The sequence below is a fragment of the Solanum pennellii genome, chromosome 12 (genome assembly GCF_001406875.1).
Source record: "Solanum pennellii chromosome 12, SPENNV200".
NCBI classification, from domain to species: Eukaryota; Viridiplantae; Streptophyta; class Magnoliopsida; order Solanales; family Solanaceae; genus Solanum; species Solanum pennellii.
The window spans coordinates 18,000,859-18,072,947 of record NC_028648.1 but is presented as its reverse complement, the minus strand read 5'-3'; the positions used below and the strand labels follow the sequence as shown (position 1 = coordinate 18,072,947).

At 40.7% G+C, this 72,089-nt stretch overlaps 1 protein-coding gene and 1 pseudogene across 1 annotated transcript; both read left to right on the top strand.

The window, feature by feature from the left end:
* The first annotated feature begins 13,950 nt into the window (after positions 1 to 13,950).
* Positions 13,951 to 14,957, top strand: LOC107006135. The gene is made up of 2 exons (XM_015204765.1): positions 13,951 to 14,240; positions 14,285 to 14,957. The coding sequence occupies exons 1-2, from the start codon at positions 13,951 to 13,953 to the stop codon at positions 14,955 to 14,957; spliced, it is 963 nt and encodes a 320-aa protein (XP_015060251.1).
* Positions 14,958 to 39,547: 24,590 nt separating this feature from the next.
* LOC107006134 lies at positions 39,548 to 43,119 on the top strand (annotated as a pseudogene).
* Positions 43,120 to 72,089: the final 28,970 nt, after the last annotated feature.

Genomic DNA, 72,089 nt, shown 5'->3' with positions numbered 1-72,089 from the left:
TTTATCGAGGTAATTATGCGGTTTTGGGATGATGAAAGGATGGTGTTTTTATTTGGAGATGTCAAAATAACACCAACACTACAAGAAATAAAAGATGTCTAGACTCTATTGGTACATGTGGCAAGAGGAAAAGATGTACAGATCATCACATCCTTCTACCAAATAGGTCTACTAGTGGAGAGTTGAGACACATGCTGTTGCTGGTAAGGGATAAATGGTTGGATGCCCAAAGTATTCCACTAATGAGATTTTTCGAAAGATGACGGCACGATAGCTATTTTGCGCGATTTCCAAACAAATTCCTTGACCATAATACTTGGACACAAACTCAGGCCATCGCGTTCTCTGCATGCCTCTTAGGAAAAATGATGTTCCCTCAGGATGAAGGAAAGGAGATCAAAACCCAGGTCGTGATGGTACTAGACGCAGTTTGAGAGGAATTGGTAAGAAACAAGAAGAAAAAAAGCATTGGAGTTTAGCCCCGGTCATTTTGACCGACATCCATCGGTCTTTGAGCTTGTGTAAGAACGGGTTCCCATTTTTCCAAGGTTGCAACATTCTACTTTGTCACGACTGGAATCTAGAATTCAGACGAGACCGACATCGTTGACCTCTCAGAGGTCGCACACAAGACTACTTATATCATTCTTACTTTACATAGGTTAATTTTAGCAGAAACTTTGAAACTTTTTGTTTCCTAACATACTTATAAAAAGATTCTCATTAATACATAATTGTTCACCATCAACCATCTAACATTAAGGGATAAGCAACTGAAAGAAATAGTTCAATTTTTATTAAGTGTATAATTGCCAAAATGGCACCAATACATCGTCTGAATAAAAACTGGAAAAAAACGCTAGTGGAACATGCCCCACTAGCTCAACTCTAAAACTAAGCTAGGATATAAAACAGTAGAATCCTTGAAAGCATGAGGACCTACCAACTCCAGATGAATACTGGACGTCCGGATGACTGCAGCGATGATCCTGTAGCTCTATTGTCCAACTGTGCCTGCACCTAAAATAGTAGAGTTTGTATAGGGTTAGTACACACTTGTACTAAGTATGGGTATATGCAAGAACACACCACGTACATGCATGAGAAAGAATAGCTCTTTCCTAACAACATGATTTTTGGAAGTCAAGTCAGTGGACTTGCCAAATTGAGATTAGAAAAGATACCAAATTTGGATTAGGAAAGTCAATGAGCTTTCCAAATTTGGATTAGGAAAGTCAGTGAGCTTTCATGATTTGGTATAGGAAAGTTATGCCATGAGATTAACATACATTATCATACTTTTCACATTTGCACACAGCAGATAACTTTTACACAAAGCACATATCACATAGCATACAACACAATTTGCATGAAGCACATAACTTCTTTAATATCATTCATTCATATGACATGAGACCTTGGAATCATGGACTTAACATTAAGATATCCCGAAAATGAGGGCTCAACAGATGGGACCTCAACTAGGGAGTCTTCATTAACAAACACAGAGTCTGCTTCGTTCATTCCTACGTGCTCTGTTTCATTTCATTCATAGGCCAGTGTAAACACCAACTAAACCTAGGATGTAGTTTAAGACTTTCATTAGGTTCGTTGTGCAATGACCAAGAATGACCTAATGTCATTACTTGAATCTAACTCACCTTTTGATGATCCTATCCTAACACCTTTGGTATCATTTATTTCATTATTTACCTCATTTGAGGATGGCCTCATTCATTCAATGGGAACTTTAACTTTAACCGACATAGATCATGTGAGCATCATGAAAATCCAGTGTCTACCCCACATTGAAAAAATGTGGAATCACCAGCCAAAGTGACCCAATAACATGCTAGCGTACATGGGAATCGAACCCCGCCAGATCCCTATATTGGTAGTATAGGTTTGAAGACTAGGAGATATAAGGAGACCCATACCCAGCATGCCGGACAGTCTCATCTCATGAGGGTTACCGAAAGAAGGCATCACCGCTCATAGCTAGTCTATCGGTGCTCAGTATAATGTTCCATTTCATTAATCTCATACGTCACGGATATTGGCTTCTAGTATGAGGACATCATATCTCATTAGATGATTTCTCATCTCATCATTTGTATCGAGTATGTGAAGCTCAATACCTTCTTTAGAGTATTCATAGAGACTGGTCTCTTCATTAACTTACACTCTCATAGGTGAGTACGAGTTGGTAACATTTACTTAGGTTCATTTGAGATTGTTCTCATCTTTTACATTAGCCTCATATCATGTTGTCACCACAGTCATTAACATTAGCACATTTGCTCTTCATGATTACTCACCCTTTTTTACATAAATGCTCATTTCATCACATGCCAATGCACTTGGATATTTATGTGTTTCACACTCTTACTTGACCCTTCTAGGGTTTCATCATTTCATTACATAATAATAATTTCATCGTATGCCAATGCACATGGACATTCAGGGTGTTTTACATTCGTACTTAACCCTTCTAGAGTTACATCATTTCATTACATACATCTTAGGTTCACTTACTTTTGAACGTATGCTAGACTTATGAGTCTATACACACAAGCAATGGGGCTTCATTCATAGTTCGTTAAGTAATTCACACATTCCTAAGATTATGTAGTACAAGACTTATATATCTTGTATATATGCCAAGATCTTGATTTCGATCTAAGTAGGTGGCATTATTCTTGGATATTTTGTTCACGTATGAATTATGTATCAATACGGAAGTTTGGGCAAGGAAACCCAAATTCGAATCACTTGGATAGCATTTACATTTTTCATTGATTTTATTTTTAATCTCCATAACATTGGGACTATAGATTGAACCAAAACAGTAACATTGTACCTTAAATTTTCTACTTGGTTTCCTCTTAAATTGGCCTAAGGGTTGTGGGTTGAACCCCCACAACCTCTTTGATTTTATTCTTTAATTTTTGCTAGGGCATTGGAAGGTTGTGGTTTCGAACCCCCACAGCCTCCTTACTTTTGTTTTTAATTACGCTAGAGGCTGTGAGGCGGTGGGTTCAAACCCCCACAACCTCCTTTTTTTTAAGTTCATTAGGCTAGGCGTTTTGGCAGTGAGGTTGTGGGATCGAGCCCCCACAGCCTCACTTTGTTTTCTCATTTAATTTTGTCATTCTCCTTTCCAACCTTGAGGTCGTGGGTTCGATTCCCATGCCTCACATTTCCTTTTCTTTATTTTCTCTTCATTCACTTGCTACAAGGAGGACGTGGGTTCGATTCCCACGCCTTCAATTTATTTATTTTAATTCTTGTTCTCTTCTTACTAACCCAGCAGACCCAATTTCGATTCCCCCAGCCCCCTTTTCTTTTTCCTTTCTCACGAATTCCACTAGCTAAAGGGTGAGGTCACATGTTCAAATCCTGGCGTCCTCACCTCTTTAAAATGCAATAAATTTCCAGATTCCAACCTCCTTTTTTAACGAAATTAAAGTACACTAAGCTGGAAATTAATTTATAATTTTAGCTTCCTTTCATCAAACTTTTCATGTTACTTTCTTAGGGTATTTCACCAAGCATTTAGTGCATTGTTTGGTGTAGTTTAGTAGTTACATTAGTCAAGCGTTTTCACTCAAAATTAGTAACTTCACACTCCATATGAACTTCAAATTTTATACAACTTTTGCACATAAAATTCAAGGATTATACATGCCTTTACACATCTCCAAACAATGACCAAATTCACTGCCACACATTGCACACACACATCACTTTTTCACATGATTTCGAACAACATAATCTCTATTCACAAAATTTTGAACATGCATACTTAAGCATAAACATCACGAAAACATATTTCATCCCTACTTTGTACTAGCAAACAGACCCAACCTAAAGTTCTATGGGAGCTAGTGACAGGGATATTCAAAGGGGGAACAATTCTAGTTTTTGGAATGAATATCTTAAATCTTAAGGGGTCTCTTGGGAAAGGGACCAATAGGAAAGAAAACCATACCTTAATCTATGTTCAAATGAAGAATTTGCTGCCCAAAACCCTCTCCCAAATCAGTCCAAGCTACCTCAACGTCCACACCACTCAACGAAAAAGTTCTCTTTGCCTTTAACGTTTTTGGTTGCTTTGTTTATCTTAAAATTTCATGTGAGTTCTTCAAGTGTGAAGAACTCTTGGTATTATTTCTGTTCTTTGTTGTTTTTTGCAGAAACCAACATCAGAGAGATGATGAAACGTGTGAGAGACATCGTGAGAGAGTAGTATAATAATAGGAGTTTTAGTTTGGGAATTAGTCAAACTAGGACTCCTTATTAATTTCAATAAAAACCTAATTTAGTAAGCTTATTTAAAGTAACATTATGCCCTTAAAAATCAGATTATAAACATTAATTAAATCACCAACTTGTTGCTTCCAATGGGGCTCGAACTCGAGTAGCGTGGCCCTTGTGAAATGGACCATTTCGGGTCAACCTGAGCCGAATTGGTTCTATAATTAAATTAACTAATTAATTAATTAATTTCTTAGGGTAATTACGATATTACCCTTAGCCTGGAAAATACCATTTTACCCCTGGACCCTGAAAACTTAAGATTTCTTCTTTTTAAGTCCGGTAAAGGCTCTTTCGATTAAATCTTCATTTTTGAGACCCCTTTATGGTTGGTTCCAACCTTTTCAAGATCAACTAACTCCCCATGTTAGTTAGCTTGGCCGTAGTAAGGGTTATGAGGTCTAGTTCTACGCGTATCAATCTGTGTGAACCTTGGTCCAATCGCAAGAATTCTTGACACATTAAGCATTTATCCTATTCATTTTTAGGGTTGTTACATACTTCAGTGGTGGATGACATAGAATATCTGCAAAAGAAACGGCACCCAACAACAAGAGTTGGCCAAATCGAGCCTGACAAGTCCCCTTGATAATTACGAATTCTATCTAAGCTCCCACAGATTCCCAATTCACACCACCAAGGATGCGCGGGCGAGGGTATTTTATGATCTACGAGAAGGAGCCATATAGCGGATGTTATCGAGCTTCATGTCAGAGAAGATAGCAGCGCAGGGGGCCAAACTTCCCTTTTTAGTCCTTCGCGGCATCAGAGGATTGCGACCCTACAACCCAGCTAGGGTGATGCGGCAATTTAGTAGAACACAAATCCCACCTATCCTAGGGGATACTAGCTCCTTCATCGTCGATTAAAATGGGCGCACTAAAATTACTTTCGCCAAGATCATCCTCCAAGAATGGGTCGGACGTGTCAACATGAAATTGGGTATGGCTAAAAACAGATATGAAGTTGGGTATGTCAATGAATCAAAGACGTACACATAAAGCTCCAAATCCACGCATACCATTTTCAGCAAGAATAAACCAAAGGGAGCTGGAATTTCAGCGGAGGGAGCAAGAGTACCAATCCAGAGAGTTAGAAAATCAGAGGGCTTTAGTCGTGATGTCGTAAGAGCTAGCCGATGCAACGGCTTGTTTGATGCGTCTAGATGCAACCCTAGATGAGCAGATAAACACTCTACAGGTGTGCCGCCATCTTCCAAAGTTGTGTTCCCTGAGCCATATGTGGTAACAAGCAAGTGCATCATCCGCGAAGAGGTAGAGAAAGCCAGAGGAGGAAAGGACCGTCAACCTTCTAATTCCCCTGCGCGGGATTGCTTCTATTTTTGTCTTCGCAATTACTCCCCTTCCCCGAAAATGTACCCCCGTCTTGATTAAGATTATATAACACATGATATGATTATTTTTGAAGCTTATTTTGGGGGACGCAACAATTTGTTTAACTGACGCAATACATCCTTCAGATCGCTAGGCCTAACCTTGGAACAAAAGGGTCACATGCATGATTAAGACACGATATATATATGCTTATGTGATATGTTGCTTTGAATGATGATATTTTTAGCCCACTCCCTTCTAGAAATTCCTAGAAATATACAAATCACTATCACAAAATGTCTGACCAAATTTTTTTGAGTCTTAAGTTTCTCACTCAAAGACACCTCTCATATCCCAAATCCTAAAACATTACTCTACTGTCTCAGGAAAATCAAATCACTGCTATGGATAAGGGTAAGAATATCCATATAGAACACACTGGAGAAGAGTTACAAAGAAAGATCAAGCAAATTACTAGAGAAATTCAAAAGACCAAGGAGGAAGAGCTCAGAGTCGAAATGGCCACAACGATCTACAAAGTTGCAACTGTGACGCTAGATGAGGATCTAGCATCAAAGATGAAGAGGAAAAAAGACATTGGGATGGAGAGATAAGACTTGAGTAAGAAATTAGAGATGCTTCGACTGAAGGTACAAGAAAGGGAAGCAAGAAAGGCGAGCATAGAGTTAGAAACCGCTGTTATATTAGCCATAAATGTGTCACTTGATGAGGAGCTGACAACGGAAATGGTAGATTTGACCTCTATGAGAGAGATTATGGACTCACTGAGGAAGAGGAACAAAGCCTTCCATAGAAACATGATCGAAAAACTTCAGAGAATGCGTGGGAAATACTCTGTCCGCGAAAAGGAAGCTAACACTGACTCTGATTACGCCCACCCTAGAGCGACTGGGGAAGACGCCCATGAGAAAATCGTCTACAAACCTCCATTTTTTGCCATCTGAGAGGAGGAGATTAGTGGATCACTATTCCAACCTATGAGCCGACGCATAGTGTGTGGGTGAGGGTTATGTCTTGCGCCTTTTTGTACGAATATCTCGGATGGTCACCTCAGGAAGGATCACTTTCAATCTTTCGGCAAGGAAACTATTCGAAGTATGTGCCTTCCACCCAAACCAACAAGGACACACCATATAGGAATGTGTGCAAATAAAGATGAGGATCTGCCACCAGATCGACATTGGGAACATCCCGCACATATGGGGTAATAATACAATTCTCGCTTATGATCCATCGGAGCCGATTGTGCGCATTCAGTTTGTTTGACATTATATCACCTCGTTCAAAGAATCAATGTTGCATATCTACATGGATTTGGTCAAGAATGGGGTCTTAGCCTCCATCCATGATGATGACAGAGTCCTCGATCTCGTTGGGGGAGAAATCTTCAAACCTTGTGCTTACCACGATGCTATAAATCATAGCATCTCAAAGTGTCTTGGTTTTTGCTACGACCTCGAATCCCTCTTCAACATGGGAAACATTCGAGTAGAGTTTATTCTTTGTGACTGATGTTGCAATGAGAAGAAGAATGACTGAAATATAGTTATTTTTTTATCTTTAAAGCTTTGTTGTCTTTCAATTTCCTTTTAATCGTAGTGAATGAATGAATGAATGAAAACATTTTCTTTTGTACTCGAACTGCGTTGGGCCTGATTTCTCTTTGTGAGATATGTAGGCAGCCTTCCAAGGCTTGGCCCCTATCTTCTAAAAATTTCATTCTCCCCCTTCATATTACAAGAAGATACGAACACCAGATCAAAGGACGCCAAGGAGCAGCTGAAAGAAGACTCTAGCTCAACGTGATTTAGCCTTTTTGAGATAGTGTCAAACTAAAACAAGCAAACTCCTGCTTGTTAAAAATTTGTTTCCGTCCTTACTCGTGGGTTGAAGATATCCTCAAATAAAGCAACTTGTGTGTTTTTCTACTCTCTGTGTGATATTATGCATTTTGTATTCTGAATCCAAACTGACAAATCTGCCTTTGACTTGTTTTCCTCGTCAGATACTTTGAGACTGATCTGTGTCGATTAAGCTGGAAGATCATCCTTATTCACCAGATCCAAAGGTCCCGCAGATTCCTTTCCTAGACAATATTTAGCTAAAGGAAAAACAGCAATTGGAGATAACAACAAAGAAGTAAGTCTCACTGATGTTGTGGTGGCTCAACCCACCATAGCGGACCAGAACGAATTGATTTTTCAACAGATGAAGATGAGGGTAGAGATGCAACGGAGAAAGGATCTGCCTCCACCAGGTTTTGTTGCTAACGCTGCTGATGTGAGACCCCCTCTCTACTTCCCTGCTTCAAACATGGATCCAACTCAGAATCTACCATCTACACCTGCCCAAAATTCCTCTGTCATAAACTTGACTACACAAAATCCCCAATATGCTTCCGCATCCTATCAAACTCCACCTCCTCCTCTAAATAACCACGCCCAAATATCACCCAATCCTTAAAATACCCAACATCAAACCGCTCCACCACCGCAAAACCAAAGCCAAAATCAAAACCAAAATACTTTCAATCCCTAAACACCCCACCACCACTTAAATCAGAATATCAATCCTCAGACTAACCCACAAAATTATCAAACCGCTTAAAATGCCTAGAGTACCTCTATAGATCAACACTTAACTATAAGAACTAATTCCCAATGTCCAGTCCCTACAGAACATGATGTGCACGGTTCTGAGCTGGACCATTAAGATGAATAGGAAAGGGTGTGGACGGCAAATGAAAAGGCAAAGGTGGACATAAAAGAAGAGATTTAGAAGGATATGAAAGAGCTCCAATGCGTCCCTGATACCACCGATCTCAATTATGAGTTCATCCACACCTGGACCTTCCAGAAGGGTTCAAGATCCCAAAGTGTTATACTTTCGGAGGAGTGGAAAACCTTATGTCTCATTTGAGAACCTACTGCGATCAACTCATCGGAGTTGGCAAGGTTGAAGCTCTGTTGATGCGGCTTTTTAGCCGAAGTCTATGCGGGGAGGCTCTGGAATGGTTCACCTCCCACAAAACAAGGCAATGGCCCATCCAGAATTCCTTTCCAAAGATATTATTGATTGGTTTGGTTACAACGTGGAAATCGTCCCTGATCAGTACTCTTTGGAAAAAATGAAGTAGAAATCCACCGAGAGCTACATGGAGTTAGCCTACAGGTGAAGAAAGAAGGCAGCTAGGGTAAGACCGTCTATGTCTGAGAAAGAAATTGTGGAAGTGTTTGTGCGGGTGCAAGAGCCCGAATATTATGATAGAATCATGTTGCTCGTTGAATCAAAATTTGCTGAGATAGTCAAGGTTGGTGAGACAATCGAAGATGGTTTGAAAACAGGTAAAATAGCCCATGTTGCCCCATCGCCTGGATCATCGGGACTGTTGAAGAAAAGGAGAGAAGAAATTGTTGTTGTCTCTTATAAGGAGAAAATAACCCCCAAATGATCATTGTACTCCCAAGGTCGTTCTCGACCTTCCTATAACTTCTATCAAGCTTGCTACACGCAAGCTAGTCATCCAAATAATCTCCCTCAAGTCTATCAAAATGCTACATCCACCTATCCAAATGCCCTCTCTCCAAATTACGAAAGTCCATCCCTGGTTTATCAAAATCCTCCTCCACTTTACCAAATTTCATCTCCCCCATTACAAAAATGTTGCTCCCAAATGTGCCAATGTGCAGTCGAGCTACAGAGCACCCCCTCCAGTCTATCAAGTCCATGCTCCAATATACCAAAATTGCCCTACGAACTATCAAGCTCCATCACCAAATTACCAAACAAATCCATATCCTAGAGCCAAGCTCCCCGTCCAAGTACCAGAAGTTATCAATAGGTACCCCATCCCCAACAAGGCAGTTATGATCCACCTCGACCCAGATTCAAGAAGAAGCCTCCCAAGAACTTTACCGCACTCGCTGGAAGCCGAACAAAGTTGTACGAGCGACTGGCTACAACTGGATGCATCTACCGGGTGGGCCCAAGCTGATGGATACTAGTTCAAAATTCTAAAGGCTCGATAAAAAGTGTGCGTATCACTCCGATAGTGTCGTACATGATGCAGAAGACGGCATCAACCTCAAGCACAAGATTCAAGATTTGATTATCCAAGAGGTGGTCTCTCTTCAAGCAGCTGCACCTAATGTAAAAACCAACCCTTTGCCGAATCATGGAGATGTCAATATCAACATGATAGAGACAGTCGATGATTGGTATGTGACAAAGGTGATAAATCCAGCTATGCATGAAGAGTTAGAAAAGGTTGTGGCCTTGTTGAGTGTTAAGAAGAAAAAAGAGTTCGTGATCCTGACACCCGCAAATGTTGTTTCCTGAGTTCCACCAGAGAATCTTGTTAGACCAAATTTTGTGATTGAAACTGCTGTCGCTCAAGGTATGACCTGATCTGGGAGGTGTTATACTCCCGAAGAGTTGGCTTCTGGAGGACAGAAGATGGATCGGGGCAAAAGTCCTATAATCAAAGGCTAAGCAGAGGAATTCTAGAGAAAGATGCAGCCAAAAGATTATTCTATTGTCAATCATTTGGAGAAGACTCCAGCCTAGATTTCCATATGGGCCCTTATGATGAGCTCTCAATTGCATAGACAAGCCTTGATGAAGGCTCTTGATGATACGTATGTGCCCGTTGGCACAAGCAGTGATAATGTGGCTGCTATGATTAACTAAGTTATCCTAGGGCATCAAATTAGTTTCTACGACGATGAGTTACCTTTTGAAGGGAGGTCACACAACAAGGCGTTGCACATCACTGTCGTATGTCGCGAGAAGGTCATAAACAGTGTCTTGATGGTGATGGATCTGGTATGAACATCTACATGTTGTTAACACTGAGGCAGCTGAGGTTTGACTTGGAGAAGCTGTCAAAAAACCAAGTCAATGTAATAGTCTTTGATGGTGTACAGAGAGATATGTTGGGAGCGGTGAATCTGATCATTCGAATGGGTCTGGAAAAATTCAGTGCACAGTTCCAAGTCTTGGACATCGACACCAGCTACCAAGCATCTGACGATGAAACTTGTTTGGAAGGATGAAAAACTTGTTATTCATGGAGAGGGGAGTCACTCTAGCAGACAGGCGCCAATTATTGATGAGGTATCGCGAGGTACAAATTTTTACATAGTCGAGCTGGTAAATGCCACCGGTGAGGACTTGGCCCCACAGACTCACATGCATGCTGTGTACAAGATGATAGCCACTGTGATACTGCAGAAAGGTTTTGAACCAGGTTTCGGATTGGGAAGAAATTCCCAAGGAATTATTGAGTCTATTTCGATCCCCGTCAAAGGAGCTACATATGGTTTGGGGTACATACCCGCGGATGATGATATGTAGACAAAGAATAGAAGTGATCAATCATTGGCTAAGTCGATCCCACATCTGTATCAATTATTTCCAGTCCGAGACTACGTTGATCGTGATGGCATCAGGGAAGGAATCTATGACCTTTTTGAAGAGACCGATACCGTCATAGAAGAAGAGGTTGAGCTAGCTGGTATATACGATGCTGAGCCCGGAGAGATGCTTCAGAACTGGACCTCCACGCTGATCCTAATTTCCGAAATTCCTTGGTAGAAGGGCATCATTTATGCATACTTCAATTGGTGGTAGTCTGGATGAGGCCCGAGACCCATCATTTTACTTCATTGAACTTTCAAATTTTCTTTTGATGTTTTAAAAAGGCAACATGGCCCTAGCCATGGACAAAGTTTGCAGTGTTTTTTCCATTTACTTGAAAGCCTCCTTTATTGAAAATGTTCTTAATTATTTATTTGCTATATTCTACTTTCCTAACTTTGTCTATTTATGGTTTCAGTAATATAAGCTTTTAAAATTGTCAATGTCATGTCATGTCACGAGCTGAATGAACAAAATAAGGCAGGTGATGACGAGGCCGATGAATATGAAGAGGAAAATGAGGCACCGAAATATGTTGTTGAAGAGTTTCTGCGGTTTGAAAGTCAGCATAAGCCAATTTAGAGGAAACGGAAACGTAAATCTGGGAGACCAAGAGTGTGTAAAAGAGGTCAAAATCACCATTCATTTCAATGAGAATCAAAGAAAGGGCCTGATTCATTTACTCACCAAGTACATGGATGTGTTCGTCGGGGAGGTCAGCGTCATGCTAAGGCTGATTACAAATGTTGTGTCTCACAAATTGTCGATTAATCTAGTGTTCAGTCCGGTGAAACATAAGACTTGGAAGTTCAAGCCTTAATTGAGTTTAAAGATTAAAGAGGAGATCGCCAAGCAGTCGAGTCTCGACTAGTGGAAGTGAGTCAATACCCGACTTGGTTGGCCAATTTTGTTCCAATCGCCAAAAAAGATGGAAAGGTCAGAATTTGTGTCGACTACAAGGATGTCAACAAAGCCAACCCTAAGGATAATATTCTATTGTCGAACATTCACATTCTTATCGATAACTGTGCTAAACATTAAATGCACTCATTTGTGGATTGCTATGCAGGTTATCATCAGATTCTGATGGACGAACAAGATGCAAAAAGGATAGTTTTTATTACACCTTTGGGTGTATATCATTACAGGGTGATGTTATTTGGCCTCAAGAATGTTGGTGCTACCTATATGAGGCTTATGACAATCATATTTCATGATATGATTCTTAAGGAGATCGAGGTGTACATAGTTGACGTCATTATCAAGTCCCGCGAGTGTTCAGACAACTTAACACACTTGAAGAAGTTCTTCGACCGTCTGCATCGGTATAACTTGAAGTTAAATCCCGCCAAATGTGATTTTGGAGTTCCAACCAGCAAGTTGTTGGGATTTGTAGTCAGCAGAAAGGGTATTGAGATCGACCATTTCAAGATTAAGGCAATTCAAGTACCTCCTCCGAAGACTAAGAAAGAAGAGATGAGTTTCTTAGGGAGGTTAAACTACATTAGTCGATTCATAGCCCAATCAACATTGGTGTGTGAGCTTATCTTCAAGTTGTTGATGAAAGATGCTTCGACAAAGTGGACTTAAGAGTGTCAGATTGCTTTTGATGCTATTAAGAACTATTTGTCCAATCCATCAGTGTTGGTACCTCCGCGAGAAGGGAGTCCTTTGTTGCTGTATTTGTCCATCTCAGATAACGCATTCGGATGCTTGTTTGGGCAGCATAATGAAATAGGGAAGAAGGATCGGGCCATCTATTATATAAGCAAGAAGTTAACGCCATATAAGTCTCGTTATACTCTTCTGGAGAGAACCTGTTGTGCTTTTACCTAGATTGCTCAGAAGTTAAGGCATTATTTGTCTTCTTATACAACATATCTTATTTCCAGAATGGACCTGCTGAAGTATATTTTCCATTAGGCGATGCCAACCGGAAATTTAGCTAAGTATCAAATGTTGTTGAGTGAATTTGATATTATGTATGTGACTCAGAAGGCGATAAAATCACAGGCCTTAGAGAATCATCTTAAGGAAAATCTTGCTGATGAAGAGTATGAACTGCTCAAGACTTATTTCCACGATGAAGAAGTATCGTTTGTGGGTGAAGATATTTCTGAAATGTATCCTGGCTGGAGATTATTCTTTGATAATCATCAAGGAAAAGGTATCGGAGAGGTCTTAGTGTTAGAATCTGGTCAACACTATCTCATGGCAACTAAGCTCTGATTTAGCACGAACAACATAGCTGACTGTGAAGCTTGTATTCTTAATTTGAGAATTGCCATTGACATGAAAGTCGACGAGCTACTGGTTATCAAAGATTTAGATATGTTGATTCATTAGGTTCAAGGAGAATGAGCCGTGAAGAACTCGAAGATTATACGTTATGTGCAGTATGTACTGAAGTTGTGCAAGAGATTTCGTAAGATTGAGTTCAGACATACTCCCAGAATACAAAATGAGTTAGTCAATGCTCTTGCCACCATCGCTTCAATAATTAAACATCCAGATACTGATTATATAGATCCTCTGGATATGGAGTACATTGTTCACATGTTGAAGCAGAACCAGACGGTTTGCCATGGTATTTCCATATAAAGAAGTATTTGGAGTCCGGGATTTATCCTGAAGATGCTACATCCAACCAGAAGAAGTCGATACGTCGTATGGCTCTCAATTTCTTTCTACGTGGAGAAATTCGGTATAGGAGGACTCCATATTTAGGTATCCTCAGATGCATCGATGTTGTTGAAGTCGTGAAGTTATTGAACAAATACATGCTGGAGTATGCGGCACCCATAACAATGGATTCACTTTGGCAAGGAAGATCTTGCGAGCCAGTTATTTCTAGATGACTATGGAGAATGACTGTTGCAAGTTTGTGCAGAAACTTCATAAATGTAAATGGCACGATGATTTGATCCGAGTGCCGCCTCACGAACTTAATGCTATGAGTTCACCTTGTCCATTTGATGCTTGGGGTATGGACGTCATCGGTCCAATAGAGCCACCCGCTTTTAATGGTCACAGATTTATTTTCGTTGTAATTGATTATTTCACCAATTGGGTGAAAGCAGCTTCTTACAAGTCGGTAACCAAGAAAGTTGTGGCTAATTTTGTTCGCAAAAATCTGATTGAAGATTTGGAGTGCCAGAATCCATCATTATTGATAATGGTGCAAATCTCAACAGTCACTTGATGAGAGAGATATGTGAGCAATTTAAGATTACTCATCGAAACTCAAACACTTATCGTCCTCAAATGAATGGAGATTTAGAGGCCGCCAATAATAACATTAAGAAGATTTTGAGGAAAATGATCGACAATCATCGAGGTTGGCATGAGATGTTAACATATGCTTTGTTAGGGTACCACACGACTGTCAGAACATCGGTTGGGGCCACTCCTTACTTGCAAGTATATGGAACAGAAGAAGTCATATATACTAAAGTTGAAATACCATCTTTGAGAATTATCCAAGAAGCTGAGTTAAGTAATGCTGAATGGGTCAGCAAACGGATCAATCAACTAACTTTTATTGATGAGAAGAGAATGGTTGTCATTTTTCATGGTCAACTGTATCGACAGAGAATGATTCGAGCTTTCCATAAGAGAGTTAGAGCCAGAATTTTTGAAATCGTTCAGTTGGTACTTAAGATAATTTTTCATCATCAAGACGAGTACAAAGGAAAATACGCACCAAATTGGCAAGGTACTTACATGGTTCGCAAAGTATTGTCTGGAGGTGCTTTGGTCCTGTCGAGGATGGATGGCACCGCATGGCCGAAACCAATCAACTCAGGATGTTGTCAAAAGATACTACATGTGAAGCTTCGGTTTTGCATTTATGTTATTTCCTTGTAATTGTTTATCTGCTTGTAATTGTTTCGTTTAGAGTTATATCCCTTTTGTAATGAACTACGTCTGACCTGAATTCTCAAGAATGAGATACGTAGGCGGCCGATGTTGGCTTCGGTCACTCCTTTTATCCCCTTTAATATTTCTTTGTCTTTGAACTACGTTAGACCTGAATTCTCAAGAAGGAGATACGTAGGCGGCCTATGTCGGTCTCATTTAGTTTCTTTGTAAAATTTCATATTATTGTTAACCTTAAGGGAAAACTATGTTTGACCTGATTCCTGTCTCAACAGGATACGTAGGCGCCACGAAGCTTCGGTCATATCTCCCGTAACATTTCTATTTTTCTTTACAATTGAAACTAGGACAGAATTTTTGAGAGGGACTCAAAAATTATCGAGATGAAATTTTTTCCTCAATAAACGAAGACTAAAGATGCTTTAAGATTTTCCGGGACAGAGTTTTTGAGAGGATCTCAAAATTCCGTGATTTGCTCACCAACAGTCAAGGATAAACCAATACAATTAGCTGGGACAGAAATTTTGAGGACGACCTCAAAATTTCATCAAAGGTTTATCGACAATCTAGAGTGATTCTGAAAACTCCCCATCAAATAATCAGATATACCTCCAAGAACCAGGCTCAAAGAAGTTCGCTAAACCTGACGTGACATGACACTTGGCAGTGACTTTTCTCAAAATACTACTTCTCAAAAATTTATTTTCTTAAAGACTTTCCTTTTATGTTTCATTTGTTTTGGCATAAAATAGTTTGTTTTATCTATCAAGAGCCGGGAGATCAGGAAGATCAACCGGAGGTAGCAGGACAAGGAGAAGACATATGAAGAATCAACACAGATCAATCCATTTTAAAACTAATGATTTTTCTGTGGATGCAGATTTATAGTATTGCTCAGAAATCATCAAATTTCTCTCATTGACGAATATGGGAAGTCAAGGGGGTAGAAATATCTTCCCCAAAATCGATGATTTTTTATGGATGCAGGAATCATTTTATATTGCACATATCGAAGACTTAGGAGCGTTCCGTTATTTCGATTCTCAACAACACGAAATCTAAGGAACATACATCTAGATTCAAAGATGAATCAAGCAAAAATCTCAGGAAAGAGTTTACGGTTTCTGCAAAGGAAATAATCTGTATCATATTATCAGACATGATATTATTACTACCCGGAGGAGTCGTTTATTGTATTGTCGTCAAGGAAATACACTACTCGAGGGGGTCATTTATTTTATTGTCGATCAAGATAATACACTACCAGAGGGGTCATTTATTTTATTGTCGATCAAGACAATACACTATCTGGAGGATCAGTTTATTTTATTTTCAATTGAGACCATATCATTATCCAGAAGGCACCTAGAAGATAACTATGTTGCTCGATTGAAGCACTATATTCATTCGGTACAATGGATGACATCGCGAGTCGATATTCATGCATTGCGGGAGATCATGCATCTTGGGAGATCATGCATCGCGAGTCAATATTCATGCATCGCGGAAGACCATGCATCGCGATTCAATATTCATGCATCGCAAAAGATCATGCATTGCGAGTCAATATTTATTCATAGCGGGAGATCATGCATGGCGAGTCAAACGTACCGAACTACAAGTGCCCTAACTTCTCATATAGTCTGAGATATGTAGAAAGCCTGTTTCTAGGGTTCGGCTATATTCCCAGTCCATACCAAATCCTTTCCTTAGATGAATATGTGGTCGGTCAAAATCAGGTTGGTCAATTTTATTCTCCTCAAATTTCTTGCATCAATCTGAGTAAAATGAGGGACAGTTGTTGACACCCAATTTGACCCCCCCCTCCCCAAAAAAAATAATTAATTAATGAGCTCTTTTTTCTCAAACAGCTTATAATAAATAGTTTTATAAAATTCAAAATATTTTGCAAGTCTGTTTTGAGGTAATTTTAGTCATCTTATAATTTTTTTATAATAAATGTGCCTTATATAATTTTGTATGTAATTAGTATATCTTTGAATACTCAAAATTGTCTCAAAAGACGTTGATTTTAGTGATTATTTTGTTAATGTGGTCTAGAATAATTTTTAGTTATTGAAGTTATTTAATTCGAACCAATTGTTTTACTTCATCAAGTTTGAGAAGCTCGTTTAAATTAATTTAGGTTATTTCATCTCGTTAAGGCAAATACTCCAAACAATTCCTTATGGTAATGTTGGCCCTTTTTGTTTGCATCCAACAGCCCACCGTCCCAAAGCTCTTTTTCAAACACTTACCCAAAATCAGTGTAGTATCTCACTTCCATTTTAATAACCAATTCTCCTCAGCCACCCAACCCATTTCCAACAATACCCAATATCCCTAATTTAACTTGTCAGCTTCACATTTTTTCCATTTTCCCCAGCCCAATCCCTTTTTTTTTCATTCTCCCCTTTGCTTTAATTCTAACCTTCATCCAAATTAAACAGCCAACTCTTAACAATCTATTTTGACCCAGACCCAAATACCCAAATCCACCCATCAATCCAACAGGTCAGTACCTGATCCACCCCTTTGCCTCATCATCTAAAAGAACGCAGTAGCGCAAAATGACAGATCAATATTCCCAACAGCGGGAATGGAAAAGGACAGGCGCGTGAACTACGTACGCTCTTTGGTCTCCCTCACGCGAGAGTGGATAAACGGAAAGTAGCGAGGAGCATCTTTGCAGCAGAGGAGCCTGCGACTCTCGTCCTTGCATGCTTGTAGAAGAAGACGCGTAGCCTCCAAAGGACGATGGGATGATCCTAGCCCTCCGTGTCACTCTCAAATTCAGATATTGTGGGATTCGGTGGTCTGATTTCCAATACATAACAGCTTGCTCCTTTGTTCTTGGGAAAAAGTTTTGAATTTGAGATTAGATTTGGAATTCCGTCTCTACCTTCCCCCTCCCCTTTTTCTCTCTTTCTAAACCTTAATACCTTCCTATATATAATTGTTTCCATTTCATCAGAGGGAGAGGTTTTTTGGGGGATTATTACAAAAAAAATCAAAGAGGAAATTTTTGGATTAAGCAATTTTAGTTAAGAAAAAGATACAGGGGAGAAACGAAAGGGAAGGGTTTCTTTTTGAGTCAACGTTTCGTTTCAGTATAGAAAATTTGAGGAGAACACTGATTAAGTATTGGCTAAAATCAGGAAGACATTCAAAGTAAAGCTTGTTCTAGTTTTGCTTGAACATCCGATCTTCCCTTTGTTCATATCTCTTCCGTCAAGATTCGTTCGAGGCTCGAGTTGGTGGTTTTAAGGTTGCCTTCGCTCGCCTTACCCCAGCCAACTTCTCGCTGTAAGGTAATTAATTCGTAACTCACTTCGTTTGTTTTGAGTTAGCATATCGGGTGAATGTGTAGTCCTTTGTGGATTCAAAGTTGAGCTTCCATGGAGTGTTTGATATGACGTTAATATCTTCATCTTAGCTTCTAAGTTATGCCGCATTATTTCTATAAGGAATGTCTAGCGTTTTTTATTATTATTCTTCCTGTACCATTTTGAGGTCGTGGTCATTTCGCTCGTTCCGTTCGTTTAGTTCCTCTTCTGTGCGAGCATGATTTAAGAGGCGTTCTGAATTCATGTTTGTTTCAAGTCAATAGTATAATTTTTTTATTTTATTCACTCTCTCCCTTGTATTAATATGCTTATATCTGATCCAGTTTTCTTTTTTTGTTGCTATTGGCTGTTGATAAACTTGATCCATCTATTTCCTTTGGTGGTTGGTTCGGAATGATTTGAATATGTATGTGGATGATGAGAGGCTGGTTTTTGTTTGCTTCTATTATTTTAGCTTTCATAGCATTATAGTGCTTAGGCTCACAGTTATATTAATCTTAGATTTAAGAAAAATCATATCGTTTCACTTCCAACCCTAGTTGAATGAAAAGAATAATATGTCAAGTCTAATTCTTTCTCATCATGTCAATCTTTATGAAGTTTATATACAAGTTGTTTTGTTTTCAAGATGATTTGGCACTCGATCAAATTATTTGACTTTGTTTTCTTTCAGTCGAAAGTATGCATATTTGTGAGTTGGATCCGCATGATATAGGAACTTGTCTGTTTCTATTTTGCCTGCCTCGATTTTTGCTCTGCTTGTCGTTTACTCTTTAAGTTTGTTTGAATTATGCTTTCAGTTGACGCCTATCTCCCGTTTGTGTTGTGTCTGCACCTTTTGATAATAAGAAAAGAAAATACATATTTTTTTGTAAGTCGTACATAATGTGTACTTGTAGTACACGGATTATGTTTTTTTAGTGTTTATGATTTTCATCTTTATTCTTAGATCTATTTTGTATGTTCTGTTCGCTGTTTCAGTTAGTTTGGCCACTCGACATCAGTTTCGATTTTGTTATGTTTTGCTTGTATATGTGTTTACTTCACTCTGGTGTCTTGGATTAACTATAATATTTGGAACTCGTTTTAATCTTGTCATTCTGGTGAAGGGTTGTATAAAATAGCATACCATCATTAAGTTTATTACTGTTGGTCACAACTTCTGTTGAACGATAGGGAAGTTTTCTTCAGATTACTGGTTGATATTCTGAGGTGTCCATTATGCTTTTCTCCTTTTTTTAACGTATGCATATAAAATTTCCTGCTATTCATTTTCCCTTTTTATGTCCTTTTAATAATATTGCATGTCATTTTGCAAATTCACGCGTTCAAATGTGTATTCAAGTAAGCAAGTATATTTTTCCAGTGTTTGTGTTGGTCAGATTGCCTATTAACTCATTTCTCTTTCTTTTGCATGTAAAATCTATTTGGGTTCATTATGAACTCTCATATTCATCTGCTTTTTGAGAGAGCTGTAAAGGCTCAACTCTCTCCTATCGAGTCTAAGAAGCCATCAAATTGATGAATAGGTCCCGAAGTTAGAAGATCCAGAAATCCAAGGAGTTGAAGTTATGGGCTATAAGGAGTCCAAAGTTCTATTCATAAAGTTTGTATTTTTGGGTCTAAGACCTTGTTGTATTTCTTTACCGCATTTACTATTTTTGTGTAATTAGTTTGGGACAGGTGGAAATGGGTCAAAAACCCAAAAAGAAAGTGGGTCCAAATACCGGTCTAGGCGTACAGAAAACTCGAGTTTGGACCCAATCTCTCTCTATCACTCTCCTTATCTGCTTAAATTACTTGTTTATTAGTTGCTGTTAGTTTTAGAGTTAAAGAATCCGAACCCCGCAAACGCCATAAATGTTTTATCGACTTAAAATTAATTCCAAATAATTTCTAAAAAAGAATAACTTTGCAAATAATAAAACTACTCAAGTAATTAATACTTCAATTTTTGAATGAACTCTAAGCGATTTTTATAAGTTTAAGTAAGATCATTTTAGCCAAACCAAATTAGTTGTCGGATAACCGCAAGTAAGTGGACGTCTTAGGTGCTGTCAAAACCTTCCTAAGACATTAATAAGAATTCCTGAACCCTTTTAATTCTTTCAAAACGATTTTTCTGTTTAAGTCTTTTGAAAACATGGTTCTCTAAATTTTTATTTTAAAAAAAATTTAGTGGCGACTCTAAGAAGTCGAAAAACTTATAAAATAAATTTTCCAGTAAGCTAATAAAACAGTCGTGATGTCAAGATCATTTCTAGCACATATTTATGAAGTCAATGGAAAAGATTTTGTCTACTTATGTAAAGTCGATGGGAGAGGTTTTTGTCTAGTAATTTAATACAAAGTCGATGGGAAATGATTCCGGGACATGAGTTTATATAAGGCCAATGGGAAATGGTTTTGCCTATAGATTGGGTATTGTTACTTGATGCATTTTGTAATATTTCGAACGTAGAAAGCCTAATCTAGAGCCTCACATGAGTGTCTAAGGGTTGTAACACTGTTTTAATGTCAATAATAATGTATAAAAGTCATTTAGGAATATTTAGAGTCAAAACGTCAAGCAACATCCACGACGTCCGGAGATTAGTGCAAAAGGTGTTAGTGTGCCTTAGCCTATTGACGGGTTTTTAAGAGTTAGAAATTGATGAAATTTGGTGAAAAGGTCTATAACACATATTAAATTTGGTTTAGGGTCGAAACGTACGGGTACGAAACCCCAAGAACCAACCAAAGGGTCCTTGAGGAGGACCCTTGCATTGTCCCTAAAAGTTGTATTAAGAGAGTAGCCACCGCCAATGGTCACCTAGCCATTTTCATGAAGGGGTCATTTTGGCAAGTCTCTGACAAAAATGACGAATGTGCAGCACGGAGGGGGCCTTAGCCGTTGACTGACCTACGGCCCGGGTAAGTCTTCCTTCCCAAATGCTCCTCACCTACCAACAACTATAGAGATAGATAAAAGCATGGAGTTAGTACAACCACATGTACTAAGTATGGCATAATGCATAAAAATCATGGAAAAGGTCATTTATTAGAAATATGCATTTTTTCATTTTTAAAAAATCATATTATAATCATAATAAAAACATTTAACAACTTAGAAATACATAAGATAACATTTAGACAATTATTCACATTTTCGAGCTCACATTACAGTAAGCTACTTTCACTAATTCACTGTTACAGTAAAGTGCTTCTCCTTCCTTCTTAACACTTCTTAATATGTAGTCTTCTCACCAAAAGCTATCCTAAGACCCACTTAAGAAACACATAGATATACCACCCATACAACCTCCCTAAGGATACCTAAATAACCCTCAAGAAAACTTATAATAAGTCACATACAAATTTACAAGACATCAAAGTATCAACACATAGATAATATGACATTTCCTCATCAAAGGCTATCAAAGACTTACTTAAGTAGATCAAGAAGATAAATTCCATGATTGAACTCTTCAAGAATACCTAAATAATCCTTAATACTTCCTAAATTTGGATCATGTCCACATAATCAACATCATCCCTAACTAGAGTCATTCTTAAGACTCATCTAGGTAAGATATGAAGTGACCATTCCTATGCCCCCTTCACATCTTAACTAGACAACCCTTAACTACTCTAGATAAGTATTTATTCGATTTACATACTTCATCACATAGGTAATTAGCTCATTAGTTCATTGAGACTCATACATTACGTAAACGACATTCAAGCAGCGGTCTTGGACAAGACCTAGGAACTCCCAATAACACCTTCAAAGCCTATTGTGCAATGTCTAGCTAGCGTCTCATACCACCACCTAAACTTCATATAACTTCTTAAAAGCTAATAGGTATTCCATAAGATGAGAATAGGCAATAACTGAAATAGACCATGATAGCTAGGCCTGGAATCCGGAGTTTTAACCTACTCCAATGACGGTGTTCTACTTGCCAAGGGTAGAACTGGAAAACATCCCATGTAGGCACATGGTTAAGGAATATGAAGGGATTTTATGCACTCTAGTCTCATTTTCAAGTAGATGTACATTGTACTCTAGTATCATTCTCAAGTAAAGTCACTTCCCTTAACATAATAACTCGGTTCTAGCCTTGGTTCTCATAGAGTTATTGACATTAAAGGATCACATGAAGAGGTTCCTTATCTAGTTCATAACACAATAACATATACCCTACCAAAGTGGTCCACTAGGACTACCTTTCAATGGAGACTAAGGTAGCTCATTATGACTTTCCTAAGGATTAATATGATGTTGTTCCATCTAATTAACCTTAAGTCCACCATTCTTTTACATGAAGGATAGCATTACGGCTCTCAACTTCAACATTTATAACATAACCTTTACCACATACACGACCTTCTTAACATCCTCTAAGGTCTAACATATCTCTCATTCATACATGAAAAGGGTGCACTAAGCCTACCTAGTCAAGGCATATCATAATCTCATAACAGTCATACATATATCAAGTAAGGGACACAAGTCTACCAAACAAGACAGAATATTCTTTTACCTTATCACATATAGCATATCATTCGTTAAAGCACTTAGGATGACCCTTATCATCTTTATGTCACCCTATACATTACTAAAACATCATCAATATAATCATTGTAGACTCATATTGTCAATTAGGAACAATCATGCATAAACTCTAAGACTACACATATAAGCACATAGTCATAGTCTAACATGATCTCCTAATATACCTGAAACTTTCACATGACTAGAATATAGGTAGATATGATCATACATCACATAATCAACTATACAAATAGCCACATTACTTCAAGTAGTTTTCCGACAAGGCCATGATCATCATAATACATAAAGTAATGATGACAAGACCACATCAAATGCAAGTAAAGCACATAACACCGCCACCATAAGTGGAATATACCAATCAAAATATAATTGAAGTCTAATTGACATCATAATAAAGGAAACAGGGCAGCTTACCACCAAAACATCCTCAGCACCTCAATTCGATGCTAAATCATCCAATTCAATACTATAAGGTCCTTACCAATGGCCATGAACAATAATTCAATATAGAAACTATGATAATCAATGAAACTAGGTCAATTCAACAAAGATTCATCAATCTAATACAACTTATATATCAATTTAACACAATTCTTACATCATTAGATAACCCATAGAAATCTACACTAGAATTCATAATCATTAAGTCAATATCAAGTAACCCATAACATTGTCAAAATCTAGGGTTCTTCCAATTCATGGGTTCATAGGTAATTTAGGTTAAAATCATCAATACAATATCCATTAAATAATTATCTAATGTTTAGAAATCATTAATGCAAGAACCCATGGTAGAATCATGAGATTTGGATAATTCAACTTGAAAACTTTAGAAAACTTCTTGAGAGTTGGGCTCCTTTATGAAAAGAGTTTCAAGGACCATACCTTGATGAAGATAATTATTAACTTTGATGAAGAATCTCCACTCAATTTGTCACACCAAACTCTTCCGTGACTTTGTACTTCAATGGAGTCTTAAGGAATTTCTAAGGGATTTTGAGGTTTTGATTTGGAAGAATGAAATATTCGAAGTTTTAAACACTTATATACACACTTAAAATACCAAAAATAAACTTAAGGAACCTCCAATACTACTATTTAGAAGTGGGGTGAAATTACACTTTCACCCCTCACTTAACAGTGGCCTGCGCAGCAACATAGACTTCATCGACGTTTGGGCAGTCGACGGACCGTTTGTCCACAAACAGACCATCCTGTCCTTCCATCGTTGAGTTAAGAGACTCATCATAGGTCTCTTCCCTCCCAAGACCAATTCTCCACAAACGACACCCATCGACGGGACATCAATTGTCCCATGAGCCGTCGATTGCCTCCGTTGTTTGGGGCTGACTTGGACAGTCTTGGCACAACTTTCTGGGTCCTTCCTCAAGGACCCTTGGATGGTCCTTGGGGATGTTTTCCCGGATGTTTCCATCCCAAACATTATATTATACAATTTTATCACCTCTCACATGAATTTCAACCAAAACAAACACTTAAATCTCAACGAAACATGCTTAGACACACAATGTCATTTCAAGGCATATCTTTCGAATGTCATGGACGTTTGACCTCCAAACTCCATGAAACTTGACACACTGAATATATATGATATAATAACTCATTTAAGAACCTTAGAACCTCATGAATCACACAAACACATAAGACCACATAATAGGCACATAGGTGACTTAGCCGTCGAACGTCTTATTCGTCCCTTGATGTTTGAGTTCCAATGCACCTAAACTCCTAGACACTGCCTCAATACCGTATATTAGAATATTTAGGACCTTATAACATCAAGACCAATATTTTAGGCTATAATTCACCTAAGTCATTTCGGGATCTTACAATCTCCCCCACTTGGAGAACATTTGTACTCGAATGACACTTGCCACTCTCCGAACATTTCCAAGATTAGATATTTAACTAGAATATCATGACATACCATGTAAAACATAATCAAGAATAAAACATCAATTCCACATATTCAAGAGATTCACAACACAACAAGAAACTAGAAGACAATTCTATAACTCATTATGCTACAAATTCACATGCTTCATTCCAAATAGTAAAAACTCATTTTATATTCAATATCATGATTATATACATCAGTTCTAACCACATTACAACAATTCTTGACCAAATAATTAATTAGTCAAATTTCCAAAATTTTACAGTGAGCAGGGAAAAACATTATACTAATTTAGGTCATTTCCCCCAAAAATCCATCTTTTAGTCGATTCATGATATAGCCATGCTAATATGCAAAGTAACACCATGTAAACACATATTACAACATAATCATAGCTTCATAAAATACAAAATGCAAGAATCTAATAAAATTCAATTTCAAAAAAATTCCTAAACACCATGCACATACAACACGCTTCTATATCATTCTTTCCCATCTTCTAACCATACTCCCCCTCTTAGAAGGAACTCATATCTCTAGAAAGAAGAACAAGGACTTACCCTCATCATCATCATCATTCTCATCTGGCTTTGATCATCTTGCCCGGAGTGCATAGAAACGAGCCTTTTCCTTTGAAACATTGATACATTCAAATTTACTTCTCAAAAAGAAGTATAAGCGGTCGTATCAAGTAAAGAACCCAACTATGAGGTTGGGATAGATCCCACGAAGAAAATTATTTAGACTTAACTTTAACCTATTATTACTTTTATTTAGTCAAGTCCTTTCCGAAAATAAGTAACAAACAGGGGGTTTTTAAGAAATAAATGTAATTACCTATTTCTAAATAAATAACTGACAGATTTAAAGATTTAATTTTTATCAAGTAGTGAGATCAACTAGGGTTTAAGTGTTCCCCACAGGTTCATAACGCGGTAATTCGCATAACAATCCTTTCCTAGTATCTTGCATGCAAAGTGGTAAGTTATGTATCCCTAATTCCATGGTCCGGCAACTAGGATATTTCACTCCGCACCTTGGTCCGACTACGTGTGTATGCTTTACTAAACTTTACCTTTACCTCATATTGAGCATCTTAATCGATATATGCCTTAGTTGTTACTTCGCACCATTCGATACTAGCCTATTAGATAGTATATACTAAATCTACGTTGATAATTCTTTTCTTATTATATACTTCCTTGGTCCGGAAAGTAGCAACAAGAAGAGTTCAAATGCGTGCACTCGTTAAAAAGACTTCTAAATGAAAGAATTATCAATACATGTAAGACACTATTCTAGGATTATTATTTTTGCTAGTTTTTACCTTGTTAATTACCCATGGTTCCCACAACCCTAGCTATGGATTTAGTTACCCATGTTAATAATCACACAATTAATATTAGTTTGATAAGATTCATGCACCTACTTTGATGAGATTGAAGAAAACCTAGAAAATTACTTGAATTAATCAATAAGCTTGCAATAAACGATTTCGCGAAAATGGAGTAATTTCCCAAATCACAAGTTCACAACTAGAACAATAAAATTTGAAAAATACCCAAGAGTCTAACCTCAAAAATGAGGTTTTTACCAGTATTTATAATAATAAAGTCCTAACAAAAGAGGGAAATCTTTTTAAGGAAAATCTTCCCAAAAATGCGTCTGAGTCGATGACCGAACCGACGGACCGTCGAGGCCCCCGTTGTTCCACACTTAGCTTCTTTTTCAGTTGCTTTCTTCTCCAACTCACTGTTACATCGACATACAAGGATGACGGTCCGTTGAGAGAACGACAGTCCATCGATGGCTTCTGTTTCTCAACGCTAAGAATATTTTCAAGTTGGGTATTGGAGCTACTTTCTGTTAACGATGATGTTTGTGCAGGACAGTCAGTCGAGAGCCTCCGTAGCCCCACACTTAGTCAGAATTCTCCTATCTTCTTTCAACAACCTTTCCTTCATAAAACAGTGGCCACCTGCAGACCGTCGAGGGGTCGATGGACCGTGATGGCTCTGTAGGTAGTCACATTTGCCGTTTCAGGACAATTCTTCTGCGTTTTCATTCTGCACATATTTCCTGCAAATAAAAAGAAAATTACATTAAAACTAATACAAAAAGGATTTATATACACACGATACTTAAGGAAAAAGTATTGAAAGTACCGTGAAGCCACGGTGCATCAACACCGTCAACATAAATTCGTTGTTTGTGCTCAAGCAACACACTATGACTTACCACAAAATCTTTGTACAAGAGTATCCTTATTTTATCTTTCGCAATCATCTGGCTATCAATCCCGATTATTTTCATTAAGTTTATGCATGCTATCACTATTAGGCTCGCTCATGTGGATCAGGCCATGACACAGACTTACCACACACCGACACCTATCCTCTTTGATCTCTCACCAAGGTACCAATTTTTTGGTATTGCAACTAGTGTCCTCACTTCAAAACAACATCCTCAATTTTCACACAATGATTTCAGTTTGAGTATAAGGATTATTTTTTTTCAACACTCTCTCTCAGAACAACTTCACAATTCATTTATACTTGTTGCCATAGGCTTGCCCTTATTTTCACTACTTAAAGTTTACCATAATAGATTCTTAGGATCACTATAGGACTTTCTTAGATTGTAACTTACGCCCTGGGTCAGGTAGGGTACATTTGGATGTATTTTAGTGACTTATTTCCCTCCTTGACATAACGGCTAAGCATCCTACCTTTTCATCATTTCTGCCCTATTTCTTAATATTCTTGTATTCTTTCACCTTGTTATTCTCCCTTCTTTCTTCTTTTGTTTAATTGACTCTTTTCTTTTCTTGCTTGTATTTTCACATTTTCAAATATTTTCTTTTCCAATTTTCTTTTAACTTTTCTTGAGTCACTTATGTTTTTTTCTTTCTCTCTCTTTGGTCTTTCAACCCCATTTTCCGGAGCATTCCTCATAATAGCCACCCTCAAATCATGGCTTTGCCATGAGTCAAGGTACACAATATCTGAAGTTGGGTCAGGGCCACGACAAGGTTTTTTTCTGCATTAGCCATCCTCAACCTATGTTTTTGGCATAAGCTGAGGTTCACATGTCCAAGGAGGGACCAGGGTCAACACATTGTTCCCAGAAAAGATCAGTTGGGGTGAAAAAGAAAGGTTTATTTTAAGATCAAATCATTTGGATCAAGAAGGGATTAATTTCATTTAGTTTTTTGTTATTTTGGCTAAAGATTAGCTACATTGAACAAGGGCCTATGATCCTTTCCTAATTGTCTATTACGACTTACTTTTGGTAGGACTAACTAGGCAAGTTGTAGCTTAGTACCAATGGTGGAATATTCAAATATTCCTCACACTCACTTGACATCTCATTACTCTACCAAATTATCAGAAATCTTGTTTGAGTTTTAGATTTAGGGTCATGCAGTGGTGTATCTCTATGTCATGCTTAGAGCCACACATTTATTAGTTACTGTGCCTAGTCATGCAGCATTTTATTTAAATCGGGATATCATTGTGTTTATCCATCATGCTTTAGAGTCCATTTCTATACTATGTACTAAAGATACCAACATGCTGGTTCAACAATAAAATAATCAGTCTCTTGGGGGAAAAGAACACAGGCAAGAAAACCCCAAAAAAGGATCGTGAGTTGGACTGCTCAGACTTCACCCTAGCATTCACTTTTCATTTACCTCACCTTCAACAAAAAAACATGCAATTGTCCCCAATGCATAAAATTATAAGACAGAGTGGTAGGTGAAGCAAACCTGAGGCACAAAGCGTCGTTGACCAACAAGTTGGCGGGTCTGATTTCCCAGAACCCGCTCCCTCTGAAGTAGGGCCACCAATAGTAGTGTCCTCATCAATGACAGAACAATCAGTAGTGCTTCTCTCAGCCTCTGCAACTCAGAAACTAGACACCCCAGCTGCCACCTCGATAGCCCTCAACTGGCGGGCCTCCTCATCAATCAGAAAGGCTCTCCTTGCAACCTCCAACTCATGGCACTCCTTCTTCCAAGACCGGGACTCATCCTCATCTCTAGTCCAGTGCCTCTTGGAACCCTCTCGTGGTGGAAGTGGTGGATGTTGACACCCATTTTTGATACCCAACCCATTTTCCTTTCCAACCCACTAAACTTAATTCCCTTCAACCCACTTTAATTAAATTCCAGGCCCACTCCCCTCCAGCCCAACACACTTCAGCAGCCCACCCTTTCAAGAAACTCAAACAATTCTCAGGCCCAATGCTTTTAATCCAAACATCCCAACCCACACTCAATAGCCCAAAACATTTAAAATACCCAACCTTCCCTTTAATCCAGCCCACCTTTTTACCCGCCCCGTCCCCATTTAACTGATCCGACCCACGACCTTCTCCCCTCACACCACGCCATAAACCCAGAAAAGAACAAAAAATTTTCCCAGAAAACAACAGAAACCCAGAACCCACGCACGACCCAAACGGAAACCCCTTCTTCCCCTCGCGTCTCCTCCCCACGCTCACTCTTTCCTCCACGTTCCTCCTCTCTCTATCGCGCGTGAAGGAATGGATTTGCGTCGTCTTCCTCTGCTATTCGTACAACAGTACGTCTCGCAGCAACGCCCCTGCAAAGAGCAAAGCGACGCGTTTTCGACCTTCCAAGCGGGAGATTGCGCCACGTCGCCTCGCAAGGACACGAACGCATCCTGGCCCTCCACCTCGCCATCAACCCGTTTTGAATGGGATATTCTGAAGCATCTAATCGGTATATTCTAAAATTTCGGATAATATTTTGGGATTTTCGAATTTTGAATAAGCAGTTGGGCCGAAAATCGCGCCTCTCGCCCAAAATTCGAAACCCTAGTCTCTCTTCTTCAGTATAAACCCCCCTGCGTCTTCAGTAAAGGGGGTTGGACATTTTTGGGATTTTTCGTTGAGAAAAAATTGAGTTGGAATTTTTTTTGGGAATCCTTGGTTTGTTCTGTTTGTTTTTTAAGAAAAATACTCCACTCCTCCTTCCTGTTTGCTTCAAACGACGAAAAGAAAAGAGAAATCGGGTTAAAGCTATTGATTAGAAAAATTTTCGATAAAAGATTCTAGCTTGTCTGTCTGTGTAGAAGAACAGAGAGAGTTTCGCGTTGGACGATTTCCTTTGAGAATTAGAGGACTGTCACGAAGAGTCATAAGAAGAGCTGATTGACCCAGCGGCATTCGTTCCGTCATCTCCGGCATTCGCGTGTTCGATTGGTGGGAGTCGTCGCTGTTTACTGCTCGTTTCCCGGCTTCGCTGCTCATCAACAGGTAAACAACTCATTTATGTAATTCTTTCGCCCCATCTTATCTCTTCGTTTTGTTTTTCGATTTCAAGAATATCCTTGTTTTTGTTGTTGTTGCTTCGTGCTTTGGATGCTGCTGCTTTCGATATATTGTTCGTCTTGTTTTGTGCTGGGTCGAATCTGCTAGGTATTAGAATGTTGGGTATGGCCTGTGTTGCCATGAATAGAAAAATGTTATACCTGCTAGTTGCTTGATTTCGAGATGCATCGTGTTATGATTCTGTTCTGTTACGTTTGCTCGTTTTGTGCTGCTCATCTGCTTGTTGTGAGTTTGTCATGGCGTAGATTTATCGTATGGATTCTGACTTAGTTCCTGTTGAGAGAGCCAAGCTCGTTTATGCCACTAATATTGGCCTTACAATCTGATTTCATGGAAAATGTTAATTTGTGTTGGATCTTTTAGCATTGCCTTTAGTTTTGCTCTAAATATTTGCCTCTTCAATTCTTATGTTTTAACTTAATATGGGTAATATCCTTCATCTTTTAGTTGCATGATAAACTTACTGTTGGGATTTATATCTTTGAGAAAATGGCAAACATGTCCACTTCTTCCCTCACTCTTTTGTTGAAGTTGGTGTTGATTTGTTTCCATTATTTATCTGTTAAGTCAAATGCAACTTTTATCGTTAGTTATTCTTTTTCGAATCCAACCATTTTTTTAGCTTTTGTTTAAAAGTAAACTATCATTGTTAATCTTTTACATTATTAAGTTGAATTGCGAGTAATTGAAAACTAGCTATGTGGTTAACTTAATGGGCACTTGTTCGATCATTAGGAAAATAAGAAGTGCAAATTTTCGTGTATTTGGATTTGCTCGGAATATATGTTTATTTTAATACGTCATAGTACTGCCTTTTTTTTTGTGCAGATTTTGTGCTTGCATTTTGTTTCATGTGCTGACTTTGCCTTTTTTCTGTGAAAATATACTTGATTTCCTATGTTTTCTCTTGTACACCCTTTAAGTTCGCTATGTTCTTTGCTTGTTTTGTGTTTTCGTGAGTAATCTGTGCATATTCTCTATGATGAATATAATAATAGGGCGTTCGTAAATCATCCCTTTGTTCATTTGTCTCTTTGGGGTTTATTGTGTACTTTAGCAAATAGCCTTATCGTGTTTTTTTTACAATCCTTATATTATCTTTCTTTGTTTGTGGCATGAAAAATCCGTTTGGGGGCTCTATGAACTTTCCCTCTTTGCAATTCGAGAGAGTCGTAAAGACTCACAAATTTCCTTCATCGAGTCAAGCCTTGAAACCGACGAAGAGATGCCGAAGATTGAAGGACTTGAAGAAGATCAATTAGAAATTTCCTCATTTTACATTCTTTGTATTTTATTTGTAATGGGCATAAGCCCTTGTAGTCTTTTTTTTTTCATTCTTCTTATTTCTTTTGTATGTTTAGAATAGGACAGGTACAAAAATGGGTTAAAAAACCCGGAAACAGGTGTGTCCAAAATTCGGTCAAGGCGGACAGAACCCGAATTTGGACCCAAAATCTCTCTCTCTCTCTCTCTCTCTCTCTCTCTCTATTTCGCTTTGCCACTTGCTTATATTTCGCTTTGAATGCCTTATTCCAGGGTTAGAATAACTCCAAACCCCCCATCGAACGCCTTTTTGCTTTATCAAATTCAAAACTTAAAATTGAAACTTCAAAATAATTAGAGATTTAAATTTGAAAGTTGCTTAAGTTTAAAGGGTTTATGTAAAAATTTAAATTTTTAAAAACAAAATTGCAAATTAGTAAAGTTCTTCTATATAAAATCTATATAAGTTTAACTTCGAAACAGATTCGCAAATTGCAAGATAAACAATAAACATTTCAAAGCTTGAAAGTTCGCCTAAGGTAATATTGTGATAAGTTCAAAATAACAAAAATTCGCAAAAGTTAATAAAAATAGTCAAAAGTTAATCGCTGGAAAACCGTAAGTTAGCGGAGTGTCTTAGGTGCCTTACACCTTCCTAAGACACTAATAAGAATCCCGAACCCCCTAAAATATTTTCAAAACAAATTTTTCTGCTTAAGTTGTTTTGGAAATAAGTTTTCTTGATTTTTCTTAAAAAATTAAGTGGCGACTCCTAAAAGTCGAAAATATCTTTAAAAATAAAATAAACTCTTTCGAAATTACATATTTTTTTTTTGATAAAACAGAAATGGCGACTCTGCTGGGGACTGTTTGGAGGATTCTAACCCTAAGACTAACTATTTGACTAACTTGTAATTAATTGTTTAGTTGTTTAAATACTTAGTTTTTTTAGAAGTTGCATTTTCATGGCATAAATTCCGCCAAACGGCAAATAGTTGCATTAGGAAACAGAAGTTACACGGCTTACCGCGACTTCTCTCAGAAATACCCCAAGAACTCGTTTGGGAGTATCGAATAAATAGTTGGAATGCGGTCATCCGACGTTATTCGATAGCTCCACCCCGATGTTTGTCCGACTCGGGTAACCGTCTATTTGAAAACAATTCTAGAAAAGCCTAAGATAGAGCGAGACCAAAACCAAAATTAGGCATCAGCCTAGGACGACTTAATACCCAAGGCGTATTAAGTCGATTTTAGTAGAAAACCACCAAATCGCGTCTAAGGTCTTCGACCTCACGACGCATCATGTTATTTGACATTCAAAAATGTATGTGTGAAAACCAACTTGGGAGTAGGGGAAAGTCTAACGGGTTTCGGTTTTGCAGATATGGACCGCTTCCCCAAATTCGACATGGTCATCTCCGCGCCACCCCAACTGACAATGTGGCACAACGACTTAGACGGAGATCATAGGCGGACCCTCAACAAGTATGTAGGGGCTTTGACCGAGCTAATCAACATGGACGGTTGGCCAGAGTTGATCGAGGTGCTTACAGGGTACTGGGACAGCCAGAGGATGGTCTTCCATTTCGGAACGGCTGAAATTACCCCGACGATAGAAGAGATAAGGGATTGCATAGACACCGTGGGCACGGGCCTAGAAAGAAGAGCCCGAAAATAGGAGGACGTGTTTATCCCCAACAAACCTTCCGTTGAGAACATCTCGGATTGGTTAGGGCTAAGAAAGGATTTCACTTACTGGTGTCAAGACTCGCACATAATGTTCAGAGACCTCTACGTCAGATTCGGACACGCGAGTTTCTATGCCGCGTATAATCGGGAATTTAAAATTTCCTACAGGGAGTGGAACGAGCTTTGCCCGTTGGCGTTTGCCGTAGCCTTGTTGGGAACAATGGTCTTCCCGCACGGCCCGAGCCTAAGCATCAACACCAGAGTCATAACACTCGTCCATACGCTGTTCAAGGGTTACGAAAACCAAGGAACGACAAAGTATTACTCCGTTGTCGGACATATATCGCGCTTTGGGTAAGTGCAAAGAGGGACATCGGTACTTCCAGGGGTGTAATCTGCTCCTCCAATGGTGGATTCTCAGCCACACTTGGCGAAGGGTGCTGGAACTCGAGAATTGCACACTCTCGACAACAAGAACACCCTCAAGGACCTAAACGACTTACTATTCTGGGCAAACATGAACAATCGGAGAACGAGAGGGAGATGGGCCCAAATTTTCTCCGAGTTAAGAGAAGAGGACCTCCAATGGATGCTCGACCGCTTCATATCCAAGGAAGTTGTCGTAGAGGGTCGTAGATGCGCCGTGCTCCCTCTACCCGACATTCGAGGAATCCGTCCTTACGCGCCATTCCGAGTCTTGCGACAGTTCGGAAGAAAACAGACTGTGCCCAGAGAAGCATATTATGGCGCTTATGTGTACGACATTGGGGACGACAGAGTGGACGACGCTACAGAGATGCTCAGAGAATGGAAGAATGCCAAGCGCATGGGCAAAGCACTATCGCCCCTGACCGATTCAACGCTGGATGTGACGAAGGTTACAAAGCATGGTTGAAGAGGGATATACAAAATATCTCCTTTCAGATTCCGCGCATCTTTCGCAGCGTGACAGACAAAGAGGCCAAAGCAGTGGCCGAATTGCGAGAGTTAAAGGAAGAGGCTAATGAGGTCTATGCCAAATTCGTAGAGAATCAAGACGCACTCGAGAGGGCAACTCGAGAAATCGAGAGACTGAGGCAGCGGTATGATGAGTTTGATAGCTGGATTAAGCAGAAGATCGAGATGATGCGATACGAGAGTCTGGAAGACAAAGGGCGTCTGGGTGAAGGTTTTCTGTTGATGCTGAGGTACATGTTCCAACAGCACAAAATCCAGAAAGACGACGACGGAGCGGGACCATCCGGAGCAGCATAGTGGATATCGCCCCTGCGCGGGTTTTTCTTTGTCTGTATTTGCATTATTTTAGCCCCTGCGTGGGCCTGATATTATTGCACTTTCTAAATAGCCCCTGCGTGGGTTTGTCTATTTCTCTTTTCGAACATTTTACTCATTATTAAGCATTATTTTGGGGGGAATCATTTTAATTTGGTTTAAATTCACACGTACATCATTCGAATGCGCTAGGCCTACCCCTGGCACAAAAGGGTCCCCATGCATGATTAGGACGCGATATATGTGTATTTAAATGCTTATGTGTTACGTTGCTTTGAATGAGGATATCGTAAACCCACTCCTAGCCAAAATTCCAAAGAGTATTCAGAAGACACTATTACAAATGTCCGACCAAAATCCCCAAGTCTCAAGTTTCTCACTCGAAAGTCCGTATCCCATACCACAAATCCTAAATACCGCTCTATCATCTCAGGAAAGGTGAATCACCGCTATGGACAAAGGCAAGAACGTCCAGACGGAGCTCACTGGGGAGGAATTACGAAGAAAGATCGAGCGAATCACTCGAGAAATTCATAAGATTAAGGAGGAGGGACTTAAAGTAGACATGACCACGGCAATCTACAAAGCTGCGGTCACGACCTTGGATGAAGATCTGGCGTCGCAGATAAGAAGAAAGAAGGAGGTTGAGATGGAAACTGAAAGCCTAAGGAAAAGGTTGAACTTGCTTCGTTTGGAGATACGCGAAGGAAAGGCGAGAGAGGCGAAGATAGATATCGAGACTGCCGTGTTGTTGGCCAGAAGTGCGGCGCTCGACGAGGAATTGGTGACCCGTGGCAACTTAAAGGGAGGAAAATACCTCGCCCGTGATCAGGGAGCAGATAACAGTGGCCCCGACCGTGAAGTAATTGAGGAGGACGATGAGGAGGAAATCGTCTATAAGCCTCCATTCCCGACTGTTTGAGAGGAAAGGAATGACGCAGCCACGAGACCAGAAATCATCAAAATGTTGTCTTCTAGGAATTTCAATGTTGTTTTTTTCAATTCCCTTGTAATCGCAATGAAAGAATGAATGAAAATATTCAAACTACGTCGGGCCTGAATTCTCCTTGTGAGATACGTAGGCAGCCTTCCCGGCCCGGCCCCTATCACCGAAAATTTTCATTCTCCTCCGTGTTTCGGAGATGCGAAGATAAGATCAACGGGCACCAAAAAGCAGCTGCAAGAAGACCATAGCTCAACGTGATTCGGCCTCCCCGAGATGACGTCAAAACAAGCAAACTCCTGTTTGTTCAACAATATACTTCCGTCCTCATACGTGGGTTAAGATGTCCTCAAACAAAACAACTTGTGTGTTTATCTGCTTTCTGTGCGATACTATGTATTTTGTACTCTTAATATGCGCTAACAAATTTGCCTTTGAGTTGTTTCATCTCTCAGGTACCATTAACTGATCTGTGTCGATAAAAGCTGGCAGATCACCCCTACTTCACCAGATCAAAAGGTCCCGCAGATTCCTTCCCCGGACCAAACGCAAATACAGCCATGGGAGACAACAATGAAGAAGTCAGCCTCACAGATGTCGTGGTGGCTCAGCCCACCGTGGCAGAGCAGAATGAGCTTATTGCGCAGCTGATGCAGCAAATAGCTGACATGAGGGTCGAGATGCAACGAAGGCAAGATACGCCTCCACCCGGGTTTGGCCCCAACTTTATCGACGCAAGACCTCCTACGTACTTCCCCTCGTCCAACTTGGATCCTACTCAGCACCGTCCATCGACACCCGTGCACAACCCGTCTGGGGTAGATATGACAACCCAAAACCCCCAATACCCGTCAGTCTCCTATCAAACTCCCTCACCACTCCCAAACAACCCCCCACAAATACCACCACATCCCCAAAACACTCAAACAACCCCACTACCCCAAAATCAGACCCAAAATCCAACCGCCTTCAATTCCCAAACACCACATCCCCACTTGACCCAAAATACCAATCCCCAAAATTATCCGCAAAACTATCAAACCGCACAGAACGTCCCAAGCCCTTCCATAGCTCCACCCCTCCCCAAAAGAACCACTTTCCAAGTCCCTGTCCCGGCCGAGCATGAGGTGCACGGCTCCGAGTTGGACCATTACGAGGAGCAAGAAAGAGAGTGGAGGGCAAGGGAAGAAGCGAAGGTAGACATAAAAGAGGAGATCAAAAGGGCAATGAAAGAATTGCAATGCACTCCAGACGTCGCCGGGTTAAGCTACGCAGAACTATGCATTCACCCAGACTTGAACCTGCCTGAAGGGTTCAAGATCCCGAAGTTTGATACCTTCGGAGGGGTGGGCAACCCCATGGCACACATAAGAGCGTACTGTGACCAACTCGTGGGAGTTGGCAAAGATGAAGCGTTGCTGATGAGGTTGTTCAGCCGGAGCCTGTGCGGTGAGGCCCTGGAATGGTTCACGTCACACGAGACTCGACAATGGCCCAGTTGGAGCGCATTGGCTAAGGATTTCATCGACAGATTTGCATACAACGTCGAGATAGTCCCTGATCGGTACTCCTTGGAGAAGATGAAGCAGAAATCCACAGAGAGCTATCGGGAATTCGCATACAGATGGAGGAAAGAGGCAGCGAGGGTGAGGCCTCCGATGACAGAAAAAGAGATTGTAGAGGTGTTCGTACGGGTGCAAGAGCCCGAGTACTATGACAGGATCATCTTGTTAATCGGCGCCAAGTTCGCCGAGATAGTGAAAGTGGGTGAGACTATCGAGGATGGCCTGAAGTCGGGAAAGATAGCCCGAGTGTCTGCATCGCCTGGATCTTCCGGACTTGTGAGGAAGAACAGAGAAGAGGTCGCCGCCATCTCATACGGGGGAAGAAAAGTCCCCAGGAATTTACCACGTCCCCAAAACCGCTCCAACCCTCCATCAAAGCCTCATCAAGCCCACCGTCCACAATCAAATCATTCCGGCCACTACAATCCTGCCCCCACTTATCCAGATGCCCAGATTTTATCCTATCAGAATCTACCCCCAATTCCCCAAAATTTTCCCTCCGTATATCCAAACTACCCCCAAGCTTATCAAGTCCCTCCCCATTACCAGAATGTCGCTCCCAGCTGCGCTAATGCACAACCAAGCTATCGAGCACCGTCCCCCGCATACCAAATACAAACCCCAGCATATCAAAGCCCCCATCCAAATTACCAAGCCCCAATGCCAAACTATCAAACAAATCCCTACCCCAGAACCCAAGCTCCACGACCAAATGCCCGCAGTTATCAACAAGTCCCCCCCCTCAGCAGAGCGGGTATGATCCCCCTCGCCCCAAGTTTGAGAAGAAGCCCTCTAGAAGCTTCACCGCGTTGGCTGAAAGCAGAACCAAGTTGTTCGAAAGATTGTCCGCGGCCGGGTACATCCACCCTGTGGGGCCCAAGCCCGTGGATGTCAACTCCAGATTCTACAGACCGGAGCAGAGATGTGCTTATCATTCCAACAGTGTTGGACATGATACAGAAGATTGTATTAATCTCAAGCACAAGATCCAAGACTTGATTGACCAGGAAGTGGTCTCCCTTCAGCCTGCGGCGCCAAACATCAACACGAATCCGTTGCCAAATCATGGGGGTGGGAACACCAACATGATAGAAACAGACGAAGATGAGCGTGAGGCTAAGAGGATTACTCCTGTTGAGCCAGAAGACTTGGAAAAGGCCGTCGCTTCTTTAAGCGTCAGGGAAAAAGGAGAGTTCGTCATTCTGACACCTGCAAAGGCTGTTGCCTTGGTGCCCTCAAAGACTCTCGCCAAACCCAAGTTTGTGATAGAAACGGCCGCGGCTCAAGGCATGACTAGATCTGGCAGATGTTACACTCCTGACGAGCTTGCTCTCGGAGGACCAAATAAAGATCATGCTAAGAGACCCATAAGTGACGCAGAAGCCGAGGAGTTCTGGAGAAGAATGCAGCCTAAAGACTACTCCATCGTTAAGCACTTGGAGAAGACTCCAGCCCAGATTCTGTGTGGGCCCTGCTGATGAACTCCTGGTCCCACAGACAGGCTTTGATGAAAGCCCTGGATGACACATATGTGCCCTCGGGTACGAGCAGCGATAATGTAGCTGCTATGATTCACCAGGTCATTCGGGGACACCGCATCAGTTTCTGCGATGATGAACTGCCGGCCGAAGGGAGGTCCCATAACAAAGCCCTACACATCACCGTGATATGTCGCGGAAAGGTCGTCAACCGTGTTCTGGTAGACGACGGATCTGGTTTGAACATATGCCCCCTGTCCACATTGAAGCAGCTGAGGTTTGACCTCGAAAAGTTGGAGCAAAATTAGGTCAATGTGAGAGCATTCGACGGTGTGCAGAGAGACACGTTAGGAGCGGTAAACTTGACCATCCAGATGGGCCCCGCGGAGTTCGAGGCAAAGTTCCAGGTGTTGGATATCGACACCAGCTATTACCTCCTTTTGGGAAGGCCATTCATTCACCTGGCTGGAGCCGTCCCCTCCACTCTCCACCAAATGATGAAACTGGTGTGGAAAGATGAAGAACTGGTTATCCATGGTGATAAGGGCCACTCAGGAAAGCAGGTGCCGGTCTTGGACGAGACGCCGCAAGGTTCGGACTTCTACACGGTGGAGTTGGTAAATCCCACCGATGAGGGCTTGGTCCCGCAGACTCCCATGCCGGACGTGTACAGAATGATCGCCACGGTAATGCTGCAGAGTGGATTCGAACCAGGTTTCGGATTAGGAAGGAATGCCCAAGGGATCATCGAGCCAGTTCCGGTCCTTGCTACAGGATCAAAGTATGGTTTGGGGTACATCCCCACAGATGATGATGTGAAGATGAAGAGGAGAAAGGACCAAGAGTTGACCAAACCGATCCCACATCTCTATCAATCCTTTCCAGTCCGGGAGCATGCCGAGCCTGAAGACAATGGGGAAGGAATCTGTGACCTTTTCGAGGAGATTCACGCTGTTATCGAGGAGGAGGTCGAGCCAGCTGACATTCGTGATGCGGAACCAGGGGAGATGCTGCAGATTGGACTTCCACGCCAATTCTGATGTCTCGGACTCTTTGGTAGAAAGGAATTGTTTTATGCATATTAAAATCGATGGTCGTCCAGAAGAGGCCCGAGACCCACCATTTCTGCATTTTCTTAATTGCTTGAATTTTGAATTTTCGTCGTGATGTTTAAAAAGGGCGACATGGCCCTGTGCCATGACCCAAGTTTGCATTTTGTTTGATTTAAATGAAAGCCTCCTTATTTTGACTTTGTTTATTTAATTGCTTGTTATATTTTACTTCCCTAATTTTGTCTGTTTATGATTTCAGTAACGTAAGTTACAAACCTGCCAATGTCATGTCATGTCATGAGCTAAACGAGCAAAATGAGGCAAATGACGATGAGGTTGACGACTATGAAGAAAGTGGGGAACCAGACTATGTTGCAGAAGAATTTTGACAGTTCGAGAATCAACATAAACCGAATCTGGAAGAAACAGAGACAGTGAATTTGGGAGATTCAGAATGTGCCAAAGAGGTTAAGATCAGCACTCACCTGAATGAAACTCAGAAGGAGAGCCTGGTTCATTTGCTTGCCGAATACAGTGATGTGTTTGTTTGGGAAGTCGGTGATATGCAGGGTTTGAGTACTGATGTTGTATCCCATAAGCTACCTATCAACCCAGGGTTCGAGCCGGTGAAACAAAAGACTCGGAAATTCAAGACTGAGTTGAGTTTGAAGATTAAGGAGGAAATCACCAAGCAGATAGAGTCTCGATTGGTAGAAGTAACGTAGTATCCCACCTGGTTGGCAAATGTCGTTCCGGTCGCCAAGAAAGATGGGAAAATCAGGATTTGTGTTGATTATAGAGACCTCAACAAGGCTAGTCCGAAGGATAATTTTCCGTTGCCGAATATCCATATTTTGATTGACAACTGTGCCAAACATGAGATGCAGTCATTTGTGGACTGTTACGCAGGTTATCACCAAATCTTGATGGATGAAGAGGACGCAGAAAAAACGGCATTCATCACACCTTGGGGTGTGTATCACTACAGGGTAATGCCGTTCGACCTGAAGAACGCTGGTGCCACTTACATGAGAGCTATGACGACTATTTTCCACGACATGATTCACAAAGAGATTGAGGTGTACGTGGACGGCGTCATAATCAAATCCCGCGAGAGTTCGGATCATTTGACACACCTGAGAAAATTCTTTGAACGTTTGCGTCGGTACAACTTGAAGCTAAATCCCGCCAAATGTGCTTTTGGAGTCCCAGCTAGGAAGTTGTTGGGGTTTATAGTCAGCAGAAGAGGTATTGAGCTCGACCCTTCCAAGATCAAAGCGATTCAAGAGTTACCTCCGCTAAAAACGAGAAAAGAGGTGATGAGTTTCTTGGGAAGGTTAAACTATATCAGCCGGTTTATAGCGCAATCGACAGTGGTGTGTGAGCCTATTTTCAGGTTGCTGAAGAAAGACGCCCCGACTAAGTGGACTGAGGAGTGCCAGACCGCTTTCGACGCTATTAAGAGCTATTTGTCCAACCCACCTGTATTGGTTCCGCCATGAGAAGGAAGTCCTTTGTTACTGTATTTGTCTGTTTCAGATAGTGCCTTTGGATGTGTACTCGGTCAACACGACGAAACAGGAAAGAAGGAAAAGGCCATCTACTACATAAGCAAGAAATTTACTCCGTACGAGTCTCGTTACACTCTGCTGGAAAGAACATGTTGTGCTCTGACGTGGCTTGCCCAGAAGCTGAGGCACTATTTGTCATCGTATACCACGTATCTCATTTCCAGAATGGATCCATTGAAGTACATTTTCCAGAAAGCGATGCCGACTGGAAAGTTAGCTAAATGGCAAATGTTGTTGAGTGAGTTTGATATCGTGTACGTGACCCAGAAGGCAATAAAGGCACAAGCCTTGGCTGATCATCTTGCGGAAAATCTCGTTGACGAAGAATATGAACCTCTCAAGACATATTTTCACGATGAAGAAGTGTCATTTGTGGGTGAAGATATTTCTGAAGCATACCCAGGTTGGAGATTATTCTTTGACGGAGCGGCGAATCACCAGGGTAAAGGTGATGGAGCGGTCTTAGTATCAGAATCTGGTCAGCATTATCCTATGGCAGCTAAACTGCGATTCAACTGCACAAACAACATGGCTGAATACGAAGCTTGTATTCTTGGTTTAAAAATGGCCATCGACATGAATGTTTACGAGTTGCTGGTTATTGGAGATTCAGACCTTTTGATTCATCAAGTTAAAGGAGAATGGGCTGTGAAGAACCCGAAAATTGTACCTTACGTACAGTGCGTGCAAAATCTGTGCAAAAGGTTCCGCAAGATCGAGTTCAGACATACTCCCAGAGTACAGAATGAATTAGCTGATGCTCTTGCCACCATCGCTTCAATGATCAAACATCCGGATACTGATTACATTGACCCGCTGGATATAGAGTTGAAGGAACATCCAGTCCATTGTTCACACGTGGAATCAGAACCAGATGGTTTGCCTTGGTATTTTGACATAAAAAGATACTTGGAGTCTGGGACATATCCAGAAGACGCTACATCTAATCAGAAGAAGTCGATACGTCGTATGGCTCTCAATTTCTTTCTGAATGGAGAAGTCCAGTATAGGCGGACTCCATATTTGGGCCTTTTAAGATGCGTGGACGCTGTTGAAGCTGTGAGACTTATTGAACAAATACATGCTGGAGTTTGCGGTACACACATGAATGGGCTTACTTTGGCGAGAAAGGTTCTTCGAGCTGGTTATTTCTGGATGACTATGGAGAATGACTGTTGCAAGTTCGTGCAAAAATGCCACAAACGTCAAGTGCACGGCGATCTGATACGGGTGCCACCTCACGAACTTAATGCTATGAGTTCACCTTGGCCATTTGTAGCTTGGGGAATGAACGTCATTGGTCCCATAGAGCCGGCCGCTTCTAACGGACACAGATTCATTTTGGTCGCCATCGACTATTTCACCAAATGGGTGGAAGCAGCCTCTTACAAGTCGGTAACCAAGAAAGTGGTGGCCGATTTTGTCCGCAACAATCTGATATGCAGGTTTGGAGTTCCAGAATCCATCATCACTGATAACGGTGCAAATCTCAACAGTCATCTGATGAAAGAGATATGTGAACAATTTAAGATTATTCACCGGAGGTCAACTGCTTATCGCCCTCAAATGAACGAAGCTGTAGAGGCCGCCAACAAGAATATCAAGAAGATTTTGAGGAAGATGATTGACAAACAGCGAGGTTGGCACGAAATGTTGCCATATGCTCTACTAGGTTATCGAACGACGGTCAGAACATCGACTGGGGATACTCCGTACTTGCTAGTATACGGAACAGAGGCAGTCGTGCCTGTTGAAGTCGAGATACCGTCCTTAAGGATCATCCAAGAAGCTGAGTTAAGCAACGCTGAGTGGGTTAGCAAACGGATTGATCAACTGGCTTTGATTGATGAAAAAAGAATGGTCGCTGTTTGCCATGGCCAGTTATACAGACAGAGAATGACTCGCGCTTTTCACAAAAGAGTAAGAGCCAGAAATTTTGAAGTAGGTCAGTTGGTTCTTAAGCGTATTTTTCCTAATCAAGACGAGCACAAAGGAAAGTTCGCACCAAACTGGCAAGGTCCTTACATGGTTCGTAAAGTACTATCGGGTGGTGCTTTGGTCCTGTCGGAGATGGATGGCACTGTATGGCCCAAACCTATCAACTCAGATGCGGTCAAGAGATACTATGCGTGAGGTTTCGCTTTACATTTTTCCTTCATTTACTTGTAATTGCTCTGTTTGCTTGTATTTGTTCAATTTGAATTCTTATCCCTCTTGTAACGAACTACGTCTGACCTGAATTCTCGAGAGCGAGATACGTAGGCGGCCTATGTCGGCTTCGGTCACCCCGTTTATCCCCTTTAATCATTTCTTTGTATCTGAACTACGTTCGACCTAAATTCTCAAGAATGAGATACGTAGGCGGCCTTTGTCGGCCTCGGTCGGTTTCTTTGTAAATTCTATTCTTGTTAACCTTTAAGGGGGAACTACGTTTGACCTGATTCCTGCCTCAACGGGATACGTAGGCGCCACAAGGGCTCGGTCATATCTCTCGTAAGATTTCTATTCCCCTTTACAGTAGAACAGGGACAGAATTTTTGAGAGGGACACAAAAATTCTCCAGAAGAAGTCTCCTCTTCAGCAAGTCAGACAAAAGACATTTCGAGATTTGCGACTGGGACAGAATTCTTGAGAAGATCTCAAAAATTCCGCGATCTTTCGTTCACAACGGAAAGATGAGCAAGATAGTAAACTGGGACAGAAATTTTGAGGATGGCCTCAAAATTTCGTCATGGGTCCTCCCTGTGAGTCCGGAATGCCTCTGAAACTCATCAGCAAATGCCGGACTCAAAGGAGCTCGTTAAGCCTGATATGACATGACTTGGCAGTGACTTTTTCAAGATACTATTTCTTAAAAATTTCTTGTTTTTCTTAAAATTGCCCTTTTATGTTTCATTTGTTTTGGCATAAGATATTTTCTTATCTATCAAGAGTCGGGAAATCGAGAAATCAACCGGAGATATCAAGACAAGGAGCAAACAATCGAAGGGATCGACACAGATCAGTATGTTTAAAACTGATAATTTTTCTGTGGATGCAGGTTTATAGCTTTGCTTCGAAGTCGGCCGAATTCTTCCGATGGATGAATACGGAGAAGGAGAAAACTATCTCCAAAACCAGTGATTTTATTGAAAGCAGGAAGCATTTCATATCGTTTATGTCAAGATGCTTGTGAATGTGTTTGTTTATTTCAAGCCATTCCCCAATATATGAAATTTACAAAGTGCCTGGCCAGATTCAAAGGTGAATCAAACAGGAATCTCAGCGAAGATTTCACGATTTCTATAGAAGACGCTATTTGCATTGCGTTATCAAAGCAAGATGATTATTGTCGATCAAGACAATGCATTACCTCAGAAGAGACAGTTATGCAATTATTATTTTATCATTATCGGTCAAGTTGATATATTATTTGGAGATTGTCTTGCCGTTACTATCCACGGGGGCGATATAAATATTCATGCATCGCGGAATTTATACACTGAGGAATCATGCATCGCGGAATCATGCATAGCGGAATCATGCATCGCGGAATCATGCATCGCGGAAGTCATGCATCGCGGAAATCATGCATCGCGGAAATCATGCATCACGAGTCATTAATTATGCACGATGAGAAGATTTCATGCCTCGTCAAAATTTATGCATCGCGAGAAGACTTCATACCTCGCTGAAATTTATACATCGCGAGAAGACTTCATACCTCGCTGGAATTTATGCATCACGAGAAGAATCCATGCCTCGTTGAAAATCATGCATCACGGAAATCATGCATCGCGAGTCATTAATTATGCACGACGAGAAGATTTCATGCCTCGTCAAAATTTATGCATCGCGAGAAGACTTTATGCCTCGCTGACAATTATGGACGACGAGAAGATTTCATGCCTCGTCAAAATTTATGCATCGCGAGAAGACTTTATGCCTCGCTGACAATTATGGACGACGAGAAGATTTCATGCCTCGTCAAAATTTATGCATCGCGAGAAGACTTTATGCCTCGCTGACAATTATGGACGACGAGAAGATTTCATGCCTCGTCAAAATTTATGCATCGCGAGAAGACTTTATGCCTCGCTGACAATTATGGACGACGAGAAGATTTCATGCCTCGTCAAAATTTATGCATCGCGAGAAGACTTTATGCCTCGCTGACAATTATGGACGACGAGAAGATTTCATGCCTCGTCAAAATTTATGCATCGCGAGAAGACTTTATGCCTCGCTGACAATTATGGACGACGAGAAGATTTCATGCCTCGTCAAAATTTATGCATCGCGAGAAGACTTTATGCCTCGCTGACAATTATGGACGACGAGAAGATTTCATGCCTCGTCAAAATTTATGCATCGCGAGAAGACTTTATGCCTCGCTGACAATTATGGACGACGAGAAGATTTCATGCCTCGTCAAAATTTATGCATCGCGAGAAGACTTTATGCCTCGCTGACAATTATGGACGACGAGAAGATTTCATGCCTCGTCAAAATTTATGCATCGCGAGAAGACTTTATGCCTCGCTGACAATTATGGACGACGAGAAGATTTCATGCCTCGTCAAAATTTATGCATCGCGAGAAGACTTTATGCCTCGCTGACAATTATGGACGACGAGAAGATTTCATGCCTCGTCAAAATTTATGCATCGCGAGAAGACTTTATGCCTCGCTGACAATTATGGACGACGAGAAGATTTCATGCCTCGTCAAAATTTATGCATCGCGAGAAGACTTTATGCCTCGCTGACAATTATGGACGACGAGAAGATTTCATGCCTCGTCAAAATTTATGCATCGCGAGAAGACTTTATGCCTCGCTGACAATTATGGACGACGAGAAGATTTCATGCCTCGTCAAAATTTATGCATCGCGAGAAGACTTTATGCCTCGCTGACAATTATGGACGACGAGAAGATTTCATGCCTCGTCAAAATTTATGCATCGCGAGAAGACTTTATGCCTCGCTGACAATTATGGACGACGAGAAGATTTCATGCCTCGTCAAAATTTATGCATCGCGAGAAGACTTTATGCCTCGCTGACAATTATGGACGACGAGAAGATTTCATGCCTCGTCAAAATTTATGCATCGCGAGAAGACTTTATGCCTCGCTGACAATTATGGACGACGAGAAGATTTCATGCCTCGTCAAAATTTATGCATCGCGAGAAGACTTTATGCCTCGCTGACAATTATGGACGACGAGAAGATTTCATGCCTCGTCAAAATTTATGCATCGCGAGAAGACTTTATGCCTCGCTGACAATTATGGACGACGAGAAGATTTCATGCCTCGTCAAAATTTATGCATCGCGAGAAGACTTTATGCCTCGCTGACAATTATGGACGACGAGAAGATTTCATGCCTCGTCAAAATTTATGCATCGCGAGAAGACTTTATGCCTCGCTGACAATTATGGACGACGAGAAGATTTCATGCCTCGTCAAAATTTATGCATCGCGAGAAGACTTTATGCCTCGCTGACAATTATGGACGACGAGAAGATTTCATGCCTCGTCAAAATTTATGCATCGCGAGAAGACTTTATGCCTCGCTGACAATTATGGACGACGAGAAGATTTCATGCCTCGTCAAAATTTATGCATCGCGAGAAGACTTTATGCCTCGCTGACAATTATGGACGACGAGAAGATTTCATGCCTCGTCAAAATTTATGCATCGCGAGAAGACTTTATGCCTCGCTGACAATTATGGACGACGAGAAGATTTCATGCCTCGTCAAAATTTATGCATCGCGAGAAGACTTTATGCCTCGCTGACAATTATGGACGACGAGAAGATTTCATGCCTCGTCAAAATTTATGCATCGCGAGAAGACTTTATGCCTCGCTGACAATTATGTACGACGAGAAGATTTCATGCCTCGTCAAAATTTATACATCGCGAGAAGAATTTATGCCTCGCTGGAATTTGTGCAGCGCGAGAAGGATCCATGCCTCGTTGAAAATCATGCATCGCGGAAAAGTCATGCATTGCGAAAATCATGCATTGCGAGTCAATTATGCACGACGAGAAGAATTCATGCCTCGTCAAAATTTTCACATCGCGAGAAGATTTTATTCCTCGCTGAAAGTTATGCATCACGAGAAGATTCATATCTCGCGGGAATTTACGTATCGCGGGAAGATATTCATGCCCCCCTAAGAGGACATACACGGATAAAGAAAGAGCAATATTTATCCATCGGCCTCAACCGCATTCTTTATTTTGATAAAAGGAAACATCAAGAAGAGTATCGAAGATAACGACAAAAGAGACGTCAATAGCGCATCAACATTTATTTATTTATTTCGATATCAATTATAGAGTACATTGAAGATTATATTGCAAAACACAAGACATAAGCTTTAATTGCTGGACGCCAGACCGATCGAGTCGACGTCGATTTGAGGAGAACAATGAAGTGTCGGCACGGTAAAAAAGACACTGTCTCCCATCCTAATTGCATTTTTAAGATGACGAGTTTTATCTCAGTCTTTGTCGAGAGCATCCGAAAAGGATGAATTCTCCAAAAACCACAGGTGCGGACGACATCAAAAAGGATGCAGCACAACGTGGAACTTTTTCTTAGCAGCGAACTGGGACACAGTCCCAAGGGGAATGTCAAACTCTTAGGACGCGAGCAGAGGAGCGACTTCTACCACGATCGAACCACCCCTCTCGAAGCACGCGGTTTTTCCTTAGTTCTGTCAGTTTCTGTCTCGCATTCGAAAGTTTAGTTTTATCGGAAGCAAGTTTCCAATCTGAGTGACAATGCGTCAAGAGCTTTGGAAGTTATGTCCGTGTGAGTTCTTAATTATGGGTGTGAAGCGCGCCACATTCATGGCTAAGAGGTTACAAGCCTCCTTTTCATACTCGTTAATGTGTCACTCTTCCAAAACCGAAGGTTATCTAGCATAATAGGTTTCCTTTTCCATCGATTGAGTCGAACTACACACAGCCTGATTCGGAGGTCTAAGGATATGTAGGCGGATTCAATGTCGAAAACTCGGCTGTATTCCAACATTTCGCTCTCGAATTCTATTCTCGAGCATCTCGGCACCTTCCTAATTCGGTGTCGGGGTGACTTCTATTTCTTTCAAATCGTGCGGTAAATCGAGCTTATCGAACTACAAGTGGCCTGAATTCTCATGTAGCCTGAGATATGTAGGAAACCCGTTTGCAAGGGTTCGGCCATAATTCATAAACCCTTTGTCGATTCCTTCCGTCAAAAAATGAACGGGGTTGGTTTCATTTTCCTCGAATTGCTTGCATCAATCCGAGTAAAATGAGGGACAGTTGTTGACACCCATTTTTGATACCCAACCCATTTTCCTTTCCAACCCACTAAACTTAATTCCCTTCAACCCACTTTAATTAAATTCTAGGCCCCCTCCAGCCCAACACACTTCAGCAGCCCACCCTTTCAAGCAACCCAAACAATTCTCAGGCCCAATGCTTTTAATCCAAACATCCCAACCCACACTCAACAGCCCAAAACATTTAAAATACCCAACCTTGCCTTTAATCCAGCCCACCTTTTAACCCGCCCCGTCCCCATTTAACTGATCCGACCCACGTCTCCCCTTCCCTTCTTCTACCCTCACACCACGCCAGAAACCTAGAAAAGAACAAAAAATTTTCCCAGAAAACAACAGAAACCCAGAACACACGCGCGACCCAAGCGGAAACCCCTTCTTCCCCTCGCGTCTCCTCCCAACGCTCACTCTCTCCTCCGCGTTCCTCCTCTCTCTATCGCGCGTGAAGGAATGGATTTGCTTCGTTTTCCTCTGCGATACGTACAACAGTACGTCTCGCAGCAACGCCCCTGCAGAGAGCAAAGCGATGCGTTTTCGTCCTTCCAAGCGGGAGATTGCGCCACGTCGCCTCGCAAGGACAACGAACGCATCCTGGCCCTCCACCTCGCCATCAACCCATTTTGAATGGGATATTCTAAAGCATCTAATCGGTATATTCCGAAATTTCGGATAAGATTTTGGGATTTTCGAATTTCGAATAAGCAGTTGGGCCGAAAATCGCGCCTCTCGCCCAAAATTCGAAACCCTAGTCTCTCTTCTTCTATATAAACCCCCCTGCGTCTTCAGTAAAGGGGGTTGGACATTTTTGGGATTTTTCGTTGAGAAAAAATTGAGTTGGAATTTTTTTTGGGAATCCTTGGTTTGTTCTGTTTGTTTTTTAAGAAAAATACTCCACTCCTCCTTCCTGTTTGCTTCAAACGACGAAAAGAAAAGAGAAATCGGGTTAAAGCTATTGATTAGAAAAAATTTTGATAAAAGATTCTAGCTTGTCTGTCTGTGTAGAAGAACAGAGAGAGTTTCGCGTTGGACGATTTCCTTTGAGAATTAGAGGTCTGTCATGAAGAGTCATAAGAAGAGCTGATCGACCCAGCGGCATTCGTTCCGTCATCTCCGGCATTCGCGTGTTCGATTGGTGGGAGTCGTCGCTGTTTACTGCTCATTTCCCGGCTTCGCTGCTCATCAACAGGTAAACAACTCATTTATGTAATTCTTTCGCCCCATCTTATCTCTTCGTTTTGTTTTCTGATTTCAAGAATATCCTTGTTTTTGTTGTTGTTGCTTCATGCTTTGGATGCTGCTGCTTTCGATATATTGTTCGTCTTGTTTTGTGCTGGGTCGAATCTGCTAGGTATTAGAATGTTGGGTATGGCCTGTGTTGCCATGAATAGAAAAATGTTATACCTGCTAGTTGCTTGATTTCGAGATGCATCGTGTTATGATTCTGTTCTGTTACGTTTTCTCGTTTTGTGCTGCTCATCTGCTTGTTGTGAGTTTGTCATGGCGTAGATTTATCGTATGGATTCTGACTTAGTTCCTGTTGAGAGAGCCAAGCTCGTTTCTGCCACTAATATTGGCCTTACAATCTGATTTCATGGAAAATGTTAATTTGTGTTGGATCTTTTAGCATTGCCTTTAGTTTTGCTCTAAATATTTGCCTCTTCAATTCTTATGTTTTAACTTAATATGGGTAATATCCTTCATCTTTTAGTTGCATGATAAACTTACTGTTGGGATTTATATCTTTGAGAAAATGACAAACATGTCCACTTCTTCCCTCACTCTTTTGTTGAAGTTGGTGTTGATTTGTTTCCATTATTTATCTGTTAAGTCAAATGCAACTTTTATCGTTAGTTATTCTTTTTCGAATCCAACCATTTTTTTTAGCTTTTTTTTAAAAGTAAACTATCGTTGTTAATCTTTTACATTATTAAGTTGAATTGCGATTAATTGAAAACTAGCTATGTGGTTAACTTAATGGGCACTTCTTCGATCATTAGGAAAATAAGAAGTGCAAATTTTCGTGTATTTGGATTTGCTCGGAATATATGTTTATTTTAATACTTCATAGTACTGCCTTTTTTTTTTGCAGATTTTGTGCTTGCATTTTGTTTCATGTGCTGACTTTGCCTTTTTTCTGTGAAAATATACTTGATTTCCTATGTTTTCTCTTGTACACCCTTTAAGTTTGCTATGTTCTTTGCTTGTTTTGTGTTTTTGTGAGTAATCTGTGCATATTCTCTATGATGAATATAATAATAGGGCGTTCGTAAATCATCCCTTTGTTCATTTGTCTCTTTGGGGTTTATTGTGTACTTTAGCAAATAGCCTTATCGTGTTTTTTTTACAATCCTTATATTATCTTTCTTTGTTTGTGGCATGAAAAATCCGTTTGGGGGCTCTATGAACTTTCCCTCTTTGCAATTCGAGAGAGTCGTAAAGACTCACAAATTTCCTTCATCGAGTCAAGCCTTGAAACCGACGAAGAGATGCCGAAGATTGAAGGACTTGAAGAAGATCAATTAGAAATTTCCTCATTTTACATTCTTTGTATTTTATTTGTAGTGGGTATAAGCCCTTGTAGTCTTTTTTTTTCCATTCTTCTTATTTCTTTTGTATGTTTAGAATAGGACAGGTACAAAAATGGGTTACAAAACCCGGAAACAGGTGGGTCCAAAATTCGGTCAAGGCGGACAGAACCCGAATTTGGACCCAAAATCTGTCTCTCTCTCTCTCTCTATTTCGCTTTGCTACTTGCTTATATTTCGCTTTGAATGCCTTAGTCTAGGGTTAGAATAACTCCAAACCCCCATCGAACGCCTTTTTGCTTTATCAAATTCAAAACTAAAAATTGAAACTTCAAAATAATTAGAGATTTAAATTTGAAAGTTGCTTAAGTTTAAAGGGTTTATGTAAAAATTTAAATTTTTAAAAACAAAATTGCAAATTAGTAAAGTTCGTCTATATAAAGTCTATATAAGTTTAACTTCGAAACAGATTCGCAAATTGCAAGATAAACAATAAGCATTTCAAAGCTTGAAAGTTCGCCTAAGGTAATATTGTGATAAGTTCAAAATAACAAAAATTCACAAAAGTTAATAAAAATAGTCAAATAAGTTAATCGCTGGAAAACCGTAAGTTAGCGGAGTGTCTTAGGTTCCTTACACCTTCCTAAGACACTAATAAGAATCCCGAACCCCCTAAAATATTTTCAAAACAAATTTTTCTGCTTAAGTTGTTTTGGAAATAAGTTTTCTTGATTTTTCTTAAAAAATTAAGTGGCGACTCCTAAAAGTCGAAAATATCTTTAAAAATAAAATAAACTCTTTCGAAATTACATTTTTTTTTGATAAAACAGTGGAACATCAGTAATGGAGAATAAGTTAGCCATCATCATGTCCTTAGCAGGCTCTGCAGAATGGGCCTCAGACTCATGCACCCGAGCCTCCAGTATAGTGTCCAAATCGACTCTCAGACTCTCCACAGCAGCCTGGAGAGTCGTCACATCCACTTTATGGGCTGGACGAGCGATAACCCGTAGTTGACATGCGTCCAAACGCTGGTGGACCTCCATGATATTCCGCTTAGTGTGCTGGGCCATGTTCCTCTCTATGCGCTATTCGACCGTAACAATGGACCTCTGCATCCAAGGCTGGATGTGATGCAGAAGTGTGGCAATTTGGGCCTCTAGTTTCTAGACCCTAGCAAGCGGGACTAGTGGATCAGATGGGATAGAGAGGGAAAAGCTCAAAGCGGTGCTACCACCTAGGATAGACTCGACTGGAGTGGTGTCGGTAGGCTCAGATGTAGCCGGATTACCCTATTGGGCCTGCTCTACTGTGGTTGCTAGGTTCTCACATAGCGTCTTCACCTCTACACGTCGTCCTCTGTTGGGAACCAACTCATTGGCCTCCTCCCGGATGAGATCGATATCAACCTGGCCAGGCGGGGTCTTGATCACATCAATATGCCACACGGGAACTCTTGCAGACCTGCAAAATGCAAAACCATGAACTGGAATGGGTAAGTAGTAGTGGCATTAAAGGCCCTCTCGTGCATGACCGCCTATAATATCCATGCGAAGTCCACCTCAAACCCCACAATCATGGAAGCCATCAGCACTGCACGATCCTAGGTGACAATATTATTAGTAGCAGTGAGGGAAAGGTATTGTCGGACCAATAGCCATAGGAACTTGGCTGTGAAGGTGAGGTTTTCCTTCTTGATACTCCCGTTGGGATCCCGCAACCAATAGGAAGCCTCACCATCTACGGAGAGGTACTGTGCAATCCACCGCTTGGTGGTCTCTCTCACCTCTAGCTGACGCTGGAACCGGCCATCTTTGATCAATTTCCAGTGGTATATAAACTCGGCGGTGAGAGGAGTCCGGGCGGCATCAACATCTGTGTCATAGAGAAATATATGGATGGCCTTCAAGGAAATGTCAACCCGTGTGCCGCGCACTGGAACGTACTCCATCGGTGCATGCTTGTCTAGGGCTGCCTGCCTCTCCACCTGAGATTGGAGAGTCGCCGCATAGGAGGCGTAGAACTCTCGGACCATGTCCTCGCTATAGCAGCCTACATCTCGAGCCGTCCATTTCGGCCAATGTAGGGTGAATAACTCATGAATGGTAGGCATGGTGAGAAGACTCCCCGTGAGAAGCCGCCGCTCAAGTGTAAGGGTCCGAGTCATGACCCTTTTGTCATTTGGCATCTTGGAATCAGTGTAGATTTGGTATTGCCCCTCGACACACCATCAGTTGGGATGATCAGCAATCAAGCGGGGACGCCAGTCTGGGGTGCTGGAGTAGAGTCACCACTAGTAGCCTCATCAGACGAGGAAGAAGCAGAAGCCTCCTCCGATCCGGAAGCCTCCACAAAGCTGGAAGCTTCCTCAGAACCGGATGCCTCCACGAAGCCAGACGCTCCCTCGGACTATGCAGCCAACCCAGAAGGTGTGTCAATCAGTATGCGCTCCTCATCAGACTAGGAGGCAGTGACTACGCCGGGATCCACCCTCGTGGGCATGGCTCTAGTGGGGCGGGCAGCATGGGTAGGAGTGGGGGTGCCTGGTGGCACGTACTCTGGGTTACGCTCATCATCTGAGCCTATGATAAGCCGGTTCGACCAAGCAACTGTCTTGGAACACCCTCGTGAGTAGAGACGGTCGTGTTTAGCTGCCATTTGTACCTGCAGAGAGAAGTAGTTAGTACCAGTAGAAGCAGCAAAACATGGAAAAAGAATGACAGTGCAGAAGTACATAGTGTAGGACGGACCCATCGACGGTCCGTCGAAGGAACGACGGTCCGTCACGGGGGTCCATCGAGGGATACTTAGAAACAATTTTTAAAACATCAAAAACAGAGATTTTGACACTTTCGATGGACACTTAGAAACAATTTTTTAAAACATCAAAAACCTCGGGAAGTTGGGGTTGATGGATCCCAATGATGATCCATTGCGGGACCGACGGTCCGTTGACGGGGTCTCGTACTGACCTTCTGGGATTTTGGTTTTGCAACCAATTAGGTACAACCTATCATACTAATTTGAAGTATTCTTAGAAGCCTAAGTTTACTAAACATTTACCAAGCATCCCATCATTCGTAGGGCATGAATTATCCTAGTTTTAACATGAATATTTGACAGCATATCAAACCCTAGGTCAGGAACCCAATCATGCAAACATACGCTATTTTTTAACAATACACCCCCATCCCTTTCAATTTCAGTTTCGAAGAGACTTAGGACTTAAGTATAAGTTTTACCATGCAAAAGAATCCAAAATTCAGTTTCAACACAGTTAGACATCAAGGTAACCAGGAAAATTAATGACAGTTAATCTTAGCAGATCAGAACAACATACCTGACAACTGTAGTAGAGAAATAAGAGTATGAACACTAGTAGTTGAACAACAGCAACAATCACCATGAACACCGACCGACAAGGAGACTGAAGAAGATGGAAAAGTTTGGGAGAGAATGGATTTTGTGGCAGTGGGGGAGGTGTGGGAATCTGATGATGGAATGGGAGTGAATAGGTTAGGAAGTGGGGAAAATGAGAGGAAATAGTGACGTAAATGGTTATGGTGGTTATGTGAAGAGGTGGGTAACTGAAAAGTTTAAAAACTTTTTTTATGTAGCCGGATGGGTCAGGTCGTGTTGGTGGGTGAGGGATCGACGATTCCCCGTCAACGGACTGTAAGTCGGTCGACGGTCTGTCGACCCCTTCGTTGATAGTTCACTAACATAGAAAAATTTAAATAACATACCTGGGCACGATGGATCCTACCGACGGTCCGTCGATGGGTGCATCAGACAAATTTTCTGCAGATTTTTGGTGATTTGGTCCCTCACATTTAACACCCATTAAACTAATATTTTTGTGTTTTCTGGACACTTTTTTTGGACACTGACCCTACTCTACGCTCTAGCCGACACTTCATAAGAATAATAAAGGAACATCCAGACGTGACATAAGTAATAAAAGCAAAAATAATGCAACTATGCCTAGAAAATCATGAAAAAACTATAGTTGGCTAGACGATACATATTGGGTTACCTCCAAATCATCTTGACTTAACGTTGCGGAACGACGGAGGACTCTTGATTACTCAGACTTCATCAAGATGGTATTCCTCAATCACTTCCTTCGCCGTTTCAGCATGCCCTAGATAGATTTTGATTCGCTGTCCGTTCCCTTTTAACCTCACACCCTCCTTGTCCTCCATCTCAACCGCACCATGAGGGAATAGTTGGGTGATCAAATAGGGACCAGTCCATTTGGACTTGAGTTTTCCCGGAAACAAGCGCAACCTAGAATTGAACAAAAGTACCAAATCCCCAACCAAAAAATCGCGCTTGTCAATCTTTTAGTCATGGTTATTCTTCATCTTTTATTTCTAGAGGCCTGAACTATCATATGCCTTCAGGTGAAATTCATTAAGCTCATTCAACCCGTTTAACCTCTGTTCCACATCTTCATTCCAATCCATTTTCAACTTCTTCATTGCCCACATGTCCTTATGCTCTAATTCAACCGGTAAGTGACAAGCCTTCCCATATACAAGTTAGTGTGGGAACATACCTATGGAAGTCTTGTATTCTGTCCGGTAGGCCCAAAGAGAATCATCAAGCCTCCTTGACCAATCCGTTCTACTAGCATTCACCATTTTTGCCAAAATCTACTTAATCTCCCTGTTTGACACCTCAACTTGACCACTAGTTTGAGGATGGTAAGGAGTGGACACATTATGGCAAACCTCATATTTTTTCAATAATCCTTTAAACAGCTTGTTGAAAAAGTGGGATCCCCCATCACTGATAATAGCCCTTGGGGTGCCAAATCTAGAAACTATGTTCTTTTTCAAGAACGCATGACACTTTTCCCTTCATTATTCACAAGTGCGATAGCTTTTACCCATTTCGACACATAATCGACTGCCACAATAATTTACTTCATCCCATGAGAACTCACAAAAGGGCCCATAAAGTCAATGCCCCACACATCAAACAATTCAATCACATGAACGGGATTTAAAGGGAGCTCTTGCTTTCTCGAAATGCCATCATCTCTTTGGCATCTATCACATGCCTTGGCGAACTCATGAGAATCTTGGGGGATGGTTGGCCAATAGTAGCCACATTGCAATATCTTGTGAGCAGTACGGATACCACTATGATGCCCACCTACAGGCGAAGAATGGCATGCCTCTAAAACACTCAACATCTCAACTTTCGGCACACAACACCGAATAAGCCCATCGGCACAAAACCTATATAAGTATGGCTCATCCCAAAAGAATTTTTTCACATCATGTATGAACTTTTTCATTTGATGAAAGGACAAGTCCGGTGGGACAATATCACTAGCCAGATAATTTGCAAAATCTTTGAACCATGGAATCAAGTCTTGGGAGGCAGACAGTACATGCTCATCAGGGAAAGTATCATCAATTTCAGCCTTTTCACCTAACTCCCTCATTGCTTCATCTTCTAATGGACAAGTGATCAGCAACTTGATTTTCGGTCCCTTTTCTATCTTTCACCTCAAAGTCAAATCTTGCAACAGCAATACCCAACGAATTAACCTCGGTTTCGCATCCTTCTTTGCCATCAAATATCTCAAAGCAGAATGATCAGTATGCACAATAACTCTCGTGCCAAGAAAATAGGAGAAAAATTTCTCGAAAGCAAAGACTACTGCAAGGAGCTCTTGTTCAGTCACGGTGTAGTTCTTTTGGGCTTCATTAAGGGATTTACTAGCATAGTAAATGGGATGAAGGATTTTTTCCCTTATTTGTCCCAATACCACACCAAATCAACCCCACTCGCATCACACATCACCTCAAAAGGCTTGCTGCAATCTGGAGAAATGATGTTAGGTGCAGACACCAACTTTTCCTTTAACTCACCAAATGCCTTAATACAAGATTAATCAAAATGAAACTTACACTCTTTCTCAAGAAACCTGCACAAAGGATGTGCAATCTTTGAAAAATCCTTGATGAACCTCTGGTAAAAGCCTGCATGCCCAAGAAAACTTCTCATACCTTTTTACAGCAATAGGTGGAGGAAGTTGCTCTATCACCTCAACTTTGGCTCGATCAACCTCTATACCCTTCTCTGAAATGCGATGACCCAATACAATACCTTTTTTCACCATGAAGTAATATTTTTCCCAATTTAGCACAAGCTTGCAATCTTCACACCTGTTAAGAACCTCGGACAAATGACTCAAACACCGCTCAAAGGAGTCACCAACCACTGAAAAATCATCCATAAATACCTCAATAGTGTCCTCCACCATATCGGAGAATATCAATATCATACATCTCTGAAACGTGGTGGTTGCATTACATAACCCAAACGACATTCTCTTGAACGTGAAGGTTCCATAAGGACAAGTAAAGGTGGTTTTCTCTTGATCTTTCGGTGCAATAGAAATCTGATTATAACCCGAATAGCCATCAAGAAAACAGTACCACCCCTTTCCTGCAAGTCTATCTAACATCTGATCCATGAAGGGCATAAGAAAATGGTCCTTCTTGGTCCATGCATTTAATTTCTGGTAATCCATACATACCCTCCATCCAGTCACCAGCCTCATTGGAACAAGCTCGTTTTTCTCATTGGGGATAACAATCATTCCCCCTTTCTTAGGTACCCACTGAACAGGGCAAACCCAAGTACTATCGGCGATTGGATATATCACTCCAGCATCCAACCACTAAATGATTTCCTTCTTCACCACCTTTTGCATAGGTGGATTCAAGCGTCTCTAATGCTCAATACTTGGCTTATGATCGGGCATCAGTTGGATTTTATGTGAACAAATCGCGGGAGGGATCCCAATAATATCCGCAATAGTCCACCCAATAGCTCTTTTGAACCTTTTTTACACCTTCACCAAACTCTCAAATTGATGCACATTGAAATTTGATGCAATAATTACCGGCAAAGTGTCACCTTTACCCAAGAATACATACCTCAGATAAGGTGGTAGAGCCTTAAGTTCTAATTTTGGAGCCTCCTCTATAGATGGTTTTGCGGTTGGAGACTCATGATGCTTCATATCTAACTCCAACTTCTTTGGTTTAAACAGAACATCACCTCGATCAAGTGCCACGACCAATGACCCATACTCTTCAATGCAATCACTATCAAAATTCATGATCAATGCCAATAGTTCTTCTACACCCAAACGCTCTTTTATTTTTACCTCAGATGACTTTTCAACCCTGTAAGATGTGGCAGATACCGATTAGATCTCACCACTTTGCCTCATGGACCCACAAATGTTGAAAGTCACTTTTTCATTGTTCAACTGAAATTTCATTTACCCTTTATCCATATCAACCAAGTCTCTACCCGTAGCAAGGAATGGCCTCCCAAAAATAATAGACACCACAAAATCAACCTCACAATCCAGAATCACAAAATCGGCCGTAAATATGTATGGCTCCACCTTTACTAACACATCATAAACTATACCAGTAGGCCTCTTCACTGTTCAATCGGCCATCAATAGCCGCATCGTAGTGGGACTTGGGTCACTCAACCAACTTCTTGTAAATAGAGAGAGGCATAAGATTTATGCTAGCCCCAAGATCACATAATGCTTTCGCAAATTGTAATAACCCGATTATACATGGAATAGTGAAGGTACCCGGATCTTCTTTCTTTTGCACTAGAGACCTTGTAGCAATATCACTACAATGTTGCATTCTATCATCATCCTCAAAACTGACCGATCTTTTCTTAGTGACCATATCTTTCATGAACTTGGCATAACCGGGCATTTGTTCAAGAGCTTCTATCAAAGGGACATTGATGGAAAACTGTTTGAGCATAGTGATAAAACGCTGGTATTTACCATTCTCGGTCTTTTTCACTAACCTCTGTAGGAATGGAGGAGGTGGTCTAGGCATGGGGGTCACCTTTTGGGGTACCTCAGCTTCATTCCCAGTTTTGTCTTCTAACTCACCACTAACCTCTAGTATCTCATCATCGCCTCTTACCACATTTTCTACATCAAACGGCATCGGTGGGTCAATCGTTCGCTTACCACCTCGAGTTGTGACTGCCATACAATGTCCATCATTTTTTAGATTTTGGACAGTATTGCTAGGAAGAGTGCCCGATTGGCGTGGGTTCAAAGTCAAAGACAATTGGGCCATTTGCAACTCAAGATGCTTGATCGAGATTCCATGTGCATCAACTTTTTGCCCAATACTCGCTAAGTCACTCCTAACCTCTTAGTGTGCTCATCAGTAACATCAAACCTCCTCATCATATTCTGCAACATATCCTCAACTCGCGCCATACTACCTCCACCATCCCTAGGAGCCACTTCACGATTTTGAGGTGGAACATAGGTCCCACTCCTTCATTTCTATTACCATAGTTACCCCGGTTGAAGTTGTTGTCGTGGTTGTAATTCTTATCTCGGACATAATGACCCTCTCGGTTGTAATTACCATAGTTTCGACCTTGATTTCCTTGACCTTGGCGCCAATTATCCTTATTGGATCCTTAGGTGTTTGGTAGGAAACCCCCCGTCTACTCATTTACCGCATAAGAGTCCTTCTCATAGTAATACTCATTAGTCGGAGGTGGTGGTTTAGAGAAGTAGTTCACCTGCATTTACCTTTTCTGCACCCCCAGTGACGTGTTTCAACACCAACCTAAGATCAATTATCATTTGAGCCATTTCTTCATGAATCTTATTTGTGGTTGGGTTGTGTGCAGATTGCACTGCAAAAGTATTTCTCCCAGTATCTGACTTCCTAGTGCTCCAACCTTTATTATTTCGAAAGATTTTCTCCAACTTCTCAGCAATCCTAGCATAAGGACACTCCCCATAAGAACCACCCTCTATCGTACCCAGTACTGCTTTATTATTATCATCTTGTCCCTGATAGAAGTACTCTTTCAGTGACTCATCATCGATGCGGTGATTGGGGACACATCTCAAGAATAATGTAAACCTGTCCAAGAACTACTGACGGATTCTCCCGGTAGTGCCACAAGTTGTTCACCCTATCTTTGTTGTTTAGCTTCTTAGAAACCGGTAGTAACATGCTAAGAACACAGCCGTCAATTGATTCGAAGTGTAGATTGAGTTATAGGGGAGTTCGGTAAACCATATAGAGGCCTCTCCCATTAGTGAGAGAAGAAATACTCTTAACCCAATTACGTCTATATTCAAATCAGGCCTCCCTACACAACTCTTACACATCGACCTCACCTTGGCGATTTGAGCATGTGGATCCTCAAAAGGTAGCCCTGAAAATAAACCTCTAGGGGTGAGCATTTGCATCAGATTACTAATTACCATGAATGTATGGCCGTGTGGTAGGCGAGGCAAGACAAGTGGCCCATTAGAGTCAGTAATATTATCATATCCCCTATAATACTTTTGAGGGCTTGGAGCGGGAGGTTGCCTCCGTATTTTAGCTTTCCCATGATTTCAGGTAATAATTGATCATGAGCATCAACCGGTGGTGGAAGTTCCAGGTTGTGATCATCATCAATAATACCAAAATTTTGATTCATTCAGCGCAGTGTACGCTCTAGTTTGGAGTAGGGTGAGAGTATAGGTTCTCCTCTACTCGGCGTACTTGGCATACATGGAAGTTAGATCTGCAAGAGACAAAAACAAAGAGAAAAAGTAACATTAGGAAAATGTTGACTAAACTTTGTTAATAAGCTTAAAGTTAATCTAAAATCCACTTTCCCCGACAGCGGCGCCAAAATTTGATACGCTCAAATTTACTTCTCAAACAGAAGTATAAGCGGTCGTATCAAGTAAAGAACCAAAATATGAGGTGGGGATCGATCCTACAAGGAAAATAATTTAGACTTAACTTTAACCTACTAATACTTCAATTTAGTCAAGTCCTTTCCGAAAACAAGTAACAAATAGGGGGGTTTTAAGCAATAATTGTAATTAGCTGTTTCTAAATAAACAAGTGACAGGTTTAAAGATTTGATTTTTATCAAGTAGTGAGAGTAAACAGGGCTTAAGTGTTCCCCGCAGGTTCATAACGCGGTAATTATAGATATAAAAATCCTTTTCTAGTATCGTGCATTGAAAGTTGTAAGTTATGTATCCCTAATTCCTTGGTCCGGCAACTAGGAAATTTTACTCCGCAGCTTGGTCCGGCTACATGTTTATGCTTTCCTTAACTTAACCTTTACCTCATATTAAGCATCATAATCGATGTATGGCTTATTTGTTACTTCGCACCAATCGATACTAGCCTATTAGATAGTATATACTAAATCTACGTTGATAATGCTTTTCTTATTATATACCTCCTTGGTCCGGCAAGTAGAAACAAGACAAGTTCGAACGCGTGCACTCGTTAAAAAGACTTCTAAACGAAAGAATTATCAATACATGTTAGACACTATTCTAGGATTATTATTTTAGCTAGTTTTTACCTTGTTAATTACACATGGTTCCCACAACCCTAGATATGGATTTAGTCACCCATGTTAATAATCACACGATTCATATTAGTTTGATAAGAATTCATGGACTTACTTTGATGAGATTTAGAAAACCCAGAAAATTACTTAAATTAATCAATAATCTTGCATCAAACGATTTTCGGAAAATGGAATAATTTCCAAAAATCACAAGTTCACAACTAGAACAATAAAATCTGAAAAAATAGCCAAGAGTCTAACCTCAAAAACGAGGTTTTTACCAGTATTTATAATAATAAAGTCCTAACAAAAGAGGGAAATCTAATTAAGGAAAATCTGCCCAAAAAACGCGTCTGAGTCGATGACCAGACCGACAGACCGTCGAGGCCACGACAAATCGTTGAGGCCCCCCGTCATTCTACACTTAGCTTCTTTTTCAGCTGATTTCTTCTCCAACTCAATGTGACCATCGACAGACAAGGATGATGGTCCGTTGAAAGCACGACTGTTCGTCGATGGCTTCCGTTTCTCCACACTTATAATCTTTTCAAGTCGGGTACTGGAGCTACTTTCTGTTAACGATGACGAATCTGCACGATGGTACGTTGTGGAGGTGACGGTCTGTCGAGAGCCTCCGTAGTCCCACACTTAGTTAGAATTCCCCGACCTTCTTTCTGCAGCCTTTCCTTCATATGACGGTGGACAACTACGGACCATTGATGGCTCCGTAGGTAGTCACTTCTGCAGTTTCAGCATAATTCTTTTGGCGTTTTTATTCTGCACAGATTTCCTGCAAACAAAGAGAAAAATACATAAAAACTAATACAAAAAGGCTTTAGACACACACGAAACTTAAGGAAAAAGCATTAAAAGTACCGTGAAACCACGGTACATCAAACATCCTCCTTTGGATCATTAGGAGCAACTTGATTAGTCTCTCTTCCTGTAGCGGCAATGATAGGACAATCTCTCACCTTATGATCATCCTTCCCACAACCAAAACGACCACTAGTACGGGCTAGACATTTCCCATAGTGCCTCTTTCCACAAGTGACACATGTAGGCTTTTCATTTTGAGAACCACCTCCTTTCTCAAATTTCACCTTAGCACTCCTAGGTACTTCTTGAGTTTGAGCCCTATTCTTAACCCTTGTTTGCTCATGGTCATTAAGTTTCTAGCCATCCTCTTAAGTTTAGACTCTTCAATTGATTGTGCATACACCATGAGTCTAGCTAGATTCATATCATCATGTAACATTTCCGTATGGCATTCTTCCCTTACTATGTCGGCGACCCCGGTTGCAAAGCGACTCATTTCATCCCTAGGATTTGACAAAAGAAAAGGAGCATAGTTGTACAGCTTAGAGAACTTCAAAGAGTATTCTTCAACACTCATATTGCCTAGCTTGAGATTGATAAACTCCTTTACCTTAACTTCTCTCATCTCACAGGGAAAGTACTTACCATGAAAAAATTCCTTAAATTCTTCCCACTCAATAGGACCCGACTCCTCCGGCCTATTGTCTTTCCATTGTGTGTACCACACTTGAGCCACATCTTTCAACTAATACAAAGCCAACTCTACTTTCTCCCTAGATGTCACTCCCATATCATGAACTATCTTGTACACCTCATCAATAAACTCTTGGGGATCCTCTCCCACCTTAGAGCCAAGAAAGATTGGACGATTCATCCTCACAAAATTTCTCAACCTAAAGTTCATAGTGCTCTCCACTACATTCGCCCTAGGCATCATACTCAAATTCACTTGAGTAGTTATGGGTCTGGCTAAAGCAAGCAAAGCATCTCCAATATCCCTATTACTAAACTCTGGGGTCTTATCACCTCCTCCCACAATAGGGACTTGATCACCTTGAGAACCTTGAGGAACTTGCTCAACTTCCTCAACTTGAGAAGGAATCACCTCATTCTCCTCAACTCTCCTAGCTGGTGTCCTTCTCGTATTCATCTTCCTAGAAAGACAAGGAAAACCATAAGAAAAGAGTACACATAACTTTTACTCTACAGCACAACATAGTAGTAAAAAAAGAAGGGAAACTCTATCGTTTTATATCCTCTCGCCCATAGATGTGTCGCAACGCACGCCGATGGTCAAGACTCTACTAGATTTGACTTGATGAGACTTTTCGATTCCTAATACTAATTTCACAGCCTATGCTCTGATACCAAGTTTGTCATATCCCGAAACCACACCATAGAAGTTAGGGCAATCTCGAATTGGAATCGGCGTACTTGACCACTAAGAGGTCTCGTACAAGGCCTTACATATCATTTATCGCATAAATATAGTGAAAAATAGTGCGGAATTAAAACTTTTCACAAAAACATATCATAGTCTTTAAAAATCTCCTTCATATAAAGTCATAGGAAATACTAAGTCTCAATCTCATCATCTTAAGACACAAGAATACTTGATACACGGCCCATACTTCAAAATATAGAAATTCTTAGTCTATTACAATACTTCAAATGAAGACATAAAAGACATCTATGCCCTCAAATCAAATGAGGACATATTTCGACTTCTCTTGAACTATGCTACGGTCCAAGTCTTCCTTCCCAAATGCTTCTCACCTACCAACAACTATAGAGATAGATAAAAGAATGGAGTTAGTACAACCATATGTACTAAGTATGGCACAATGCATGAAAATCATGGAAACAGACATTTACTAGAAATATGCATCTTTTCATTTTAAAAAATCATATTATAATCATAAGAACAACATTTAACAACTTAGAAACACATAATATAACATTTAGCCAATTATTCACATTTTCGAGCTCACTTTACATTAAGCTACTTTCACTGTATAGTGAAGTAATTCAATGTTACAGTGAAGTGTTTCTCCTTCCTTCTTAAAACTTCTTAATGTGTAGTCTTCTCACTAAAAGCTATCCTGAGACCCACTTAAGCAACACAAAGAGAGACCGCCCATACAACCTCCCTAAGCATACCAAAATGACCCTCCAAAACACTTATAATAAGTACCATACACATTTACAAGACATCAAAGTATCAACACATATATAATATGAAATTTCCTCATCAAACCCTATAAAAAGACTTACTTAAGTAGATCAAGAAGGTAGAGTCCATGATTGACCTCTTCAAGACTACCTAAGTAATCCTTAAGACTTCCTAATTTTGGATCATGTCCACATAATCAACATCTTCCCTAACTAGAGTCATTCTTAAGACTCATCTAAGTAAGATACGATGTGACCATTCTTATGCCCCCTTCACACCTTAACTAGACAACCATTAACTACTCTATATAAATACTTATTCCATTTACATACTTCATAACATAAGTCAATAGCTCATTAGTTCATTCAGACTCATATATCACATAAACGACATTCAGGTAGTGGTCTTGGACAAGACCTAGGAACTCCCAATAACACCTTCAAACCTATTGTGCAATGTCTAGATAGCGTCCCATACCACGACCTAAATTTCATATAACTTCTTAAATGCTAATAGGTATTCTATATGATGAGAATAGGCAATAACCGACATAGACCATGATATCTAGGCATGGAATCCGGAGTTCTAACCTACTCCGATGAGGGTGTTCTACTTGCCAAGGGTAGAACTAGGACACATATCATGTAGGCAACATGGTTAAGGAATATTAAGGGATTTTATACACTCTAGTCTTATTCTCAAGTAGCAGTACATTGTACTCTAGTCTCATTCTCAAGTAGAGCCACTTCCCTTAACATAATCACTCGGTGCTAGCCTTGGTTGTCATAGAGTAATTGACATTAAAGGATCACATGAATAGGTTCCTTATCTAGTTCATAACCCAATCACATTCACCCTACCAAAGAGGTCCACTACGGCTACTTTTCAATGGAGAATAAGATAGCTCATTATGACTTTCATAAGGATTAATATGATGTTCTTCCATCCAATTAACCTTAATTCCACCATTCCATTACATGAAGGATACCATTACGGCTCTCGACTTCAACATTCATAACATAACCTTTACCACATACACGACCTTCTTAACATCCTCTAAGGTCTCACTAAGCTTACCTAGTCAATACATATCATAATATCATAACATTCATACATATATTAAGTAAAGGACATAAGTCTACCAAACAAGACACAATATTCTTTTACCTTATCACATATAGCGTATCATTCTTTAAAGAACTTAGGATGACCCTTATCATATTTATATCACCCTATAATTACTACAACATCATAAATATAATCATCATAGACTCATATTGTCAAATAGGAAGAAATTATGCATAAACTCTAAGACTACACATATAAGCACATAGTCATAGTCTAACATTATCTGCTAATATATTACAAACTTCCACATGACTAGCATATAGGTACATATGATCATACTACACATAATCACCTATACAAATAGCCACATAGCATCAAGTAGTTTGCCGACAAGGCCATGATCATCATAATACATAAAGTAACGCCCACAAGACCACATCAATTGCAAGTAAAGCAGATAACACTGCACAATAAGTGGACCATACCAATCACAATATAATTTAAGTCTAATTAACATCAAAACAAAGGAAATAGGTCAGCTTACCGCCCGAACATCCTCACACCTCAATTCGATGCTATCCAATTCAATACTATAAGGCTGTTACCGATGGCCATGTACAATAATTCAATATAGAAACTATGATAATCAATGAAACTAGGTCAATTCAATAAAGATTCATTAATCTAATAAAACCTAGATATCAAATTAACCCAATTCTTACATCATTAGATAACCCATAGAAATCTACACAAGAATTCATAATCATTAAGTCAATATCAAGTAACCCATAACATAGTCAAAATCTAGGTTCATCCAATTCATGGATTCATAGGTCATTTAGGTTAAATTCATCAATACAATATCAATTAAATAATTATCCAATGTTTAGAAATCATTAATGCAAGAACCCATGGTAGAATCATGAAATTTATACAATTCAACTTGAAAACTTTAGAAAACTTCTTGAGAGTTGGGCTCCAATGAAGAGAGTTTCAATGATCAAAATCCATACCTTGATGAAGCTAATTCTTCACTTTCTACTTCAATGGAGTCTTAAAGAATTACTAAGGGATTTTGGGGTTTTGATTTGGAAAAATGAAATATTCTAAGTTTTAAACACTTATATACACACTTAAAATCCCCAAAAGACCCTTAAGAAACCGCCAATATTCTTATTTGGAAGTGGGGTGAAATTACACTTTCACCCTTCACTTAACAGTGGCCTGCGCAGAAACACAGACTCCATCAACGGTTGGGTAGTCGGTGGATCGTTTGTCCACAAACGGACCATCCTGTCCTTCCGTTGTTGAGTTCAGAGACTCACCATGGGTATCTTCCCTCCCAATACCAAGTATAAACCAACGGCACCCATCGACAGGGTGTCAATTGTCCCACAAGCCGTCGATTGCCTCCGTTGTTTGGGGCTGCCTTGGATAGTTTTGGCACCACTTTTTGGGTCCTTCCTCAAGGACCCTTGGATGGTCCTTGGGGATGTTTGCCCGAACGTTTCCAACCCAAAAATGATTTTATACGTTTAAGCACCTTTCACATGAATTTAACCCAAAATTAACACGTAAAACTCAACAAAACATGCTTAGACGCACAAGGTCATTTCAAGGCACATCTTTCCAACGTCATGGACGTTCTTGGACATTTGACCTCCAAACTCTACAAAACTTGACACATCGACTATATATGCTATAATAACTCATTTAAAGACCTTAAAACCTTATGAATCACACATAAAACCACATATGAGGCACGTAAGTGACTTTGTCGTCGAACGTCTTAGTCTTCCCTTGACATTTGACTTCCGATGCACCTAAAATCCTAGACAAGCCTCAATACCATATGTTAGTCCTATTTAGGACCTTAAAACATCAAGAACAACATATTAGGTGCTATTTCACCTAAGTCATTTTCGGGATCTTACAAATTAACTATACAACCTACCCTAAGTCTAAGCACAACTTAACACCTCTCAATCCCAAGACACAATTTTCTCTTCCTTCTATATTCTTTCTCTCTCCCAAAAAGAAGAACTCCATTGAAGGGCTAGGTCAAGGTCTTAGTGATGCAAGAAGGGTGCTTTTCTCCACAAACTTCACCAATTAACAAGACATGGGATCCTTTCACATTTCAATTCATGGGTTCATAGGTCATTTAGGTTAAAATCATCAATACAATATCAACTAAATAATTATCCAATGTTTAGAAATCATTAATGCAAGAACCCATGGTAGAATCATGAAATTTGGACAATTCAACTTGAAAACTTTAGAAAACTTCTTGAGAGTTGGGCTCCTTGATGAAGAGAGTTTCAATGATCAAAATCCATACCTTGATGAAGCTAATTCTTCACTTTGTACTTCAATGGAGTCTTAAAGAATTACTAAGGGATTTTGGGGTTTTGATTTGGAAAAATGAAATATTCTAAGTTTTAAACACTTACATGCACACTTAAAATACCCAAAAGACCCTTAAGAAACCGCCAATATTCTTATTTGGAAGTGGGGTGAAATTACACTTTCACCCTTCACTTAACAGTGGCCTGCGCAGAAACACTGACTCCATCAACGGTTGGGTAGTCGATGGATCGTTTGTCCACAAACGGACCATCCTGTCCTTCCGTTGTTGAGTTCAGAGACTCACCATGGGTATCTTCCCTCCCAATACCAAGTATAAAAGAACGGCACCCATCGACAGGGCGTCAATTGTCCCACAAGCCGTCGATTGCCTCCGTTGTTTAGCGCTGCCTTGGATAGTTTTGGCACCACTTTTTGGGTCCTTCCTCAAGGACCCTTGGATGGTCCTTGGGGATGTTTGCCCGGACGTTTCCAACCCAAAAATGATTTTATACGTTTAAGCACCTTTCCAATGAATTTAACCCAAAATTAACACGTAAAACTGATACGCTCAAATTTACTTCTCAAATAAGAAGTAAAGCGGTCGTGTTAAGTAAATAACCCAACTAGTGAGGTTGGGATCGTTCCCACGAGGAAAATAGTCTAGACTTAACTTCAACCTGTTATTACTATTGTTTGTTCAATGACTTCCTTGGAAAGTAAAAACATAAAAAGGGGGGTTTCTATTTCTAAATGAGTGAAAATAAATAACGAACTTGAAAGAGACACTTAACAGCTCTGACAGTTGGATTTTAATCAATTAATCAAAGTAACTAGGGTTTACGTGTTCCCCACAGGTTCATAACTTGATAATCCTGACTATAACAATTCTTTCCTAGTATCTTGCATGCAAAGTGATAAGTTATATATTTCTAAATCCTTGGTCCGGCATCTAGAAAATCTCACTCCGCACCTTGGTCCGGCTACGTGTGTTGCTATCCTAACCCTTATCCTTACCTCACATTAAGCATCGTATTCGATATTTGACTAAGTTATTACCTCGTACCAATCAATACTAGCCTATTAGATAGTATACACTAAATCTATGTTAATAATTCTTTTCCTATTATCTACCTCCTTGGTCCGGCAAGTAGCATTAAGGCGAGTTCTAACGTTGGCCATCCGTTAAAAAGACTTCTAAGCGAAAGAATTATTAATACATGCAAGACACTATTCTAGAATTGTTATTTTAGCTAGGGTTTATCTCATTATTTGCCTATGGTTCCCACAACCCTAGTTATGGAGTTTAGTTACTCATAGCCATAAACACAATATTCAAATATATTAAATAAGAATTCATGTACTTACTTCAATGAGAAAGAATAAAATCCAAAAGGTTGCTTGATTAATCACCAAAAATCACTTGCAAGAATTCTCAAAGTAATCAATAATCTCACGAAAAGTCTAATGATTATCAAGAATCTCACAATACAATGTTTACCAATACGGAGTTTTAACAATCTAAGAGTCTAACTATCAGGTGTCTAACCTCAAAAACGAGGTTTTTCGAACTATTTATAAAAAAACAAAAACCTAATTAAACAAGAATTCTAATTGCTGGAAATCTGCCAAAACGCGGCTGGGTCGACGGACCTCGCGACGGACCGTCGTGGTCACAACGGACCGTCGTGGACTCCGTCGTCCCATACTTGTGCAATTTCTTCTGCTGCTCTCTTCATTCCCCTCGACGGCAAGTATGACGGACCGTCATAGGCACAACGGTCCGTCGAGGGTCTTCGTTCCAAAACACTTCAACTCTTGGAATCTGGGTACTGGGATCACTTCTCTGAACTTCACGACGAACCTGCAGGACGGACCGTCATAGCCATGACGGACCGTCACAAGCTTCGTAATCCCACACTTGGTCAGACTTCCCCATCTTCTTTCAGCAGCTGCACTACGTTGCCACCTACGGACCGTCACAAGCACGACGGACCGTCATAAGCTCCGTAGGTGGTCTCTTCTGCATTTTTTCGCTCAAAATCTCCGCATTCAGCTTTGGACAGATTTCCTGCAAAACAAAGAGAAACTTATATCAAAATTAGCAAAAAAAGGCTTTCGGACACACTAAACTTAAGGAAAAAGTATTAATTATACCATGAAACCACGGTATATCAACACCCTCAACTTAAATTCGTTGTTTGTCCTCAAGCGACGCACTATGACTCACTACACAATCTTTGTACAATAGTATCCATGTTTTATCCTTTGCAATCATTTGGCTATCAATCCCGATTAATCTCATCAAATCTATGCATGCTATCACTATTAGGCTTGAATTTTTGTGGGATCAGAACATGACACAGACTCACCATGCATTAACACCTATCCTCTTCAATTTCTCACCGAGGTGCTAACAATTCCGGTATTGCAACTAGTGTCCTCACTTTAAAACAAAATCCTCATTTTTCACACAATGATTTCAGTTTGAGTATAAGGATTACTTTTCAACACTCGCTCTTAGAACAAAGTCACACTCATTCATACCTATTGCCATAAGCTTGCCCTTATTTTCACTGCCTTAAGTTCGCTATACAACCCTTAGGATCACGATAGGACTTTCTTAGCTTGTAACATAGGCTCAGGGTCAGGTAGGGTATATTTAGGTATACTTTAGTGACTTTTTGCCCTCCTTGACATATCGGCTAAACTTTCCACTTTCTATCATTTTATCTCGCCCAGTTTCTCATATTCTTTCACCTTGCTATTTTCTCTTCTTTCTTCATTTGTGCAAGTGACTCTCTTCTTTGTTTGCTTGTATTTCTTGAATTTTTATTTTTTTTTACTTTTCTTTCAATTGATTCTTGAGTCACTTCACTTTTGTTCTTTCTCTCTCTTTGTTCTTTCAACCCCACTTTCCAGAGCATTCCTCCTAATAGCCACCCTCAACTCATGGCTTTGCCATGAGTCAAGGTACACAATACCCAAAGTTGGGTCAGGGCCAAAACGAAGGTTGTTTACTGCATTAGCCACCCTCAACTTATGCTTTTGGCATAAGCTGAGGTGCACATGTCCAAGGAGGGACCAGGGCCAACACATTGTTCCCAGAAAAGATCAGTTGGGGTGAAAAAGAAAGGTCTAATTTAAGCTCAGATCATTTGGATCAAAGAAGGATAAATTTCATTTGGTTTCTTTTATTTAGGCTAGAAATGGGCTATATTGAATAAGGGCCTATGATCCTTTCCTAATTGTCTATTACAGCTTACTTTTAGCAGGACTAACCAGGCAAGTTCTAGCTCAGTACCAATAGTGGACTATTCAAATTTTCCTCACACTCACTTGACATCTCATCACTATACCAGATTGTCAGACACCTAGTTCGAATTTAAGACTTAGGGTAATGCAATGGTGTAACTCTATTTCATGCTTAGAGCCACACAATTATCAGTTACTATGCCTAGTCATGCATTCATTTCCAGTTTATCAGGATATCATTTTAGCCATCATGCTCTAGAATTAAACTATGTACAAAAGATATAAACATGCCGGTTCAACAGAAAAAGTAATCAGTCTTTTGGGGAAAAAGAACACAGGCAAGAAAACCCCAAAAGAGGATAGTGAATTGGGCTACTCAGACTTCACCCTAACACTCACTATCCATTTACCCCACCCCCAACAAAAAAGCATGCAATTGTCCCCAATGCATAAAAATATAAATACTAGAGTGGTAGGTGAAGCAAACCTGTGGCGCAAAGCGCCGTCGATCAGCAAGATGGTGGGTCCGGTTCCCCGGAACCCACGTCCTCTGCAATCTGGACACCCTCAGTGGTGTCCTCAGCAACAACCGCACCATCAGTAGTGCCTCCTGCTGTCTCTACAGTGCGGGAGCTAGACGCCCCAGCCGCTAACTGTGATGCTCTGATCTGGTGCGCCTCCTCCTCAGCAAGTGAGGCTCTCCTCGCAGCCTCCATCTCTCGGCGCTCCTTCTTCCTTGCTCGCGCCTCATCCTCTGCTCGACCCCTACGCCTCTTGGCACTCTCTCGAGGGGGAGGTGGTGGAATGTCTGGAGTGGTAAACAGGGCCGCTAGCACGGTATCCTCAGCAGGCTCGACAGAAGGGGCCTCAGACTCCGGCACCCTAGCCTCTAAGATCGTGTCGATGTCTGCACGAAGACTGTCGACTGCAGCCTGAAGAGTCGACACATCCACCGGAGGGGCTGGTCGGGCTAGCACTCTCAACTCAAAGGCGTCCAGGCGCTGGTTAACCTCAGCGATCTTCCGCTCTGTAAACTGCACCATTTTCCTCTCTAGGCGCTCTTCGGACTCAGTAATCGACTTCTGCATCCACGGCTGGATATGATGCAGAAGAGTGGCCATTTGTGCCTCTAGTTTTTGGACCCTAGCAAGCGGGACCAGTGCCGGTAGAGGGGCTGTGCGAGAG

Bases quoted from the DNA above. Each gene is read 5' to 3' on its own strand.
- LOC107006135 (XM_015204765.1), top strand. From the start codon at position 13,951: ATGGAGAATGACTGTTGCAAGTTTGTGCAGAAACTTCATAAATGTAAA. The intron at 14,241-14,284 runs GTGCCAGAATCC...AAATCTCAACAG, and splicing joins AATCTGATTGAAGATTTGGA to TCACTTGATGAGAGAGATAT.